This window comes from Manihot esculenta, chromosome 9 (assembly GCF_001659605.2).
Source record: "Manihot esculenta cultivar AM560-2 chromosome 9, M.esculenta_v8, whole genome shotgun sequence".
In the NCBI taxonomy this organism is placed as follows: Eukaryota; Viridiplantae; Streptophyta; class Magnoliopsida; order Malpighiales; family Euphorbiaceae; genus Manihot; species Manihot esculenta.
Window position 1 is genome coordinate 22,882,279 of NC_035169.2, and position 72,089 is coordinate 22,954,367.

The window sequence follows — 72,089 nt, forward strand, 5'->3', positions numbered from 1 at the left end:
ATTTGTTTGCATGTTACATAATAATGATTATCATCCCTGGTTATTTATTATTATGATGATAATAATATAACTGGTATGGTTATTGATTGATAATCATGAGATGATTATGTATATGTTGATATAATTCAATAATCATAAATACTTGTTGGAGAACAAAGTATTGGATGGACCCGCATTGAGATCACTACATGGGTCATTGTCATAAGTGAATCTCAAAGTAGTTATGTCTTAATCCTTTGACTTGAGATTGTCATAGTTTCCAACATAAGGACTATTATGTTTTGACATAATCAAACGTTGTCTTTAATCGGACAATCATAAAGGTTATGATTGAACATAATAGAAATTATGTAGAGGAAAATGAACAATCAAGATAGGATTTGTCCCTCTTTATGAGAGAGATATCTTCTGGGCCCCTCGATAAGTGAGACTGAGAAATGCATGGCCGTGCTCAAATGAATTGATAGTGTGATCAATATCATTTGAATTTATCAGTCTACTTAGAGATCGAGAAATTATAAGTTTGAACATTATAAGTTTGACATTGACCATGACTTATGTTCAAACTAGATATCGTGAGACAAAAGGATTAATACATGTTCTATTTAATAGGCTTTATCGGACTATTGATCCTCATATTAGTTGGGTAGTCATAATGTCTTGCTAGAGGCCACTTATGATTTATAGGCCTTGTTGGACTGGGCCTATTGCCAATTAATATGAGCCTATTGGGTCACACACAACAACGTTGTTGATGTGCTATATTAATGGGCTAAAAGCCCATTAGTATAATTAATAATAATAATATGTTATTATTATTAATATTAATTATTTATTATTATGAGATAATAATATTTAAAAGATCTGCAGTCTATCTGTAACTGTTATAGATAAAGGACTCTATCACATAAAGATATTTGAGTATCTGTGAGATTGTGATAGTGGGTTCTGAACATAACTCTTTTAGGAAAAGAGTTGTACAATTCTTTTAGGAAAAGAATTGTGGGAAAAATACAACTCCTTTTAGGAAAAGGAGTTGTGTGAAAATAAAAGACTGAGACATATAAATACTCCTTCTACAGATTGAGTATGTTAATGTAAAAGTTTTGAGAAAACTCAGTCTAAAAGATTGTAGAACATAGAGCACATAATCTATCCATCTTGAAAAGAGCTAGCACTCTAGAAGGATAGAAGACGTTCGTGTGGATACCATAGAGGGTGTTCGTTTGAAAAGGCAGCACCATCAGTCCGCCAGTGTATCTTCACTACGAGATTAACAGGTTAGTCTCACATCTTTCTTATGATTTAAATGGAGCACTCGGATTCTGGGAAAGGAAATCCAAAATTTTATTTTTCCGCTGCGCAATTAGATTGCTATTAATCTACGGATTTCCCAACACTACAACATTCATGGATCTCATAAGCAGAGTTTTAGTCGGTTTCTGGATCACTCCGTTATTGTCTTCATTGACGGTACCTCGGTGAGTTCCAGAAATACAAAAGAGTATGCCCATTATCTGAAGTCAGGATTGCAGATCCTGAGAGAACATGGCTTGGATGCCCAGTTCTCCAAATGTGAGTTCTGGTCAAGGAGTATATCTTTCTTGGGTCATGGTATGTCGGAAGGAGAAAAGCGAGGTAGACCCGAGAAGGTTGAAGTTATAGTTGACTAGCCCAGGCCCATTATAGTGACAAAGATCAAGAGCTTTTTGGGTTGGGCAGGTTACCTATTGGAGGTTCATCTAGAACTTCTCTAGAGTTGCCGCTCCTATGGCCAGATGGATCAAGAAGAACTAGAGGGTTGTGTGGTCTTCTCAGTGTGAAGAGAGCTTTGAAGAGCCAAAGGAAATGTTGATGTCAACACCAATGGTGGCTCTGTCCGCTAGTAATGAAGATGTCACAGTGTCCTGTGATGCGTTCTGGGTGGAACTAGATTGTGTGTTAATGTAAAGTGGTAGAATGATTGCTTATGCTTCTAGGTAGCTGAAGAAGCATGAGTTGAATCATCTTACACATGATCTATAGATGGCGATGGTAATCTTTGCACTCAAGATGTGGAGGCAGTACCTGTATAAGGTATGATGACAGATCCTTACAGATTGATAGAGCTTGCAATACATCTTGAGTCAAGGGAGAAGAACATGAGGTATAGGAGATGGGTAAAAACTGCGTGGTGTTTATGACTTCAAGGTTCAGTATATTCGGCTGAGGCAGATATTTCGATAGATGCCCTCAACCGGAAACCACTTGGCAGCTTACCCCATCCCTTAGTACAGTAAGAAGAATGCCAGTAGTCAAAAAGAGAAAAGAATCAGAACTACCGTTGGTCAGCAGGAGAGTTAAGAAGTTGTCCGCAAGAGGCATGTAGAGTTTCAGAAGAGAGAAGAGTTTTGTCAGAGTGAACAGCGGAAGCATGTTGAGGGTCTCGAGAAAGTCGAGGTTTGCTGGAGGTGTCTCCTAAAAAAGAGGGTGATTCGTTATGGGCAGAAAGGTAAATTAGCACTCAAATACATTGGACCCTTTGAAATCCTGCAAAGGATTAGGAATGTATCTCATGAGTTAGATTTGCCCACTTCAATGGAAGAGATCCATCCATTTTTCCATGTTTTCATGGTATATGAGTTTGTGTCGGGTCCGAGTGGGGTTCTTAAATAACCAGAGATGGAGATCGTAGAGGATCTCACCTATGTTGAGCAGCTAGTACGGACCGCAGACACACAAGTCAGAAAGTGTGGAAACAAGGAAATCCCGATGGTGAAAGCCCCTTAGAATCACCTTAAGATGAAAAGTGCACCTGGAAAACCGAGAGTTCCCACTCCAGTGATACCGTGTTTCTTTATAGACTAGGGTTTATGTGTCGTTATGATTGTGCTTATGTTATGTCTTATGCTTTACCTGTTTGTTTGTGGAACATTCGGGGACGAATGTTCTTAAACGGGGGAAGAATGTAATACCCGGCTAGATTCCGGCATCGGAATCCCTACCTTCCGGTGGAATCTCCATTGGAATCTGGGATTTTAAAGATGCTAGAGTCTTCTAGAGGGGTAAAATGTGTTTTCTAAAATGTTTTTACTGATTTCATGGTTTTAAATGAAAAAGAATTGAGTTTTAAAAAGAAAAGGCCAAGGAGGCATTTGCCAGGTTCGGCCGCCGAAGGAGGGTTCGGCCACCGAAAGTGCCTGACTTTCGTCTCTGGAGAGGGACTTTCGGCCGCCGAAGGTGCCGCCGAAAGTGCCCGAGTTTCATCTCTAGAGAGAGGGTTCGGCCGCCCCAGCCTTTTCATGGTTGTTTTTCTATGCATGTTTTGGTGATGTTTTAGGGGATTTTTGGGTAGTTGTTTATGAGTTGTTTAGAGTGTGTTTGGCACCTCATTCGAGTCCACCTGTGTAGGATCGGACCCGAGGAACCGAGGAGGCCATCAGTGTTAGCTGTTGCAGAGTCAGTCCTGCGTCTGCCACAGGTGAGTAGAACTAAACTTAATCTTTTATTTTACGAAATCAAATGTTTAAGCATGTTTCACGCATCATGAATACCATGTATATGTAATAGATTGATTGCACTAGTTACACGAATATGACGCATTGCATTATTTACTGTTGATGTGGATGGACCAAGGCGACCCCAATAGCCCTAGCTATGTTATGTTAATGAAGTCCTAAGGAGCCCCTTGAGGGCCGGGCATAATGAAGTTCTGAGGAGCCCCTTGAGGGCCAGGCATAATGAAGTCCTGAGGAGCCCGAAGGGCCGGGCACCATGTTATGTTACAGATAGAGGGAGTTTTGGTGGTCATGTCCAATCCATGATGTGAATTGTTTGTGCTGTGGTGCATTTCATGAAAGCATGTAATTAATGAATTGTTTTCTTTGTTTCTACTCACTGGGCTTTTTGGCTCACCCCTCTCCCCTAACCCCAGTGTTGCAGGTATGAGGTCGTTCGGGAAGTCTCGAGAGTTAAGGTTATGCTTATGTAATAGATTAGTACTTTTAGTGTGGACATGTAATGTAAACTGAGATAATGAATTGTAAGGTAATGAAAGAGAACGGTATGTAAAGTAAAGTAGAGTTATGTTTATGGATTAGAACTGTGCTTGGCCCTAAGACTTGGTTAGTCCCTTTTTAATACATGATGTATGTTACAGTTTATGTTGAGTTGAGTTGAACTAAACTTATGGCATGTGTTGTTTACCACGCTAGAGTTGTTGATGGGGACCCTAGTAGAGGTCTTATGTTTGTGGTCTGATGCATGCACAGGTTAGGTTCTAGTTCTTTGGATGTGATCCCAGCTTGATATATGTTATGTTGACCCAACTAGAGTTTTGATGAGGGCTCTAGTAGGGGGTTCTTTATGTTTCTAGTTATGTTGCATACAGGTCAAGCTCGGTATTTACATCAGATGTTTAAGTTTTTATGTTTATATTTCATAATGTATGGGATTTGACCAGGTGATGGTATGTATATTTGGCTTGCTACGGGTCCCGGCGGCCTTAAGCCGATCTGGATCCTAGCGCCGGTATCGGTTCAGGTCGTTACAGAGGGGTACCAGTTTCCAGGTCGTTACAATATCTCCACGTTAGGATCACCTATCTTATCCATCTTCATGAGGTAAGTGTAGATCCCTAACTTCTTTCATGTTTTATGAAAGTTTTATGGAGTTTTATGGGTAGAGATGCATGATTAGGTTAAGTAGGGTTATGAGAGTTTTTATGTTAAAGCATGTTTATGTGTTGAGTTGTGATGTTTGATGGGGTTTTAAGTTAGTTTTGGACCCCTTTACGCATGTACTTGAGTGTATGCTTGTTGTTGAGTTGTTGGTTGCATGTATGAGAAAGTTGGGAGGCTGGTTGCATGAGACAGAGCAGGGTTCTGCCTTCCTGGAGAACCCAGGTTCGGCAGCCAAAGGATGTTTCGGCCGCCAAACATGCCTAAGGAGGTGGTTTCGGCTGCCAAAGCTCGCCCCCAAAAGTTTGGGCTTTCGGCTCTTTAGTGGAGTTTCGGCCGCCGAACCTGCCGCCGAAGGTGAGTGAGTTTCGGCTCTGGAGGGACTTTCGGCCGCCGAACCTGCCACCGAAAGTGCCCTGTCCAGCCTTCTTTTGCATGTTTTCCTTGTTCGTTTTAGGATGTTTTAGGGAGTTTTTTGGGGAGTTTTATAGAGATGTTCTTGAGCTAGTTTGGTCCCTCATTTGAGTCCACTTGTGTAGGAACGAACCAGTGGAACCGAAGAGATCAGCAGTGAGCACTGCTTCAGAGTCAGTACAGAGTTAGCCAGAGGTGAGTGGAACTAAACTTAATCTTTCTAATTGAGAAATCAAATGCTTTTAGCATGTTTCATGCACCATGATTATGCAATAGGTTGATTGCATTAGAATTCACTAATAAGTGCATTGCATTATTTATTGTACTTGCGGACGAGCATAGAGTTGGTTTCATTAGCCCTCATAGTAAAGTCCTGAGGAGCCCCATCGCGGGTCGGGTACAGTAAAGTCCTGAGGAGCCCCGAGAGGGCCAGGCACAGTAAAGTCCTGAGGAGCCCCGAGAGGACCGGACACAGAGTACTTTTGTACTATTGATTGTATAATAAAGTCCTAAGGAGCTCCTTCGCGAGCCGGGCACAGAGCAGAGGGATTTTTTATTCAGTCTGTCGGATATGTGATTACTTGTGATGTGATGCATTTCATGTGAGCATGTTTATTAACATGCTTTTACTGTTCTACTCACTGGGCTAGTATAGCTCAACCCTCTCCCCTAACCCCAGTCTTGCAGGTTTAGAGAACAGTGGGAGTTTCAGCAGAGTACAGAAAGAGTAAAGAGTTGTGTAATAGTATAGTTTGGACATGTAACATTGTAAAAGAGATGTTTTAGTATTGTACAGAGTATAGTATTGTGCTTGACCCATATGTTTTGTAAATCCCTTTGTGTATACATGGTCTGTTTATGTAAATGTTTTATTGATGAGTATGAAAACTAGGCTTAGCATATTAAGAGTTTAACCCATCTAGAGCAATGATGAGAGCTCTAGTAAGGGGTTCTGTAGTACAGAGATAGTGCATGCACAGGTTGAGCCTTGGTACAGAGCAAAGTTTTATTTTTTTCACAGAAAATGTATGATCATGTATGGGATTTTACAGGTACACAGAGAGTATAGCAGGCTTGCTACGGGTCCCGGCGACCTTAAGTCGATCTAGATCCTAGCGCCGGTAGCGGTCCGATTTTCGGGTCGTTACAGATTGGTATCAGAGCCCTAGGGTCATATGGTAGGACCAAGAGAGAGTGTCGGGCTCATAGAGGTTATAATAGGTCAAGCACAATAGGAAATCATGTCCACTAGGATAGGATGTGGAGTCCTGTCTATATGATGATGTGAAATGCCATGATTTATGCATGTGCATTGTTGATATGTGATGTATGCTTGAGGGTTCATGTGTTTCCACATGGACCATATGATGCTAATATGTTATGTTATGTGTTGTTTTCCAGAGTTAAGATGAGAGGAACTCGTCGATCTGCACGATTGACTGGAGTCCCACCAGAGAGTGAGGGTACTGATGCTCATCCTCCTGCGTTGCCAAGGGCGATGTCTCAGAGATCAAGCAGGGAGGGTACGTCAAGGGACCCTAGAAGGTTTTTTGATGAGAGCAGAAGAGGAACAGACAGAGGAGGGAGGTCAGATGAAGTGAGGGAGGCTATGGATGTTGACCAGAGAAGAGATGAAAGCATGGGTATGGACAGGTCTGAAGAGGGTATGGGAGAGTCTCAAGGAGGTGCTTAGGCCTCGGGGTTTGGTTATCCACCCCACTATCTACCCTTTCCACAGGGCCCTGGGTATCCGATGGGGGTACGTCGGATTACTCTAGCTTTACCCATATCCTACCTACATGCCTTATATGCCTTATCCTCCTTTTTACCCACCATATCCCATGTATCCACCCTCACCTTTCCATTCAAGTACAGCATATCCTGATCCAGGAGATACAGCACCTCCTCCTCCACCACCAGAACCAGTAGCCCCTGTTGTCCAAGCACCTCAACCTAGCTCATATGGGGGAAGTAAAGTGAAAATGACGGAGTATTTGAAGTTGGATGCTCCCAAATTCAACACGGGAGATGATCCATTTGAGTACCTCAGATCGGTTAAGATGATAACCGATGAGTTAGGAGCTGATGATAGCAGAGCCATTGAGATGGCGGGATTCACACTGAGATGCAAGAAAGCTCGAGAGTGGTTCAAGAATTATGTGGACCCCAGGTTGGACAGCATGTCATGGGAAGAGTTCGCCAATGAATTTGCTGGGTGGGCTTTTCCTGACAGTTCCAAGGAGATGAAAGTCATAGAATTTGAACAGCTGAGACAGACTGAAGAGATGAGTGTTGATGAATACATTGATAAGTTCCTGGAATTGTTACAGTATGTGGGTCAGGCTTATGACACTGACCAGAAGAAGGCAAGGAGGTATACTATGAGACTTCATCCTAGGTATTCCTCCTTGATTCTTCCAGCAAAGAAAGAGAGTTTCCACTCTATAGTGGATGCGGCCAGAAAGATGGAGGCAAGTGCCATCATTCAGGGAACAGTAAAACAGCAAGTGGCACAGTCTTCGAGTTCTAAGACCCCCAGTGCAGCAGCTTCTGGCAGCAAAAAGGGAGAAAAGTTTAAGTCCAGGAAGGGCAAGTTCTGGAGCAAGATCAAGTATGGTCTGGGAATGGGTAGTGGCTCAAGCCCTGGCACAGGCAGTTCAGTTTGTATGAGATGTGGGAGGCCGCACAGAGGAGTTTATCGGTTGGGATCTACAACCTGCTTCAGATGTGGGCAGGAGGGACACATGGCACGGGAGTGTCCTGGAGGAGCCTTTGTGGCACCATCCCAGCAGATGACCTCAGGTAGTGTGGCCCAGCCAGCAGCTCCAGCCATGACTCAGAGCAGTGGCAGAGGTAGAGGGAGAGGGTCAGCCTCTTCTTCAGGGGTAGGTTCCCGAGGTGAAGGTCCATCAGCCCCAGCACGGATCTTCACTATGACACAGCAGGAGGCAGACACATCGAACACAGTGGTGTCAAGTAATCTCATCATTGGGTGTTCTGAGGTGTATGCTTTGATGGACCCCGGTGCTTCTCACACTTTTATTGCTTCGAGAGCCGTGGAGAGATTAGGTCTGATAGTCTCTGAGTTAGAGTGTCCTCTCTGGGTCAGTGGACCCAAATGTGGCCCATCATTGGCAGAGTCAGTCTGTCGCTTCAGTCCAGTGTTCATAGAGGGTAGATGCCTTCTGGCTGACCTTGTGGTTCTAGATTTGACGGATTTTGATGTCATTCTAGGGATGGATTGGCTATCTACACATAGTGCTACCTTGAACTGCAGAGACAAGGTAGTCAGTTTCAGAGACCAGGATGGGTCAGAGTGTGTCTTTAGAGGAGACAGGAGGGGTACACCTAGAGGTTTGATATCAGCACTTCAGGCTCGTGGATTGCTCAGGAAGGGTTGTCAGGGGTTTCTAGCTCATGTGAGAGAGCTAGATAGTCAGGTTAGGGAACCAGCCTCAGTACCAGCAGTCAGAGAATTTCCAGACGTCTTCCCAGACGAGCTTCCAGGACTACCACCTGATAGGGAGATAGAGTTTGAAATAGAATTGCTGCTTGGTACTAGATCGATCTCTATCCCTCCCTACAGTATGGCACCAGTTGAGTTGAAAGAGCTGAAAGAGCAGTTACAATAGTTGGTAGACAAGGGTTTCATCCGCCCAAGTACCTCACCTTGGGATGCTCCAGTGCTGTTTGTAAAGAAGAAGGATGGATCCCTCAGACTTTGTATCGACTACAGACAGTTGAACAAGGTCACTACCAAGAACAAGTATCCCCTACCTAGGATCGATGATCTATTTGACCAGCTAGCTGGAGCAGGTTGTTTTTCTAAAATAGATCTGAGATCCGGATATCATCAGCTGAGAGTTATAGAAGCAGATGTGTCAAAGACGGCATTCAGGACCAGATATGGGCATTATGAGTTCCTAGTAATGCCGTTCGGGTTGACTAATGCCCCTGCAGCATTCATGGACCTCATGAATAGAATTTTCAGACAGTATCTGGATCACTTCGTTATTGTCTTCATTGATGATATCTTAGTGTACTCCAGAAATGCAGAGGAGCATGCCTATCATCTGAGGACAGTTCTGCAAACCCTGAGAGAGCATGGCTTGTATGCCATGTTCTCCAAGTGTGAATTCTGGTTAAGGAGCATCTCATTCTTGGGGCATGTAGTATCAGCAAAGGGAATAGAAGTGGACCCCAAGAATATAGAAGCTGTAGCTAACTAGCTCAGACCCACTACAGTAACAGAGATTAAAAGCTTTTTGGGTCTGGCAAGTTACTACAGGAGGTTCGTTCAGGACTTCTCAAAGATTGCTGCTCCTATGACCAGATTGACTAAGAAGAACCAGAAGTTTGTTTGGTCTGATCAGTGCAAAGACGGTTTTGAAGAGCTAAAGAAGGGGTTAACGTCAGCACCAGTGTTAGCTCTGCCTACCAGTAATGAAGACTTCACAGTGTTCTGTGATGCATCCCGAGTGGGACTGGGTTGTGTTTTGATGCAGAATGACAGGGTGATTGCTTATGCTTCTAGACAGCTGAAGAAGCATGAGTTGAATTACCCCACACATGACCTAGAGATGGCAGCAGTTATCTTTGCACTCAAGATGTGGAGGCATTACCTTTATGGGGTTAAATGCGAGATTTTCACAAATCATAAGAGTTTACAGTACATCTTGAGTCAAAGAGAACTGAATTTGAGGCAGAGAAGGTGGGTAGAACTGCTCAGTGACTATAATTGCAGAATTCAGTGCCATCCGGGTAAGGCGAATGTTGTGGCAGATGCCTTAAGCCGGAAATCACTTGGCAGTTTGTCCCATATAGCAGCAGAGAGGAGACCGGTGGTGATGGAATTTTATAAGCTCATCGACGAAGGGCTACAGCTAGAGTTGTCTGGTATAGGAACTTTGATAGCACAGAGGAGAGTGACACCCGTGTTTCTGAAGCAGGTGGCTCAGAAACAGCATAAGGACCCTGAGTTAGTAAAAATTGCCAGGACTGTTCAGTCAGGCAATAGTGCAGAGTTCAGATTTGACAGCAAAGGGATCCTCCGCTATGGGAATCGACTATGTGTACCAGATGACATAAGTCTGAAAGGAGACATTATGAGGGAAGCTCATAATGCCAAGTACAGTGTTCACCCTGGAGCCACCAAGATGTATCAGGATCTGAAAAGAGTGTATTGGTGGCCAGCTATGAAGAGAGAAGTGGCACAGTTTGTGTCCGCCTGTGAAGTTTGCCAGAGGGTGAAACTGGAACATCAGAAGCCGGCTGGAATACTTAACCCACTATCGATTCTAGAGTGGAAATGGGAGAACATAGCTATGGATTTTGTGGTGGGATTACCGGCGACGTCCAATAGACTAGACTCCATATGGGTGATTGTGGACAGACTGACTAAATCTGCTCACTTCATCCCTGTCAGAAGTGGCTATTCTATGGACAAGTTAGCACATATTTATGTGGAAGAGATAGTAAGGTTGCATGGGGTTCTAGTGTCTATAGTGTCAGATAGAGGACCCCAGTTCACCTCCAGGTTTTGGTGGAGTCTGCAGAGTGCTATGGGCACAAGGTTGGATTTTAGCACTGCTTTCCATCCACAGACTGACGGACAGTCAGAGAGGACCATCCAGACTATAGAGGATATGCTTCGGATGAGTGTGTTAGATTTTGGCGGTTCTTGGAGGCAGCACCTACCTTTGGTGGAGTTTGCCTACAATAACAGCCATCATGCTAGCATCGGGATGGCTCCTTACGAAGCTTTGTATGGGAGGAAGTGCAGATCACCAGTTTACTGGGAAGAAGTGGGAGAAAAGGCTCTTGCAGGGCCGGAGCTAGTAGAGATTACCAGCAGGGTGGTGCCCATTATCAGAGAGAGAATCAGAACTGCTGTGAGCAGACATAAAAGTTATGCAGATGTCCGCAGGAAGCAGATAGAGTTTCAAGAGGGTGATATGGTATTGCTGAAGGTGTCTCCAATGAAAGGAGTGGTTCGATTTGGGAAGAAAAGTAAGCTAGCTCCACGGTATATTGGACCCTTTGAGATCTTGCAAAAGATCGGGAATGTATTGTACAAGCTGGATTTACCTGCTTCTATGGAAAGAATCCACCCGGTGTTCCATGTTTCCATGTTACAGAAGTTCGTATCAGATCCGAGTAAGGTTCTTAGTGAGCCTGATGTAGAGATCCTTGGAGATCTCACCTATGTAGAGCAGCCAGCGCGGATCCTAGACACGCAGATCAGAAAGCTGAGGAACAAGGAAATTCTGATGGTGAAAGTCCTTTGGAACCACCACAATATGGAAGAGTGCACCTAGGAGACACGGGAGTCTATGCTCCAGCAATATCCATATTTGTTTTGAGGTTAGTTTCTCCTCCTTTTTATGTGTTTAGTTATTTGAGGAACATTCGGGGACGAATGTTCTTAAGGGGGGGAGAATGTAATACCCGGCTAGAGTCTGGCATCAGAATTCCTACTGTCCGGTGGAATTTATGATCTCGGAATTCTCTAGAAGGGTAAGAATTATGTTTTTCTAAATTATTTTCCCTAAGTTTTAATGTTTTAAGTGTAAAGAAAATGAGTTTTTAAAAGAAAAGCACTAAGGAAGAAAAGCCAGGTTCGGCCGCCGAAAATGCATGGCTTTGGAATCACGTTTGGCCGCCGAAGGTGGTCTGGCCAGTCACCTATAAAAGGCAACATGTCAGTAAATGGATAAGATTTTTCTTTCCATTTCCACGGACAGAGGTGAGACCATGATCTTCCTTGGGTGATCTTCATATTTTCTCAAATCTTTCAAAGTTTTGACAAGTTTTCATGTTGTTTTGAAGCTTTTGAGCTAAAGACTAAAGTTTTAAAGCTTGGAGACTTTGAGAGCGAGTTTCTCCATATCTCCACGTTAGGATCACCTATCCTCTCGATCTTCAAGAGGTAAGTGTAGATCCCTAACTCCTTTCATGTTTTATGAAAGTTTTATGGAGTTTTATGGGTAGAGATGCATGATTAGGTTAAGTAGGGTTATGAGAGTTTTTGTGTTAAAGCATGCTTATGTGTTGAGTTGTGATGTTTGATGGGGTTTTAAGTTAGTTTTGGACCCCTTTACGCATGTACTTGAGTGTATGCTTGTTGTTGAGTTGTTGATTGCATGTATGAGAAAGTTGGGAGGCTGGTTGCATGAGACAGAGCAGGGTTCTGCCTTCTTGGAGAACCCAGGTTCGGCAGCCGAAGGATGTTTCGGCCGCCGAACATGCCTAAGGAGGTGGTTTTGGCTGCCAAAGCTCGCCCCCGAAAGTTTGGACTTTCAGCTCTGGATTGGAGTTTCAGCCGCCGAATCTGCCGTCGAAGGTGAGTGAGTTTCGGCTCTAGAGGGACTTTCGGCCGTCGAACCTGCCGCCGAAAGTGCCCTGTCCAGCCTTCTTTTGCATGTTTTCCTTGTTCGTTTTAGGATGTTTTAGGGAGTTTTTTGAGGAGTTTTATAGAGATGTTCTTGAGCTAGTTTGGTCCCTCATTTGAGTCCACTTGTGTAGGAACGAACCAGAGGAACCGAAGAGATCAGCAGTGAGCACTGCTTCAGAGTCAGTACAGAGTTAGCCAGAGGTGAGTGGAACTAAACTTAATCTTTCTAATTGAGAAATCAAATGCTTTTAGCATGTTTCATGCACCATGATTATGCAATAGGTTGATTGCATTAGAATTCACTAATATGTGCATTGCATTGCATTATTTATTGTACTTGCGGACGGGCACAGAGTTGGTTTCATTAGCTCTCACAGTAAAGTCCTGAGGAGCCCCATCGCGGGCCGGGCACAGTAAAGTCATGAGGAGCCTCAAGAGGGCTGGGCACAGTAAAGTCCTGAGGAGCCCCGAGAGGGCCGGGCACAGAGTACTTTTGTACTATTGATTGTATAATAAAGTCCTGAGGAGCTCCTTCGCGGGCCAGGCTAATAGGAGCGATTGTCGAAGTCGGCCAAAAATAACCTTCTTAGTTACCTACAATTCACAACTGCAGATAGTGGTGAAGGATCGTATCCACAGAGAATTGATTACCTATTTATTTATCTCAATGAAGACCAATAGAACTAATTGAAAGCACAAGTGAAAGCAAGTTATTGAAAGTAGAACAAAGATAAAGTGCAAGAAAAGTAAAAAGGGGGGTTTTGAGATGATTTGATTAACAACTATGGAAAGCAATTAAAACAGCAAGTAATCTAAAATAAGAGGGAAATCAATATGAGAAAAGTCTAGTTGAAGATATGGATCCACTTCGGTTGTTTGGGTTAATCATTGAAACATGGTTATCTTGATTGAATCAATGGTTGGTTATGGGGGTGGAAGAGGCTTCTCACCACCATGTCTTTCCTTATGAACAAACTGATTAGGGAACGTCCTCTAACCAATTACTAATCAACAAATTGCCAAGGAACGTCCTTGGGCCATAGGCATCAAAACAATTGCCAATTGCATGAAGAACAAGAAAGATCCAAACCCTAGCTACTCAAACGCATGAGATGTTGCTAGATCATACAATTTCTTGGTTTTGACACCAAGTGTTCTATGGACAGAATATTTCCAGCAATTACGGACTAACAAATATCCTAATCCAACAATCAATTAACTTTACAATCAAGAATCAAGTGGCCAATTTGATCAAAACAGCAAAGCAACCTTAGAATTAAGCATCAATTGCATGAATATTGAATAAAATCAAAGACAAAAGTTTCTGTTCAGATCTCACAACCCTTTAAACAACCTTAGTTTCAACCAAACTTCAACTAGAAAGAAGGTTTCAGCCACTCATGGCTGAACCAAAACAGAAAATAAAAGAAAAGAAGAAGAAAAGATGAAGAACTAGGTGAAGAGAGAGCCTTGGAGAGGCTTGCCGAATTCTTGGAGAAGAGGTGGAACCAAATCTATCTTCTTATCTTCTTGAAGCCTTTAAATAGATCTTAAGAGGCTCCTTAGGGTTGGTGGCAGTCCATGAGTCTTTTAGAGGCTGTCCAAAGTGCCCTTGGTCCCATATGTGCCTTCTTTGTGCATGGGTGAAGGCAAAAACGAGATGCATATGAATGGAGGCAAGTGGGGGCTCTTTGGTCTTTTCAATTGCTGCTCAAGGTCTTCAAGATGTTGCCTAAAGAGTTAAGAGGCTGCCCATGCACTAATAAGGAAGGTGAAGCCTCCTTTTGAATTTTGAATGTGCATGATACTAAGTGGAAAACATGTGATCTTTGGATTTGGCTTCCTTAATAAGCTTAATCTTGAAATCCAATATTTGAATGTGAACCTTGAAGATTTGGATCTTAAAATACTTCCCTTGTTTGGCTCCTCAAATATGGCAACTTGGGATATGGCTTCTTGAATAAGGTAAGTGTGCATTGGAGTGCATTTTTGGCTGCCTAAAGTGAGTTTCGGAGGCTGGACTTTCGGCTCTGGACACAAGGTTCGGCGGCCGAAGGTGCCACCGAAGGTGGTCGACTTTCGTCTCTGGAGTCCTCTTTCGGCCGCCTAAGGTTGCCGCCGAAGGTGACTGATTTTTGGCTTCCGAAAGTTGCCTCCGAAGGTTGCTTCTCTAGTTTTGGCTTCTTTTGGCATTTTTAAGAGCATTTTCTCCAAATTGTTTCTTCACACCTAATACTTGCAAAACATGATTAAAACCACAAAATTAGGTAGAATAGGTGCAAACAAACATCAATAAGATCATGAAAATATGGACTAAAATATGCTCTATCAAATACCCCCACACTTAAGCTTTTGCTTGTCCTCAAGCAAACAAACATAGTCAAATAAGCTTCCTTTGCTCTAGATCCTTATTTCCACTTAAGCTCATACTCAAGACACCTATTTTAAATCATTGCAGTGAAGAATATATGCATGAAGATTACTTACCTCCTTTCCTTGTTTCCCTTTGCTTACCATGGCTAGGATTTGTTTTCCTTAGGAGAGACATGCACATTATGTTAAGACTTTTTCTAGCTTTTGGATTGACTTGCCCTTACCTTGAAGTACTTTATTCAGGCTTTTTCCACTTTGATTTTGCTTGAAAAGATCACCAATCTTTTGACGTGAAGGTACATATTTGTGATACCCACTCCCAGTTACTCAGTTGATCACCTTTCCAAGTGGCTACTAGCTCTTTTCATAGTCTTTTTGACCATTGGAATATTTTCTTATTTTGTGCTTTTGAGGGCTTTGCCTTTGCTGAATTTTCTTTCTCTCAATGATTTGGGCAAATCAACACCAATTGCTAAAGCAATTCATGTTAAGTTCATTCACACAATTTCAATTTATTCTCAACCAATTGAGGGTCATCAATATATTTTTCACCATGGCAAACTCAAAGATTCAATTTAAAAAGTAATTCTCAAACATGAATATAACTCACTGCAATTATTCAACATAAGTTTAAAGAGTTATCACATCAATGGGGTCATGGAAAGAAAAGCTCATCCAACATAGTTCATCAGTTTGAGTAGAGCAAAACAAAAAGAAGAAGAAGGTTGTGGTTGTGTGTGTTTTATTGAAAGCATAAATTAATTAAAATTCAACTGTGGCTAAGGAACTTAAAACCGAAAGGAAAAAGAAAAAAATTTTGGAATCTGAAAGCATGAAAAATCGTAGAAGAAGAGAAGAGAAGAAGAAGAAAGGGAGAAGGAGAAGGAAGAAGCTATATGCACCCCCACACTTAAATTATGCATTGTCCTCAATGTAAAAGAAGAGAGAAGGGGAGAAGAGAAGAGCGAAGAGAACAAAAGAAACTGAGTACTTCCTTGGGGTGTGGTGTGCTTGGCATGATCCTCTAGGCAGAAGGATGTTGTAGTGGAATTTCTTCCACCACTTGTACTGCGAACCCTTCAAAGTATGGTTTCAGACGATGTCCATCCACCTTGAAGATTTTTCCAGTTTCTATGCTTCGGATGTCTATAGCTCCATGTGGGTATGCATGTTCTACAATGAATGGTCCAATCCACCTAGACCGTAGCTTTCCTAGGAACAGTTTCAGACGAGAGTCAAAGAGTAAGACTTTATCACCAACCTCAAATTGTTTTCTTGAAAGATGATTGTCATGGGAGGCTTTGGTCTTTGTTTTGTAGTTCCAAGAGTTCTCATATGCATCTCGTCTTATTTCCTCAAGCTCTTACAGTTGTAACTTACGATGGTGTCTAGCTTCTTTGAGGTCCATGTTGCAATTCTTTACCCAATATGCCTTGTGCTCAAGCTCAACTGGGAGGTGACAAGCTTTCCCATAGACAAGTCTATAAGGAGACATGCCTATGGGAGTCTTGTAGGCTATTATGTAGGCCCATAAGGCAACCTCTAATCTTAAGCTCCAATCCTTTCGGTTGGGAGAAACTGTGTTTCCAAGGATGGCTTTGATTTCTCTGTTGGACACTTCAGCTTGTCCATTCGTCTGAGGGTGGTAGGCTGTGGATGTTCTGTGGATGACATTGTATTTTTTGAGAAGGCTTTCCACTACCCTATTGCAAAAATGGGTCCCTCTATCACTGATGATTGCTTTTGGTACTCCATGTCTGGCAAAGATGTTGGTCTTGACAAAGTCTACCACTGCCTTGGCATCATCAGTTTTAGTTGCTCTAGCCTCCACCCACTTGGATACATAATCCACTGCAAGGATGATATAAGTGTATCCAAAGGATGGTGGGAATGGTCCCATGAAGTCTATGCCCCAAACATCAAATACCTCATAGACCATGATGGGGTTCTGTGGCATTTGATTTCTTTTGCTCAGATTTCCGGTCTGTTGACACCTGGCACATGTCCTGCAAAATAGAAAAGCATCTCAAAACATGGTGGGCCAAAATAGGCCACTTTCAAGTATCTTGTGAGCAGTTTTCCTTGGACCAAAGTGTCCTCCACAACTATATGAATGACAAAAAGTAAGTACAGAGGCTATTTCTTGATCAGGAATGCATCTCCTTATCATTTGGTCAGCACAATGTTTCCACAAATATAGCTCATCCCAAACATAGTATTTGGCACCCTTTTTTATTTTATCTTTAGTGTGCTTGGGCATGTCAGAAGGTAAGTTACCTGTGGCCAAGTGCTCATCAGACTGAGCAAGGAAGATTTGTTCAAGGAGGTCTTCCTTGGTTTCTTTAGATTCAGGAAGGTATTGTTCTGAGCTTGTCTGCAAATAAGGTGGGGTGAAAGAGCTTGCTTGTGATGGAGCCTGCTGGGAGAGGTTCGGAGGCCGAAAAGTGTCTGAGTTCGGCGGCCGAATTTCTTCAGTTTGCGGAATGAGCTTTGGCGATGGATTCGGCTTTCGCAAGTCAGTGGGGTTCGGCAGCCGGAAGATGTTCGGCGGCCGAAGGACATCTTCTTTCTGCGCAATGTTTGGCTCAAGAGGTGTAACAGAATCTGGTTCCTTCGGGGTAGTAGGGTTCGGCGGCCGAAAGTGGTCTATGTTCGGCAGCCGAATGTCTTCTGTCTGCTTGATCTCAATTTGCTGAATGTTGCAGATTGTTTCTTTTAGTTTCAGGTCTTCAATCCTGCAAAGATCATCATCTAGAATAGAATCTTGATTTTCATCAAACACATCTTGACTCAAACAATCAATAATATCAAGACCATAAACAGGGGACATATCATGAGGATATTTCATGGCATCATAGACATTGTACTTAATTACTTCCCCTTCAAATTCCATGGTAAGAGTATCATCATGCACATCAATTTTAGTTCTAGCAGTACTCAAGAAAGGACGTCCAAGAAGAATGTCAGAACTAGTATTGCAACTATCTTCCTTAGTATCAATCACATAAAAATCAGCAGGAAAGACAAGTTCATCTACTTCGACTAAGACATCTTCAAGAACACCTACGGGGTGTACCACAGATCTATCAGCCAATTGTATCACAACTCTTGTTTCTTTTAGTGCACATGCATTGAGAGATTTATAGATGGAGAGAGGCATGACATTAATAGATGCACCAAGATCACACATGGCTTTCTTGATACCAACATTCCCAATTTTGCAAGAGATAGCAAACATACCTTTGTCCTTGCATTTGGTAGGGAGTTCTCTTTTAATAATAGCAGTAACTACCTCACCTACACTTACTTTTTCTCTTTCAGCAAGCCTCCTTCTATTGGTGCAAAGCTCCTTCAGAAATTTGGCATACCTAGGAATTTGCTTGACAACGTCTAGTAGTGGTATGTTGATCTCCACTTTTCTGAAAGTCTCAAGAATCTCCTTTTCCTCTTTTTCTTTTTGCATTTTTTCAAATCTTTTCGGGAAAGGAGGGATGTGAAAGCTTACCTTTGGATCAGTCTTGTGCGCATGAGGTGGTTCTGATTGAGATGGAGAGGCTTCAGGTGGTCTTGGTTCTTTTTCTTGCTCATGATTAGTATCTTGAAGCTCTTTGCCACTTCTCAAAGTAATAGCACTAACATTCTGTCTAGGGTTGGTTTCAGTTTGAGAAGGGAGCTTACCTTGGGATTCAGTTCTGCCGATGGATGCAGCCAGTTGGCCTATCTCTTGTTGCACGCCTTGCATGGTATTGACCATTGTTTCCATCATTGTTTGCATGATCTTTTCAAGGTTCTGATTTGGATTTGAAGGTGCTGGTTGGACTTGATTTCTTTGGTAATTTTGGTAATTCTGATCATTGTTGGGCTTCCCATAGCTAAAATTGGGGTGGTCTCTCCAACCTGGATTGTATGTATTGGAATATAGATCATATCTGGGTTGGTTGTTGTACCTCCCAATTGCATTGACTTGCTGATTGTCTTCTTGGAGGGTAGGACATTGATCAGTGGGGTGTCCTACATATGAGCAGATCCCACATGGCCTAGGAGGCTGGGGTGCTTGAATCTGTTGCACAACTTCTATAGCAATATTTTTCATAACAAATGTTAGTTCAAACATAGTGGGAAAACTTACCTCATTGGCCCTTTGCAGTTGCCTTTCTTCTCCATACTGCCTAGATGAGGCTGCAAGAGTAGATATCAACTCTTTCATCTCCCTTGGTGACTTGTCTAGGATAGATCCTCCACAGGCTACATTTATGAGTTTCCTTTCTGATGGAATCAATCCTCCATAGAAGAACTGAATGAGGGCTTTGTCTGACATATCATGTTGTGGACAACCTGTACATAGTCTTTCAAACCTTTCCCAATAATCATATAAGTCCTCAGTTGGTCTTTGCCTTATGCTAGTGATTTCTCTTATTATGCCAATTGATTTAGATGGTGGGAAGTATTTGTCCAAAAAGGCTTGGACCATATCATCCCAAGACGTTATAAATCCAGGTGGCAAATAAAATAACCAATCCTTAGCATGGTCATCTAATGAAAAAGGGAAGGCTCTTAGTTTAACATGATCTTCAGAGATCCCTTGAGGTCTCATGGATGAGCAAATAATTTTAAATTCTTTTAAGTGCTTATGTGGATTTTCATTTTCTCTGCCTCTAAACTTAGGATGAATATTTATCAAACCTGTCTTGAGTTCAAAGGGAACTGTAAGAGGTGGATAGGTGATGCAAAGTGGAGCATAATCACCTATAGGAGTTGCTAACTCCCTCATGGTTCTTTCCCTTTGTGCTTGTGGCCTATTTGCTGGATTTTCTTGAATTATCTGGCCTTGGACAGCATGTCCGTTATGGGCAGCAGCTGGTGCTTGAGGTTCTGCCATTGGCACGCAACTTGGTTGCTGGAGTGTAGGACTTTCGGCGGCCGAAGGTTGGGCAGAATGTTCTTCAGGCGCAGAAACTTGCTTTCTAAGCCTTTTTGAGAGTGCGTTCAATTTCTGGATCAAAGGGCAGAGTGTCCCTACTTTCAGATCTGGTCATGAAAGAAAAATAAACAAACAAGTGAAATCAATTCTCCGGCAACGGCGCCAATTTTTGATAGGAGCGGTTGTCGAAGCCGGCCAAAAATAACCTTCTTGGTTACCTACAATTCACAACTGCAGATAGTGGTGAAGGATCGTATTGATAGGAGCGGTTGTCGAAGCCGGTCAAAAATAACCTTCATGGTTACCTACAATTTACAACTGCAGATAGTGGTGAAGGATCGTATCCACAGAGAATTGATTACCTATTTATTTATCTCAATCAAGACCAATAGAACTAATTGAAAGCACAAGTGAAAGCAAGTAATCAAAGAGAAATAGAAACAAGTGCAAGGAAAGTAAAAAGGGGGGTTTTGAGATTGATTTGTCTAACAACTATTGAAAGCAATTAAAACAGCAAGTAATTAAAATAAAACAAGAAATCAATATGAGAAAAGGTCTAGTTGAAGATATGGATCCACTTTGGTTATTTGGGTTGATCATTGAAACATGGTTATCTTGATTGATTCAATAGGTTGGTTATGGGGGTGGAAGAGGCTTCTCACCACCATGTCTTTCCTTATGAACAAACTGATTAGGGAATGTCCTCTAATCAATTACTAATCAACAAATTGCCAAGGAACGTCCTTGTGCTAAAGGCATCAAAACAATTGCCAATTGCATGAAGAACAAGAAAGATCCAAACCCTAACTACTCAAACGCATGAGATGATGTTAGATCATACAATTCCTTGGGTTTTTACACCAAGTGTTCTATGGACAGAATATTTCCAGCAATTACGGACTAATAAATATCCTAATCCAACAATTAATTTGTAACGACCCGAAAATCAGACCGCTACCGGCGCTAGAATCCAGATCGGCTTAAGGCCGCCGGGACCCGTAGCATGCCAAACATACATCCTGTGAACCTGTTTAATCCCATACATGATCAACATCATACATAAAAATTTGAACTTTTCTTTCATTCATTCTCTCATACACCAAACTCAACCTGTGCATGCACTAAACATAAACATAACCATAAACATTGACCCCTCTTTGGGATCTCATCCATGCCCCAATGGGTGACATAACATGTGATAGAGCATAATTTAGTCCATTTTATATTAATATTGTTGATGAATATTTACATGATTTCTGCTTAATTTAGTGCTCTTGGCATTATTTTGCAGAAAATGGTGTAAAAGGACACTTTGGAGAAAATACCCCTAAAACTGCCTTATTTGGAGCAAAAGAGAGCAAGCCTGCCAAGTTGAAATCAAGTCAAGCTAAATATGGAAAGTTCTAAATAAGGAAAGTGGCAAAGAAGGAAAGAACATTAAGCCAAAGCCATTTGAAATTCGAATTTCAAATCAGCAAGTTGCCTTTTCCTTATTCAAGAAGCCATATCTCAAGTTGCCATAATTGAAGAGGCAAAAAAGGAAAGTATTTTGAAATTCAAATCTCCAAGATTCATATTCAGATATTGGATTTCAAGATCCATCTCATTCAAGAAGCCAAATCTTGAAGATCACATGTTTCCCATTTCATGCCATGCACATTCAAAATTCAAAATTCAAAAGGAGGCTCCACCTTCCTTATTAGTGCATGGGCAGCCTCTTGACTCTTTAGGCAACATCTTGAAGATCTTGGGCAGTAATTAAAAGACCAAAGAGCCCCCACTTGCAATTCAAAACATGCTCAACGTTTTTGCCTTAACCCATGCACAAAGAAGGCACATATGGGACCAAGGGCACTTTGGACAACCTCTAAAAGACTCATGGATTGCTACCAAACCTTAGGCAGCCTCTCAACACCTATTTAAAGGCCTCAAGAACACAAGAAGAGAGACAATTCAACTCTCCAAATTCGGCCAAGCAAGGGCAGCCACACTCCAAGGGGCTTCTACCCTCAATTTTGGTTCTTCTTTCTTCTTTTCTTTAATTTTCTGTTTTGGTTCAGCCATGAGTGGCTGAAACCTTCTTTCTAGTTGAAGTTTGGTTGAAACTAAGGTTGTTTAAAAGGTTGTGAGATCTGAACATAAAGTGTTTGCTTTTGATTTATTCAATATTCATGCAATTGCGCTTTGATTCCAAGATTGCTTTGTTGTTTTGATCAAATTGGCCACTTGATTCTTGATTGCAAAGTTAATTGATTGTTGGATTGGGATATTTGTTAGTCCGTAATTGCTGGAAATATTCTTTCCATAAAACACTTGGTGTAAAAACCCAAGAAATTGTATGATCTAGCAACACCTCATGCGTTTGAGTAGCTAGGGTTTGGATCTTTCTTGTTCTTCATGAAATTGGCAATTGTTTTGATGCCTTTGGCCCAAGGACGTTCCTTGGTAATTTGTTGATTAGTAATTGGTTAGAGGACATTCCCTAATCAGTTTGTTCATAAGGAAAGACATGGTGGTGAGAAGCGTCTTCCACCCCCATAACCAACCTATTGATTCAATCAAGATAACCATGTTTCAATGATCAACCAAAACAACCAAAGTGGATCCATATCTTCAACTAGACTTTTCTCATATTGATTTCCTCTTTTATTTTAATTACTTGCTGTTTTATTTGCTTTCAATAGTTGTTAGACAAATCAATCTCAAAACCCCCCCCCCCTTTTTACTTTTATTGCACTTTACTTTAATTCAGCTTTTAGTTACTTGCTTTCCATTGTGTTTTCAATTAGTTCTCTTGGTCTTGATTGAGAAAAATAAATAGGTAATCAATTCTCTGTGGATTCGATCCTTCACCACTATCTACAGTTGTAAATTGTAGGTAACCAAGAAGGTTATTTTTGACCGGCTTCGACAACCGCACTCTAAAAAATTGACGGCGTTGCCGGGGAATTGATTTTACTTGTTTATTTTTCTTTCATTACCAGATCTGCCACCCTTAACAATGCTACTGAGCAATTACCTTCAGCACCTACTGTCAAGACTGCTGTTCCGAGAAATAGAACCAGCTGCTGTCCAAAAGGCAGCCATAAACACTGCTGCTCAAACAACACCTGCTGAATTTGTTGCTATCCAAAAAACAGCATATGCAGAAATTACAGAACAAGCATTACCTGCTGTCCAGGAGATAGCACACACAGAAATTACCTCAACAGAACCAGAATCTGCTACACCAGAATCTGCAGAACCAGCCCTTGCAAACACAGCTGCAGAAATTGCCCAAACAGCCGCTGAAATGGCTGAATTTCATGTGCAACATGCTGCCCCTATTCAAAGACCAGCTGGACCTGCTGTACATGCTGATATTGAACCAGAAAATCCAACCAAGAGGGCACCAATACCAAGAGAAAGAACATTGAGAGAGTTGGCAGCCCCTGTTGATGATCAAGCGCTATGGTGCATCACTTACCCACCTTTGACAGCCCCTTTTGAGCTCAAAACAGGTTTGATACATCTACTACCTAAATTTAGAGGTTTGGAGCATGAAAATCCACATAAGCACTTGAAAGAATTTCATTTTGTTTGTTCATCCATGGGACCACAAGGCATATTTGAAGAGCATGTTAAATTAAGAGCATTCCCATTCTCACTTGATGATTATGCCAAAGATTGATTATTTTACTTGCCACCTGGATCAATCACTTCTTGGGAAGGTATGGTAAGAGCCTTTCTGAATAAATATTTTCCAACTTCTAAAATAATAGGCATAAGAAGGGAGATTAGTTGCATTAATCAAGAAGAAACTGAAGATTTGTATGATTACTGGGAAAGATTTAATAGATTGTGTACAAATTGTCCTCAACATGACATTTCAGAAAGATCACTCATAGAATTCTTCTGTGGAGGTTTGCTACCATCCGAAAGGAAATTCATTGATGTAGCATGTAGAGGTTCAATTAAAGATAGCACACCTCAAGCAATTAGAGAGTTGATTTCAAAACTTGCAGTAGCATCTAGACAATATGGAGATGAAAAGCAATTGCAAAAAGGAGTCAATGAGGTAGGTATATCTGTTCTCACTTCTCAAATTTCTGAACTAACCTCTGCTTTGAAAAGTCTTGTTATAGGTCAAGCTCAACAACTTCAACAAATACATTCATTTGAAGGACCCTATGGACAACCAAGACATGATCCTTACCTTGACACCTACAATCCATGTTGGGGAGACCATCCGAATTTTGGCTATGCTAGGGCTAACAACTACCAGGACTATCAAGGATATCAAGTCCAACCAGCACCTCTAAATTCCACCCAGCACCTTGAAAAAATGATGGAGTCCATGGTAAGTGCTTTACAAAACCTCGAACAGCGGATTGCCACCGCGGAAAATGCAAACATATTGAGAAGAGAGGAAGAGTTTCAAGATGATGAGGAAGATGATGAAAGTTCGCAAGTACAAGAACAAGCTACTGAAGAGGCACAACCAGAAAACTGTTTATCCAAACAAACTGATCAAACAGAGCCTGTTAATAATTTAGATATCATTGATTGTTTGAGTGAAAATGTTTTTTTTTTGTAAATCAAGATGATATACTAAATGATGATCTTTGCAGGAATGAGAGCCAGAAAGAGTCGAAACTTAAGGAAATAGTTTGCAGCATCCACCAGATGAACTACAAACCATTACAGGAAGTACAGAAACCAGTTGCACCACTTCAGAATGGAGTACAGACCACCCCTGCGCAAGAAGAGGCATCTGAAAGCCTCTCAGGCGCGCCCATTCAGCTTCCCATGCAAATTAGCTCTCTTCTGCCTCCCTTTCAGCCAAGTCCTGCGCAAAAGGAAGCTTCTGAATCTAGTTCTGCGCCATCTCCTTTGCAGTCAAGTCTTGCACAGAAGGAGACTTCTGAAACCACCTCTGCGCAGACACCTTTGCAACATCTCTCAGAATCTGAAGAATATAAGAATGACCACCTTGAACAAATCTTCCTTGCCCAATCTGATGAGCCATGGTACGCAGACATGGTAAACTACTTAGCCACAGGTAATTTGCCTTCTGACATGCCAAAGCACACCAAAGATAAGATAAAGAAAGATGCCAAATACTATGTTTGGGATGAACCATATTTGTGGAAACATTGTGCTGACCAAATGATAAGGAGATGTATTCCCGACCAAGAAATAGCTTCAATACTCATTTTTTGTCACTCATATAGTTGTGGTGGACACTTTGGTCCTAGAAAAACTACTCATAAGATACTTGAAAGTGGTCTGTTTTGGCCCACTATTTTTCGAGATGCTTTTATGTTTTGCAGATCATGTGCTAGGTGTCAACAAACTGGAAATCTGAGCAAAAGAAATCAAATGCCACAGAACCCCATCATGGTCTATGAGGTGTTTGATGTGTGGGGCATAGACTTCATGGGCCCATTCCCACCATCCTTTGGATACACCTACATCATCCTTGCAGTGGATTATGTATCCAAATGGGTGGAAGCTAGAGCAACAAAGACTGATGATGCCAAGGCCATAGTAGACTTTATGAAGACCCATATCTTTGCCAGACATGGAGTACCAAAGGCAATCATCAGTGATAGAGGGACCCATTTTTGTAACAAGGTAGTGGAAAGCCTCCTCAGGAAACACAATGTGATCCATAGAACATCCACAGCCTACCACCCTCAGACAAATGGGCAAGCTGAAGTATCCAATAGAGAAATCAAGGCCATCCTTGAGAAAACAGTCTCCCCTAACCGAAAAGATTGGAGTGCCAGACTAGAAGATGCTTTATGGGCCTACCGAACAGCTTACAAGACTCCCATAGGTATATCCCCTTACCGATTGGTCTATGGGAAAGCTTGTCACCTTCCAGTCGAGCTTGAACACAAGGCATATTGGGCTGTAAAGAATTGCAACATGGATCTCAAGGAAGCTGGACACCACCACAAATTGCAACTGCAAGAGCTAGAGGAAATAAGACGAGACGCATATGAGAACTCTTGGAACTACAAAGCAGAAACCAAAGCCACCCATGGCAGTCATCTTTCAAGAAAACAATTTGAGGTTGGTGATAAAGTCTTACTCTTTGATTCTTGTTTAAAATTGTTTCCAGGAAAGTTACGATCCAGGTGGATTGGACCATTCATTGTGGAACATGCCTACCCCCATAGAGCTGTAGACATCAAAAGCATAGAAACTGGAAAAATCTTCAAAGTAAATGGGCATCGATTGAAACCACATTATGAAGGATTTGCAGTGCAAGTAGTGTAAGAAATTCCACTTTCTCGATCTGAATAGTGATCATGCCATGCACACCACACCCCAGGGGAGTATTTAGATTCCTTTGTTCTCTTCTTTTCTTTTACATTGAGGACAATGCATGATTTAAGTGTGGGGGTGCATATCTCTGAATTTTTACTTTTAAGTTTACTTTTGCTTTAATCTCTAGTTTGCTTGCATTAGGTGAAAATTTTTCATTTTTTGTTTTTGCTTTCAATAAAATACACACAACCACAACCTTCTTCTTCTTTTTGTTTTGCTCTACTCAAACTGATAAACTATGTTGAATGAGTTTTTCTTTCCATGACCCCATTGATATGATAACTCTTTAAACTTATGTTGAATCAATTGCAGTGAGTTGTATTCATGTTTGAGAATTACCTTTTGAATTGAATCTTTGAGTTTGCCATGGTGAAAAATATATTGATGACCCTCAATTGATTGAGAATAAATTAAAATTGTGTAAATGAACCTAATGTGACTTGATTTAGCAATTGGTGTTGATTTGCCCAAATCATTGAGAGAAAGAAAATTCAGCAAAGGCAAAGACCTCAAAAGCACAAATTCAAAAATTGTTCCAATGGTCAAAAGACTATGAACAAGGCTAGTAGCCACTTGGATAGGTGACCAACTGAAAAATATAAACCATGACATCAAAAATAGGTTGGCGACCTTTCCAAGCAAAATCTAAAGTGCAAAAGCCTGAATAAAGTACTTCAAGGTAAGGGCAAGTCAATCCAAAAGCTAGAAAAAGTCTTAATAAATTAATGTGCATGTCTCTCTTGAGGAAAACAAATCCTAGCCATGGTAAGCAAAGGGAAACAAGGAAAGGGGGTAAGTAATCTTCATGCATATATTCTTCACTGCAATGCTTCAAAATAAGTGTCTAGAGTATAAGCTTAAGTGGTAATAAGGATCTAGAGGAAGAAAACTTATTTGACTATGTTTATTTGCTTGAGGACAAGCAAAAGGCTAAGTGTGGGGGTATTTGATAGAGCATAATTTAGTCTATTTTATATTAATATTATTGATGAATATTTACATGATTTCTGCTTAATTTAGTGCTCTTGGCATTATTTTGCAGAAAATGGTGTAAAAGGACACTTTGGAGAAAATACCCCTAAAATTGCCTTATTTGGAGCAAAAGAGAGCAAGCCTGCCAAGTTGAAATCAAGTCAAGCTAAATATGGAAAGTTCTAAATAAGGAAAGTGGCAAAGAAGGAAAGAACATTAAGCCAAAGCCATTTGAAATTCGAATTTCAAATCAGCAAGTTGCCTTTTCCTTATTCAAGAAGCCATATCTCAAGTTGCCATAATTGAAGAGCCAAAAAAGGAAAGTATTTTGAAATTCAAATCTCCAAGATTCATATTCAGATATTGGATTTCAAGATCCAGCTCATTCAAGAAGCCAAATCTTGAAGATCACATGTTTCCCATTTCATGCCATGCACATTCAAAATTCAAAATTCAAAAGGAGGCTCGACCTTCCTTATTAGTGCATGGGCAGCCTCTTGACTCTTTAGGCAACATCTTGAAGATCTTGGGCAGTAATTAAAAGACCAAAGAGCCCCCACTTGCAATTCAAAACATGCTCCACGTTTTTGCCTTAACCCATGCACAAAGAAGGCACATATAGGACCAAAGGCACTTTGGACAGCCTCTAAAAGACTCATGGATTGCTACCAAACCTTGGGCAGCCTCTCAAAACCTATTTAAAGGCCTCAAGAACACAAGAAGAGAGACAATTCAACTCTCCAAATTCGGCCAAGCAAGGGCAGCCACACTCCAAGGGGCTTTTCCCCTCAATTTCGGTTCTTCTTTCTTCTTTTCTTTAATTTTCTGTTTTGGTTCAGCCATGAGTGGCTGAAACCTTCTTTCTAGTTGAAGTTTGGTTGAAACTAAGGTTGTTTAAAAGGTTGTGAGATCTGAACATAAAGTGTTTGCTTTTCATTTATTCAATATTCATGCAATTGCGCTTTGATTCCAAGATTGCTTTGTTGTTTTGATCAAATTGGCCACTTGATTCTTGATTGCAAAGTTAATTGATTGTTGGATTGGGATATTTGTTAGTCCGTAATTGCTGGAAATATTCTGTCCATAGAACACTTGGTGTAAAAACCCAAGAAATTGTATGATCTAGCAACATCTCATGCGTTTGAGTAGCTAGGGTTTGGATCTTTCTTGTTCTTCATGCAATTGGCAATTGTCTTGATGCCTTTGGCCCAAGGACGTTCCTTGGTAATTTGTTGATTAGTAATTGGTTAGAGGACATTCCCTAATCAGTTTGTTCATAAGGAAAGACATGGTGGTGAGAAGCGTCTTCTACCCCCATAACCAACCTATTGATTCAATCAAGATAACCATGTTTCAATGATCAACCAAAACAACCAAAGTGGATCCATATCTTCAACTAGACTTTTCTCATATTGATTTCCTCTTTTATTTTAATTACTTGCTATTTTATTTGCTTTCAATAGTTGTTAGACAAATCAATCTCAAAACCCCCCTTTTTACTTTTATTGCACTTTACTTTAATTCAGCTTTTAGTTACTTGCTTTCCATTGTGTTTCCAATTAGTTCTCTTGGTCTTGATTGAGAAAAATAAATAGGTAATCAATTCTCTGTGGATTTGATCCTTCACCACTATCTACAGTTGTAAATTATAGGTAACCAAGAAGGTTATTTTTGACCGGCTTCGACAACCGCACTGTCAACATGTGTTGAGTTGGTTTACAAAAACATCATAAAATATCTGAGATCATGTATTAAAAGGGATAACAACATTCTATGGTCAAGCACACTTCTAACATCCATGAACATCATTATATTACATTTCTATACTGTACTTATACATGACTGTACTAAACATAAAATCTCAACATTATTCATGTCCACACTATCTATTACATAACCAAGACTTCATTACTCTTGCTGACCTCCTGGTCTACCCTGTACCTGCAAACCTGGGGGTTAAGGGAGAGAGGTGAGCTATAAAGCCCAGTGAGAAGAATAATAAAACATTTAAAACATATGGTAACATGGAATGCATCACATCACAATCATATCACAGCAAGGATGAACTTGTCACCAGTAGCCCTTTACATATCCAATAGTGCCAGAACGTAGAATGGGTCATGGTCTTTCTCTTACATAGCATAACATAACATTCCAATGTGCCAGAACGTAGAATGGGTCCTGGTCTTTCTCTTACATAGTGCCAGCGAATGTAGAATGGGTCCCACTAGTCTTTCATTCCATACCGTACATATCATATCGTCACATCATAGGTCGAGGGCTATGGATCATCCAACGTTCATCCACATCAACAACAAAATATGCAATGCAACATATTCGTGAATTCTAATGCAAACAACCTAGTATATCTCATGGCATTAATGATGCGTGAATCATGCTAAAATGTCCATTATTTGCTTTAAAACGTAATGAGTTATTCCACTCGCCTCTGGCTAGCTCTGACAGACACAGAAGTAGCTGAACTCACTGCTGGGGTCCTCAGTTCCTCGGGTCCGAACCTACACAGGTGGACTCAAATGAGGGACCAAACATACATGAACATGACTTTAAAATACTCCCCAAAAACCCCCTAAAAACACCTCAAAACATCCATGGAAAACATGAAAAGGAAGGCTGAACAGGGCACTTTCGGCGGCAGGTTCGGCGGCTGAAAGTCCCTCCAGAGCCGAAAGTAAGGCAGGTTCGGCAGCACCTTCGGCGGCCGAAACTCACAGACAAAGACGAAAGTCATGCATGTTCGGCGGCACTTTCGGCCGCCGAAACTGCCCTTCAGAGACGAAAGTCCTCTTTCGGGGGCAGGGTTCGGCAGCCGAAAGGCTTGCCTCCCAGGCAAGTTCGGCGGCCGAAAGTCCTTCGGCTGCCGAACCTGGTTTCTGCCAAAAGGGCAGAAACTCGGCTCTTCATGCACAATAGCCTCCCATTCCTTTCAAACATGCATAAACCTGATCTACAATATGCATACTCAAGCATACAAGCTCCTAGGGGCTTCAACTATCATAAACCCCAACTACAACACATCAAGCAACCACAAACATCATACATTGCTCAAAGACTTAACATAACCCATAAAACCAACCAAAACCTAAACATGCATTTCTACCCCATAGATCAACTTAAAACTTGTTTGAAACAGGCAATGAGCTCAAGATCGGCTCTTACCTTTTGAAGATCGAGAGAAAGACGACCTAAACTTGGAAACCAAAGGAAAAGAGCTCCTGTGTCTTCCAAGCTTCAAAACTTGCTCAAATGCTCAAAATCTTCAAAATAAAGTGAAAACTCATGAAAATCTTGAAAGATCTGAAGGAAGAACTCAAAAATTGGTGAGGGACGGTGGAGAGCTCACCTTGGCCGAAAATGGGGAGAAAAGCTCGCCCATTTCGGCTAAGGGACCCCTTTATAGATGGCTGGCCAGGCCACATTCGGGAGCCGAATGTGCCTCCGCATGCATGCCATGTTCGGCGGCCGAACATAAAGCACTCCCGAAGTGCATGCATGTTCGGCGGCCGAACCTGAGTTTTTCCTCCAAGACTATTTTCATTCAAAACTCAATTTCCTCTTTACTTAAAATCATAAAACACATTAAAACAATTTATGAAAACATGCTTTTACCCTTCTAGACGTTTCCGACATCCGAGATCCCACCGGACGGTAGGGATTCCGATACCGAAGTCTAGCCGGGTATTACACAATTAACTTTGCAATCAAGAATCAAGTGGCCAATTTGATCAAAACAACAAAGCAATCTTGGAATTAAGCACAATTGCATGAATATTGAATAAAATCAAAGACAAAAGTTTCTGTTCAGATCTCACAACCCTTTAAACAACCTTAGTTTCAACCAAACTTCAACTAGAAAGAAGGTTTCAGCCACTCATGGCTGAACCAAAATAGAAAATTAAAGAAAAGAAGGAAGAAGATGAACAAAAGTGGTGGAAAGCCTTGGAATGTGGCTGCCGAACCTTGGAAGAGTTTGGTGGATGAAAAATCTACCTTTCTTGTCTTCTTGAAGCCTTTAAATAAGTCTTGAGAGGCTGCCTAGGGTTTCATGGAAGTCTAGGAGACTTTTAGAGGCTGTCCAAAGTGCCCTTGGTGTTGCATGTGCCTTGTTTGTGCATGAGTGAAGGCAAAAACGAGTCACATGTGATGGAAGGCAAGTGGGGGCTCTTTGGTCTTTTTAATTGCTGTCCTAGGTCTTCAAGATGTTTCCTTAAGAGTTAAGAGGCTGCCCATGCACTAATAAGGAAGGTGGAGACTCCTTTTGAATTTTGAATGTGCATGATACTAAGTAGGAAACATGTGATCTTTGGATTTGGCTTCCTTAATAAGCTTGATCTTGAAATCCAATATTTGAATGTGAATCTTGAAGATTTGGATCTCAAGATACTTCCCTTGTTTGGCTCCTCAAATATGGCAACTTGGGATATGGCTTCTTGAATAAGGAAAGTGTGCATTGGAGTGCATTTTCGGCTGCCTAAAGTGAGTTTCGGAGGCTGGACTTTCGGCTCTGGACACAAGGTTCGGCGGCCAACGGTGCCCCTGAAGGTGGGTGACTTTCGCCTCTGGACTTGACTTTAGGCCGCCGAAAGTGCCCCCGAAAGTGGGTGACTTTCGGCTTCCGAAACTGCTTCGAAAGTGCTTCCGAAGGTGGGTGACTTTCGGCTTCCGAAAGTGCTTCCGAAGGTGCTTCCGAAAGTGGCTGTTTTTTGGCATTCTTTGGCACTTTTAAGAGCATTTTCTTCATATTGTTTCTTCACACCTACTATTTACAAAACATGATTAAAACCATAAAATTAGATAGAATAGGTGCAAATAAACATCAATAAGATCATGAAAATATGGACTAAAATATGCTCTATTAAATACCCCCACACTTAAGCTTTTGCTTGTCCTCAAGCAAACAAACATAGTCAAATAAGCTTTCTTACTCTAGATCCTTATTTCCACTTAAGCTCATACTCAAGACACTTATTTTGAAGCATTGCAGTGAAGAATATATGCATGAAGTTTACTCACCTCTTTTCCTTGATTCCCTTTGCTTACCATGGTTAGGATTTATTTTCCTCAAGAGAGACATGCACATTAATTTGTTAAGACTTTTTCTAGCTTTTGGATTGACTTGCCCTTACCTTGAAGTACTTTATTCAGGCTTTTGCACTTTAGATCTTGCTTGGAAAGATCACCAACCTTTTGACGTGAAGGTACATATTTGTGATACCCACCCCCAGTTACTCAGTCGATCACCTTTCCAAGTGGCTACTAGCTCTTTTCATAGTCTTTTTGACCATTGAAATATTTTCTTGTTTTGTGCTTTTGAGGGCTTTGCCTTTTCTGAATATTCTTTCTCTCAATGATTTGGGCAAATCAACACCAATTGCTAAATCAAGCCACATTAAGTTAATTCACACAACTTTAATTTATTCTCAATCAATTGAGGGTCATCAATACATTTTTTACCATGGCAAACTCAAAGATTCAATTCAAAAGGCAATTCTCAAACATGAATACAACTCACTGCAATTGATCAACATAAGTTTAAAGAGTTATCACATCAATGGGGTCATGGAAAGAGAAACTCATTCAACATAGTTCATCAGTTTGAGTAGAGCAAAACAAAAAGAAGAAGAAGGTTGTGGTTGTGTGTGTTTTATTGAAAGCAAAAACAAATTAAAATTCAACTGTGGCTAATTTAAAAGAAATTTAAAACTGGAAGGAAAAAGAAAAAATTTTGCAATCTGAAAGCATGAGAAATCGTAGAAGAGAAGGAGAAGAAGAAAAGAAAAAGAAAAGGGAGAAGAAGAAGGAAGAAGCTATATGCACCCCCACACTTAAATTATGCATTGTCCTCAATGTAAAAGAAGAGAGAAGAGGAGAGCACAAAGGAATCTGAATACTCCCCTGGGGTGTGGTGTGCATGGCATGATCCTCTAGGCAGAAGGATGTTGTAGTTGAATTTCTTCCACTACTTGTACTGCGAACCCTTCAAAGTATGGTTTAAGACGATGTCCATTCACCTTGAAGATTTTTCTAGTTTCTATGCTTCGGATGTCTACAGGTCTATGTGGGTATGCATGTTCTACAATGAATGGTGCAATCCACCTAGACCGCAGCTTTCCTGGGAACAGTTTCAGATGAGAGTCAAAGAGTAAGACTTTATCACCAACCTCAAATTGTTTTCTTGAAAGATGATTGTCATGGGAGGTTTTGGTCTTTGTTTTGTAGTTCTAAGAGTTCTCATATGCATCTCGTGTTATTTCCTCAAGCTCTTGCAGTTGCAGCTTGCGATGGTGTCCGGCTTCTTTGAGGTCCATGTTGCAATTCTTTACAGCCCAATATGCCTTGTGCTCAAGCTCAACTGGAAGGTGACAAGCTTTCCCATAGACAAGTCTATAAGGAGACATACCTATGGGGGTCTTGTAGGCTGTTCTGTAGGCCCATAAGGCATCCTCTAGTCTTAAGCTCCAATCCTTTCGGTTGGGAGAAACTGTCTTTTCAAGGATAGCTTTGATTTCTCTGTTGGACACTTCAGCTTGTCCATTCGTCTGAGGGTGGTAGGCTGTGGATGTTCTATGGATCACATTGTGTTTTCTGAGAAGGCTTTCCACTACCCTATTGCAAAAATGTCTCCCTCTATCACTGATGATTGCTTTTGGTACTCCATGTCGGGCGAAGATGTTGGTCTTCACAAAGTCTATCACTGCCTTGGCATCATCAGTCTTTGTTGCTCTGGCCTCCACCCAGTTGGATACGTAATCCACTGCAAGGATGATATAAGTGTACCCAAAGGATGGTGGGAATGGTCCCATGAAGTCTATGCCCCAAACATCAAATACCTCACAGACCATGATGGGGTTTTGTGGCATTTGATTTCTTTTGCTCAAATTTCCAGTCTGTTGACACCTAGTACATGACCTGCAAAACAAAAAAGCATCTCGAAACATTGTGGGCCAAAATAGGCCACTTTCAAGTATCTTATGAGCAGTTTTTCTTGGACCAAAGTGTCCTCCACAACTATATGAATGGCAAAAAGTAAGTACAGAGGCTATTTCTTGATCAGGAATGCATCTCCTTATCATTTGGTCAACACAATGTTTCCACAAATAAGGCTCATCCCAAACATAGTATTTGGCATCTTTTTTTATTTTATATTTAGTGTGCTTAGGCATGTCAGAAGGTAAGTTACCTATGGCCAAGTAGTTTACCATATCGGCGTACCATGGTTCATCAGACTGAGCAAGGAAGATTTGTTCAAGGAGGTCTTCCTTGAATTCTTCAGATTCTAGAGGTTCGGAGGAACTTACTTGCGATGGGGACTGCTGGGAGAGGTTCGGCGGCCGAAAAGGTTCTGCATTCGGCGGCCGAATTCCTTCAGTTTGCGGAATGAGCTGTGGCGATGGATTCGGCGTCCGCAAATCAGTGGGGTTCGGCGGCCGAAAGATGTTCGGCGGCCGAAGTTCGTCTTCTTTCTGCACAATGTCTTCCCAAAGTGGTGCGATAGAATCTGGTTCCTGAGGAGCAGTAGGGTTCGGCGGCCAAAAGGGAGCTATGTTCGGCGGCCGAATGTCTTCTGTCTGTGCGACCTCAACTTGCTGAATGCTGTAGATTGTTTCTTTTAGTTTCAGGTTTTCAATCCTGCAAAGATCATCATTGTAATACCCGGCTAAACTCCGGTATCGAAATTCCTACCGTCCGGTGGAATCTCGGGTGTCGGAGACCTCTAGAAGGGTAGAACCATGTTTTTATAAAATGTTTTAAAGTATTTTATGTTTTCAAGTTAGAAGAAAACGAGTTTTTGCATGAAAACAACCTTGGAGGAAAACTCAGGTTCGGCCGCCGAAACTCAAGTTCGGCCGCCGAACATGCATGCGTTTTGGGTGTGCCTTAGGCCCCCAAAAGTATAAGTGAGGGAAGTCCAGGTTCGCCCGCCGAACCTCAAGTTCGGCCGCCGAACATGGCATGCATGCGGAGGCACTTTCGGCTCCTGAATGTGGCCTGGCCAGCCACCTATAAAGGGGTTCCTTAGCCGAAAACGGGCGAGCTTTTCTCCCCATTTTCGGCCAAGGTGAGCTCTCCACCATCCCTCACCGGTTTTGAGTTCCTTCCTTCAAATCTGTAACGACCCGGAAATGGACCGTCACCGGCGCTAGGATTCAGGTCGGCATAAGGCCGCCAGAACCCGTAGCAAGCCTGCTATACTCTCTGTGTACCTGTAAAAACTCATACATGATCATATATTTTCTGTGAAAATAAAAACTTTTCTTTCTCTGAACTATGGCTTAACCTGTGCATGCACAATCTCTATACTTTGTACTCTGTACCCCTGACTAGAGCTTGCTCTAGATGGGTTAAATCATACCTGTTAAGCCTGGTTTTTCACCTGTTTGTAAAACAGTTATATAACTTGATCATGTATACAAAAGACTTATAAAATAGAATAACTAAGTCAAGCACACTTTAACTATTTACACAACTAATACATCTCTTTAATATTACATATCCACTCTAACTATTACAAGCTCTTTATTTTTTTTTTATGCACCTCTGACTTGCCCTTGTACAACCTGTATACTGAAACCTGCAAAACTGGGAATAAGGGAGAAGGATGAGCTCTATAGCCCAGTGAGTAGAACAATAAAACCTGTCATTAAAACATGATCTTATGGAATGCATCATATCACAGACAATTCACATCTAGGGTAAACCTGTCACCACATAGTCCCAGTATCTAATCCGTGCCAGGCCGTCGACTGGGGTCCTGGTCTTCATGTAATGCATACATACATCCATACATACATACACACATATTTTAAATTTCCAGGCCATTGATGAGGTCCTGGATTTTTCCTGTATAAATAATAAATCTACAAGGCCATCGCATGGGGTCCTGTACTTCCTGTACAAAAACAAACCTGTCAGGCCGTAGAATGGGGTCCTGAACTCTCTATACCTGCCAGGCCGTAGAATGGGGTCCTGGACTTCCTGTCTGGGACTATTGGATCATTCAGCATTCACCCACATCAACAATTAACTATGCAATGCAACATATTCGTGATTTCTAATGCAATCATCCTATGCATACTCATGATGAATGAAATATGCTAAAAACATTACATTTCGTAATTAAAAGAATTAAGTGTAGTTCCACTCACCTCTGACTGACTCTGACTGACTCTGCAGGTTCCTGAAGCGGTACTCACTGCTGAACTTTCTGGTTCCTCTGGTCTGTGCCTACACAGATAGACTTCAATGAGGGACCAAACATACTCTAACATATCTCTAAACATCTCCCCAAAAACCCCTTAAAACACCTTAGAACAACCATGGAAAACATGCAAAGGAAAGCTGGACAGGGCACTTTCGGGGGCACCTTCGGCAGCCGAAAGTGCATGACAGATCCGAAAGTCCAAATGTTCGGGGGCAACCTTAGGCAGCCAAAACTGCCTTCAGAAGAGGTTCGGCGGCCGAACTCCCACATTCGGCGGCCGAACCTGAGTTCATCCAGAACTCAGCTTCGTGCACAACCATGCCATCCAAACACTAACCCTCCAAACATGCATCCCACCTCTCCAAACATGCTCTAACACTTAATCATGCATATAGGAGTCTTAAACCACATTAAAACTCCAACCAACAACACACATCAAGCATACATATAGCATAAACGATTTATGCACCCTACTATGCACAACTTATGCATACACATGCATAACTCCCCTTCTCCTTCATCAAGCTTATGTAAAACATGATAAAAACTAAGGATTCACACTTACCTCTTGAAGAACAAAGGCTGGTGTGACTCCAAACTTGAAGAGATGGAGATTCAAGCTTCACAAGTTCTTAAACTCCACAACTTCTCAAAACTATCTTAAACTCACTTTAAACTTGTTTTTCTTTGAAAGCTTTGATGAGAAACTAGGTAAGTCACTAAGGGGAAGCATGAACATGTCTCTGACCCAAAGGAAAGCTTAAGCACCTCCTTTCTCGGCCAAAAGCACCTTTAACAAAGAACCACCGCTTAACATTTGGTGGCTAAAGCTACATGCAACACCTCACCACCTTCGGAGGCCGAACATTAGAGTTTAGGGGGCCGAACATGGGGTACTTTCGGCGGCCGAACTTCAACTTTCGGGGGCCGAAAGTGGCAAAGACTTCCTTAGCCTTTTCTCTTCAAAACTCATTTCTTTTCTAAAACAAAAGCTTAAAACATGTAAAAACATTTTAGAAAACCTTCACTCTACCCTTCAGGGATGCTTTGACATCCTAGATTCCATCGGACGGTAGGAATTTCGATGTCTGAACATGCCGGGTATTACATTCTCCCCCCCTTAAGAACATTCGTCCTCGGATGTTTCTAAAACAATAAACAAAAAGGAGGAAACTAACCTCAAAACAGATATGGATACTGCTGAAGCATAGACTCTCGCGTCTCCCAGGTACACTCTTCTAAACTATGGTGCTTCCACAAAACCTTCACCATCGGAATTTCTTTGTTCCTTAGCTGTTTGATCTGTGTGTCAAGAATCCGTACTGGTTGCTCTATATATGAGAGATCTCCAAGGACCTCTATATCAGGCTCACTAAGAACCTTACTCGGATCTGACATGAATTTCCGTAGCATAGAAACATGAAATACCGGGTGAATTCTCTCCATGGAAGTAGGTAAATCCAGCTTATACGACACAGTTCCGATCCTCTGTAAAATCTCAAAGGGTCCAATGTACCGTGGAGCTAACTTACCTTTCTTTCCAAAACGAACCACTCCTTTCATTGGAGACACCTTCAGCAATACCCACTCACCTTCTTGAAACTCTATTTGTTTCCTACGAATGTCTGCATAGCTTTTCTGTCTACTCTGAGCTATTCTAATCCTCTCTCTGATGACAGGCACTGTTCTACTGGTAATCTCTACCAACTCTGGCCCTGCAATAGCCTTCTCTCCTACCTCTTCCCAGTAAACAGGGGATCTGCACTTCCTCCCATACAAAGCTTCATAAGGAGCCATCCCAATGCTAGCATGATGACTGTTATTGTAGGCAAACTCCACCAAAGGTAGATGCTGCCTCCAAGAACCGCCAAAGTCTAACACACATAGGCGAAGCATATCCTCTATGGTCTGGATGGTCCTTTCTGACTGTCCATCAGTCTGTGGGTGGAAAGCAGTACTAAAATCCAATCTCGTGCCCATCGCACTTTGCAGACTCCGCCAAAAATGGGAGGTAAACTGAGGTCCTCTGTCTGAAACTATAGACACTGGAACTCCATGTAATCTCACTATCTCATCCAGATAGACCTGTGCCAGCTTATCCACAGAATAGTTACTCCGTACTGGAAGAAAATGAGCAGATTTCGTGAGTCTGTCCACAATCACCCATATCGAGTCTATCCTGTTGGACGCTACTGGTAAACCCACTACAAAATCCATGGCTATGTTCTCCCATTTCCATTCTGGAATCGGTAATGGGTTAAGCATTCCAGCCGGCTTCTGATGTTCAAGTTTCACCCTCTGGCAAACCTCACAAGCTATCACAAACTGCGCCACTTCTTTCTTCATAGCTGGCCACCAATATACCCTCTTCAGATCTCGACACATCTTGGTGGCTCCTGGGTGAATACTATACCTTGCATTATGAGCTTCCCTCATAATGTCTTCCCTCAGATTACTATCATCTGGTACACAAAGTCGACTCCCATAACGAAGGATCCCTTGACTATCAAATCTGAACTCTGCATTATTGCCTGACTGAACAGTCTTGGCAATTTTGTCCAACTCAGGGTCTTCATGCTGTTTCTGAGCTATCTGCTCAAGAAACACAGGTGTCACTCTCATCTGTGCTATCAACGCACCTGTATCAGACAACTCTAACTGTAACCCTTCATCAATGAGCTTATAAAGCTCCATCACCACTGGTCTCCGCTCTGCTGCTATCTGGGATAGACTGCCTAATGACTTCCGGCTTAAGGCGTCTGCCACCACATTTGCCTTACCCGGATGATAGTGGATCTTACAATCATAGTCACTGAGCAATTCTACCCATCTTCTCTGTCTCAAATTCAGCTCTCTCTGACTCAGGATGTACTGTAAACTCTTATGATCAGTGAAGATCTCGCATTTTACCCCGTAGAGGTAATGCCTCCACATCTTGAGTGCAAAGATAACTGCTGCCATCTCTAGGTCATGGGTGGGGTAATTCAACTCGTGCTTCTTCAACTGTCTAGAAGCATAAGCAATCACCCTGTCTCTCTGCATCAAAACACAACCCAATCCCACTCGAGACGCATCACAGAACACTGTGAAATCTGTATTACTAACAGGCAGAGCTAACACTGGTGCTGTGGTCAATCTCCTCTTGAGCTTCTCAAAGCTCTCTTCACACTGGTCTGACCAGACAAACTTCTGGTTCTTCTGAGTCAATTTGGTCATAGGAGCAGCTATTTTCGAGAAGTCCTGAACGAACCTCCTGTAATAACCTGCCAGTCCCAAAAAGCTTTTAATCTCTGTTACTGTAGTGGGTCTGGGCCAGTTAGTTACAGCCTCTATCTTCTTGGGGTCTACCTCAATCCCTTCTGCTGATACTACATGTCCCAAGAAGGAAATGCTCCTTAACCAAAATTCACACTTTGAGAACTTGGCATATAATCCACGCTCTCTCAGTGTCTGCAGAACTATTCTCAGATGCTGGGCATGCTCCTCTGCATTTCTGGAATACACTAAGATATCATCAATGAAAACAATAACAAAGTGATCCAGATACTCACTGAAAACTCTATTCATGAGATCCATGAATGCTGCAGGGGCGTTAGTCAACCCAAACGGCATTACTAAGAACTCATAATGCCCATATCTGGTCCTGAAAGCTGTCTTAGGCACATCTGTCTCTCTGACTCTCATCTGATGATATCCAGATCTCAGATCTATTTTCGAGAAACAACCTGCTCCAGCTAGCTGGTCAAATAGATCATCAATCCGAGGTAAGGGATACCTATTCTTGATAGTGACCTTGTTCAACTGTCTGTAGTCGATACAAAGTCTGAGGGATCCATCCTTCTTCTTGACAAAAAGCACTGGAGCACCCCAAGGTGAGGTACTAGGGCGGATGAAACCCTTATCTACCAAGTCCTGCAACTGCTCCTTCAATTCTTTTAACTCTGCTGGCGCCATCCTATAGGGAGGAATAGAGATAGATCTAGTACCAGGCAACAATTCAATTTCAAACTCTATCTCCCTATCAGGTGGTAGTCCTGGAAGTTCGTCTGGGAAAACGTCTGGAAACTCTTGGACTACTGGTATCGAAGCTGGCTCTCTAACCTGACTGTCTAGCTCTCTCACATGAGCTAGAAACCCCTGACAACCCCTTCTAAGCAAACGACGAGCCTGAAGGGCTGAAATCAAACCTCTGGGTGTACCTCTCTTGTCTCCTCTGAAGACACACTCTGACCCATCCTGGTCTCTGAGACTAACTACCTTATTTCTACAGTCCAAGTTAGCACCATATGTAGACAGCCAATCCATCCCTAGAATGACATCAAAATCAGTCAAGTCTAGAACCACAAGGTCAGCTGGAAGGCATCTACCCTCTATGAACACTGGACTGAAACGACAGACTGACACTGCCACTGATGGGTCACACTTAGGTCCACTGACCCAGAGAGGATACTCTAACTCAGAAATGATCAAACCCAATCTCTCTACGGCTCTCGAAGCAATAAAGGAATGAGAAGCACCGGGGTCCATCAAAGCATACACATCAGAACACCCAATGATGAGATTACCTGACACCACTGTGTTTGACGTGTTAGCCTCCTCCTGAGTCACAGTGAAAATCCGTGCTGGGGCTACCGAATTTCCACCTCGGGAACCTGCTGCTGAAGTAGAGGCTGCCCCTCTCCCTCTACCTCTGCCACTACTCTGAGGCATGACTGGAGCTGCTGGCTGTACTACACTGCCTGAACTCATCTGCTGAGATGGTGCCATAAAAGTCATCTGAGGACAATACCGAGCAATATGCCCTTCCTGTCCACATCTATAACAAGCTGTAGATCCCAACTGACAAGCTCCCCTATGTGGTCTTCCACATCTCTAACATACTGGATTAGCTGTGCCAGAGCTTGAGCCACTACCAAATCCCAGACCAGACTTAACTTTACCCCAGAACTTTTTCTTTGCTCCTTTTGCCTTGTCCCATCTCTTACTGCCTGACGTACCTGTACTAGGGGCCTTAGAACTCGAAGCCTGTGCTCTTGATTGTTTCTGAATATTGGAACTTGCCTCCATTTTCCTGGCTGCATCCACTATAGAGTGGAAACTCTCCTTTTCTGCTGGAAGAATCAAGGAAGAATACCTGGGATGAAGTCTCATAGTATATCTCCTTGCCTTCTTCTGATCAGTATCATAGGCTTGACCCACATACTGAAGCAAATCCAGGAACTTGTCTGTAAATTCATCAACACTCATTTCATCTGTCTGTCTCAACTGCTCAAATTCCACTACTTTCATCTCCCTAGAACTGTCAGGAAAAGCCCACCCTGCAAATTCATTGGCGAACTCTCCCCATGACATACTGTCCATCCTGGGTTCCACATAGTTTTTAAACCATTCCTGAGCTTTCTTGCATTTAAGTGTGAACCCTGCCATTTCAATGGCTCTACAATCATCTGCTCCCAACTCACTGGTTATCATCCTGACTGATCTGAGGTAGTCAAATGGATCATCTCCTGGGTTAAACTTAGGAGCATCCAATTTCAGGTACTCTGTCATTTTCACCCTTCTTCTCTCGGGTAAATGAGGTCGAGGTATCTGAATTACTGGTTCTGGTTGTGGTGGAGGTACTGGTTCATCTTGTTCTGGATACGCTGTACTTTGATGCACAGGTGAGGGTGGATACATGGGATATGGTGGATCATAATGAGGTATGTATGGCATGTAAGGAGAATATGGGATGTAACTGGAGTACTCCGACACATCTCCCATTGAATAATCTGGGTCCTGAAAAGAGAATGGATAACCAAACCCCGAGGCCTGAGTGCCTCCCTGAAACTCTCCCATACCCTCATCAGACCTACCAATACCCATGCTTTCATCCATTGCCTGTTCTACCTCCATAGCTTCTCTCACTTCCTCCGATCTTCCTCCCCTAACAACGCCTCTTCTGCTCTCGTCTAAAGACCTTCTAGGGTCCATTGACATACCCTCCCTGCTTGATCTCTGAGATCTTGCCCTTGGCAAAACAGGAGGTTGAGCATCTACTCTCTCACTTTCTGGTGGATCTCTAGTCAATCGAACTGATCGACGAGCTCCTCGCATCTTAACTTTCTGAGAACAAAACACACAATATAGCACATCAGCATATAACAGCACATGTCAATAATACACATGCATATTCATGGCATATCATAACATCAAAAGACAGGACTAACATCCTATCCGAGTGGACATGTTTTCCTATTGTGCTTGACCAATTCTATCCTCTATGAGCCCGACACTCTCTCTATAGTTCCGATCATGTGAACCTAGGGCTCTGATACCAATCTGTAACGACCCGGAAATGGACCGTCACCGGCGCTAGGATTCAGGTCGGCATAAGGCCGCCAGAACCCGTAGCAAGCCTGCTATACTCTCTGTGTACCTGTAAAAACTCATACATGATCATATATTTTCTGTGAAAATAAAAACTTTTCTTTCTCTGAACTATGGCTTAACCTGTGCATGCACAATCTCTATACTTTGTACTCTGTACCCCTGACTAGAGCTTGCTCTAGATGGGTTAAATCATACCTGTTAAGCCTGGTTTTTCACCTGTTTGTAAAACAGTTATATAACTTGATCATGTATACAAAAGACTTATAAAATAGAATAACTAAGTCAAGCACACTTTAACTATTTACACAACTAATACATCTCTTTAATATTACATATCCACTCTAACTATTACAAGCTCTTTATTTTTTTTTTATGCACCTCTGACTTGCCCTTGTACAACCTGTATACTGAAACCTGCAAAACTGGGAATAAGGGAGAAGGATGAGCTCTATAGCCCAGTGAGTAGAACAATAAAACCTGTCATTAAAACATGATCTTATGGAATGCATCATATCACAGACAATTCACATCTAGGGTAAACCTGTCACCACATAGTCCCAGTATCTAATCCGTGCCAGGCCGTCGACTGGGGTCCTGGTCTTCCTGTAATGCATACATACATCCATACATACATACACACATATTTTAAATTTCCAGGCCATTGATGAGGTCCTGGATTTTTCCTGTATAAATAATAAATCTGCCAGGCCATCGCATGGGGTCTTGGACTTCCTGTACAAAAACAAACCTGTCAGGCCGTAGAATGGGGTCCTGAACTCTCTATACCTGCCAGGCCGTAGAATGGGGTCCTGGACTTCCTGTCTGGGACTATTGGATCATTCAGCATTCACCCACATCAACAATTAACTATGCAATGCAACATATTCGTGATTTCTAATGCAATCATCCTATGCATACTCATGATGAATGAAATATGCTAAAAACATTACATTTCGTAATTAAAAGAATTAAGTGTAGTTCCACTCACCTCTGACTGACTCTGACTGACTCTGCAGGTTCCTGAAGCGGTACTCACTGCTGAACTTTCTGGTTCCTCTGGTCTGTGCCTACACAGATAGACTTCAATGAGGGACCAAACATACTCTAACATATCTCTAAACATCTCCCCAAAAACCCCTTAAAACACCTTAGAACAACCATGGAAAACATGCAAAGGAAAGCTGGACAGGGCACTTTCGGGGGCACCTTCGGCGGCCGAAAGTGCATGACAGATCCGAAAGTCCAAATGTTCGGGGGCAACCTTAGGCAGCCAAAACTGCCTTCAGAAGAGGTTCGGCGGCCGAACTCCCACATTCGGCGGCCGAACCTGAGTTCATCCAGAACTCAGCTTCGTGCACAACCATGCCATCCAAACACTAACCCTCCAAACATGCATCCCACCTCTCCAAACATGCTCTAACACTTAATCATGCATATAGGAGTCTTAAACCACATTAAAACTCCAACCAACAACACACATCAAGCATACATATAGCATAAACGATTTATGCACCCTACTATGCACAACTTATGCATACACATGCATAACTCCCCTTCTCCTTCATCAAGCTTATGTAAAACATGATAAAAACTAAGGATTCACACTTACCTCTTGAAGAACAAAGGCTGGTGTGACTCCAAACTTGAAGAGATGGAGATTCAAGCTTCACAAGTTCTTAAACTCCACAACTTCTCAAAACTATCTTAAACTCACTTTAAACTTGTTTTTCTTTGAAAGCTTTGATGAGAAACTAGGTAAGTCACTAAGGGGAAGCATGAACATGTCTCTGACCCAAAGGAAAGCTTAAGCACCTCCTTTCTCGGCCAAAAGCACCTTTAACAAAGAACCACCGCTTAACATTTGGTGGCTAAAGCTACATGCAACACCTCACCACCTTCGGAGGCCGAACATTAGAGTTTATGGGGCCGAACATGGGGTACTTTCGGCGGCCGAACTTCAACTTTCGGGGGCCGAAAGTGGCAAAGACTTCCTTAGCCTTTTCTCTTCAAAACTCATTTCTTTTCTAAAACAAAAGCTTAAAACATGTAAAAACATTTTAGAAAACCTTCACTCTACCCTTCAGGGATGCTTTGACATCCTAGATTCCATCGGACGGTAGGAATTTCGATGTCTGAACATGCCGGGTATTACAAAATCTTTCTCGATTTTCATTAGTTTTACCCTTGTTTTGAAGATTTTGAGCAAGTTTTGGAGCTTGGAGGTTCAAGGAACTCTCTCTCTCCCATTTTCCGAGCTAGGGTCGTTCTCCTCTCGATCTTCAAGAGGTAAGGTCTGATCTTGAGCTTATTGCATGTTTTAAGTAAGTTTTAAGTAGAACTATGGGGTAGAATGCATGTTTAGCTTATGGTTAGGTTTATGGGTTTATGTTGTGTTTATGAACAATGTGGATGTTTGATGTGTTGTAGATGGGGTTTAAGTTAGTTGAAACCCCTAGGAACTTGTATGCTTGAGTATGCATGTTGTAGAATAGGATAAATGCATGTTTGGAAGGTTTGGGAGGCATTTGTGCATGAGGAGCTGAAGTTTCTGCCCTTTGGCAGAAACCAGGTTCGGCAGCCGATGGACTTTCGGCCGCCGAACATGGCTGGGAGGCAAGCCTTTCGGCTGCCGAAGCCTGCCCCCGAAAAGAGACTTTCATCTCTAGAGGGCACTTTCGGCCGCTGAAGGTGCCGCCGAACCTGCCTGACTTTCGGCTCTAGAGGGACTTTCGGCCGCTGAAAGTGCCCTGTGCAGCCCTCCTTTGCATGTTTTTCCATGATGTTTTGAGGTGTTTTAAGGGGGTTTTTGGGTAAATCTTTTAAATTGAGAAATTACATTTTTCATGTTTGAAATTAAATGTTTGGGTAAATCTTTGAAATCTTTTAAATTGAGAAATTAAATGTTTTTATCATGTTTCATGCATCATGATTATGCAATAGGATGATTGCATTAGATTTCACAAATATGTTGCATCGCATTCTTTGTTCTTGATGTGGGTGAATGTTGGATGACCCAATTAGTCCCTGAGGAAAGACCAGGACCCCATTCTACGGCCTGGCACAGAAATGAAAGACGAGGACCCCATTCTACGGCCTGGCACGGATATGGGACTCGAAGACCAGGAGCCCAGAGGAGGCCCTGGGGCAATGGTAAGTAATGTATGATATGACAGGAAGACCAGGACCCCATGCTACGGCCTAGCACTAATGATGCTGGGACTATTTGGTGACAAGTTCACCCAACCCTTATGTGAATTGTCTGTGTTATGATGCATTTCATTGGAGCATGTTTGTTAATATGTTTTTATGGTTCTACTCACTGGGCTTTTAGCTCACCCCTCTCCCTTTAACCCCCAGGCTTGCAGGTACAGGATAGAGCAGGAAGTCAGATAGAGTAAAGTCATGGTTATGTAATAGCTAGCAATGGACATGATTAAATTGTAATGTAATGTCTTATACAGTTATGATATGTAATGATGATGTATTGAGGTTTAGAAATTGTGCTTGACCGAGTTTGTATAGTAATCCCTTTTGATACATGATCTATAGAATGTTTTATGATGTTTATGTTCAACCAAGCTTAATTCATGTATGTTATGATACCCCATTGGAGCATTTGATGAGGGCTCCAGTGTGTGGTTTATGTTATGTTATGAGTATGCACAGGTTGAGCTTGGTTCATGGAAAGTAAAAGTTTACAGGTTTATGAGTATGTATGACCATGTATGGGATTTGACAGGTTCACAGGTTATATGTCAGGCTTGCTACGGGTCCCGGCGGCCTTAAGCTGATCTGGATCCTAGCGCCGGTAGCGGTCCGATTTTCGAGTCGTTACAGAGTGGTATCAGAGCCCTAGGTTCATATGGTCAGACCTAGAGTGTCGGGCTCATAGATGTTATAAAAGGTCAAGCACAATAGGAAAGATCATGTCCACTAGGATAGGATGTGGAGTCCTGTCTTGTATGATGATGTGAAATGCCATGATAATATGCATGTGCATTAATGATATGTGATGTATGTGATGCGGGTTCATGTGTTCCCACATGAACCATATGGTGCTAATGTTTGTTTGTTATGTGCTGTTTTTCAGAAAACAGGATGAGAGAAACTCGTCGATCTGCACGATTGACTGGAGTGCCACCTGAGGATGAGGGCATGAGCGCCTGTCCTCCTACATTGCCTAGGGCAATGTCTAGTAGGTCTAACAGAGAAAGGGCAGCAAGAGACCCTAGAAGGTCTCTGGATCTGGGTAGAAGCAGATCAGTGAGGGGAACAGTTCAGGAAGGAATGTCAGAGGACGTGGGGGATGATATGGATGTAGAGCAGAGGAGGGATGGCAGTCTGGGAGTTAGCATGTCAGAAGAAGGTATGGGAGAGTCCCAAGGATGCACTCAGGGCTCGGGATTTGTTCAGCCACCCCACTACCCACACTTCTCACAAAATCCTGGGTATTCGATGGGAGGTACATTGGATTACCCTAGCTTTACCCCTTATCCCACACAGATGCCATACCCACCCTACTACCCACCATACCCACAGTACCCAATGTATCCACCCCCACCTTACTATCCAAATCCAGCAAACCCTACCACAGAAAATGTTGCACCTCCTCCACCATCAGTAGAAACCCCAGTTCCAGAAACTCAATTACCTAGGCCTAGCTCATCTGGTGGGAGCAAGCTCAAGATGACTGAATATATGAAGCTGGGTGCTCCCCAGTTTGAATCAGGTGATGACCCATTTGTGTATCTTGATAGGGTCAAGACAATTACAGAGGAGTTAGGGGCGGATGACAGTAGAGCCATCCAGATGGCTGGGTTCACATTAAAATGCAAGAAAGCCCGAGAGTGGTTTAAGAATTATGTGAGCCTGAGGGTGGAAAGCTTATCATGGGAGGAGTTTGCAAACGAGTTTGTAGGATGGGTTTTCCCTTACAGTTCAAGAGAACTGAAGATGATAGAGTTTGAGCAGTTGAGGCAGACAGATGAAATGAGTGTAGAGGAATACACCGATAGATTCTTGGAGCTGTTGCCTTTTGCTGGGCAGAGTCTGGACACAAATTCGAAGAAGTCAAGGAGGTATGTCATGAAACTTCATTCCAAGTATTCCTCCTTGATTCAGTCAGTGGACAGGGAGAGCTTCCATGCCATAGTAGATATGGCCAGGAAAATGGAGGCCAGTTCCATCATTCAGGGGACAGTTAAGCAGTCAGTGGCACAGTCTTCTGGTCCTAAAACCCCGGATGGGGGAAGGTTAGATCCCTCTATCCTGAGTGCAACAGCTTCAGGCAGCAAGAGATGGGGCAAAGCCAAGACTAAGAAGAACAAGTTCTGGAGCAAAGTCAAGTCCAGTCTGGGATTTGGGAGTGGCTCAAGCTCTGGTGCGGATAATGCAGTTTGTGCAAGGTGTGGTAAGCCACAAAAGAGAGTATATTGGTTTGGGATGACAGCCTGCTACAGATGCGGTCAGGAGGGGCATATGGCTCGAGAATGTCCAAGAGCAGTCCCGATGGCACAGTCCCAGCAGACAGCTTCAGGTAGTGTAGCGCAGCCAGCAGCTCCCGCCACGACTCAGGCCAATGGCAGAGGCAGAGGGAGAGGGGCAGCCTCTTCTTTAGCGGGTTTCAGAGGTGAAGGTCCATCAACTCCAGCACGGATCTTCACAATGACACAGCAAGAGGCAGATGCATCTAACACCGTGGTGGCAGGTAACTTAGTCATTGGTTGTTCAGATGTGTATGCCTTGATGGACCCTGGTGCATCTCATTCTTTTATTGCTCCGAGAGCCGTGGAGAGGTTGGGTCTAATGATCTCTGGGTTAGAGTGTCCTCTCTGGGTCAGTGGACCCAAGTGTGATCCATCAGTGGCAGAGTCAGTCTGCCAGTGTAATCCTATGTTTGTTGAGGGAAGATGCTTGTCTGCCGACCTGGTGGTTTTAGATTTGACAGATTTTGACGTCATTCTAGGGATGGACTGGTTATCTACCCATGGTGCTACCTTGGGCTGCAGGGACAAGGTAGTCAGGTTCAGAAGTCAAGATGGGTCAAAGGTCGTCTTTAGGGGAGACAGGAGGGGTACACCTAGAGGTTTGATATCAGCTCTTCAGGCTCGTAGGTTGCTTAGGAGGGGATGTCAGGGGTATTTGGCTCATGTGAGAGAGCTTAGCAGTCAGGTTAGAGAGCCTGCCTCGGTGCCGGTGGTCAGAGAGTTTTTGGATATGTTCCCAGACGAGCTGCCAGGTTTACCACCTGCTAGGGAGATAGAGTTCGAGATAGAACTGATGCCTGGAACCCGACCGATCTCTATCCCTCCTTACAGGATGGCGCCAGCAGAATTGAAAGAGTTGAAGGAGCAATTAGAGGAGCTGGTAGACAAGGGCTTCATCCGACTGAGTACCTCACCTTAGGGTGCTCCAGTTTTGTTTGTGAGAAAGAAGGATGGATCCCTCAAACTTTGTATCGACTACAGGCAGTTGAACAAAGTCACTACCAAGAACAGGTACCCTTTGCCAAGGATCGATGATCTATTCGACCAGCTAGCAGGAGCGGGTTGCTTCTCCAAAATAGATCTGAGGTCCGGGTATCATCAGCTGAGGATCAGAGAGGAAGATGTGCCAAAGACAGCTTTCAGGACCAGATATGGGCATTTTGAGTTCCTTGTGATGCCGTTCGGGTTAACCAACGCCCCTGCAGCATTCATGGATCTCATGAACAGAGTGTTTAGCCAGTACCTGGATCACTTCGTTATTGTCTTCATAGATGATATCTTAGTGTATTCCAGGAATGCAGAGGAGCATGCCCATCATCTGAGGTTGGTTCTGCAGACCTTGAGGGAACACGGCTTGTATGCCAAGTTCTCCAAGTGTGAGTTTTGGTTGAGGAGCATCGCATTCTTGGGGCATGTTGTGTCAGAAAATGGGATAGAGGTGGACCCCAAGAAGGTAGAAGCTGTGGCTAACTAGCCTAGACCCACTTCAGTGTCAGAGATCAGAAGTTTCTTGGGTTTGGCAGGTTACTACAGGAGGTTCGTTCAGGACTTCTCAAAAATTGCAGCTCCTCTGACCAGGTTAACCAGGAAGAATCAGAAGTTTGTGTGGACCGACCAGTGTGAAGAGAGTTTTGAAGAGCTTAAGAAAAGGTTAACGTCAGCACCAGTGTTAGCTCTGCCAGCTAGTAATGAGGACTTCACAGTGTTTTGTGATGCATCCCGAGTGGGTCTGGGTTGTGTATTAATACAGAATGAAAGGGTGATTGCTTATGCTTCTAGGCAGCTAAAGAAGCATGAGTTGAATTACCCCACACATGACCTGGAAATGGCAGCCGTTATCTTCGCACTCAAGATGTGGAGGCATTACCTTTACGGTGTTAAATGTGAGATCTTCACAGATCATAAAAGCCTACAGTACATCCTGAGTCAAAGAGATTTGAACTTGAGACAGAGAAGATGGGTAGAATTGCTGAGTGATTATGATTGCAAGATTCAATACCATCCGGGTAAGGCGAATGTTGTGGCAGACGCCCTGAGTCGGAAGTCACTAGGCAGTTTATGCCACATCACGGCAGAGAGGAGACCAGTGGTGAAGGAGTTTTACAAGCTCATTGATGACGGTCTACAGTTGGAGTTGTCTGGTACAGGTGCTTTAGTTGCTCAGATGAGAGTGGCACCCGTGTTTCTGGAGCAGGTGGCTCAGAAACAGCATGAGGACCCAGAGTTAGTGAAGATTGCCAAGACTGTTCAGTCAGGCAAAGACAGTGAGTTCAGATTCGACAACAAGGGGATCCTCCGCTATGGGAGTCGATTGTGTGTACCAGATGATGTAGGGCTAAAAGGAGACATTATGAGAGAGGCTCATAATGCAAGATACAGCATTCACCCCGGAGCCACCAAAATGTACCAAGATTTGAAGAAAGTTTATTGGTGGCCAGCTATGAAGAGAGAAGTGGCACAGTTTGTGTCAGCCTGCGAAGTGTGTCAGAGGGTGAAGTTGGAACATCAGAAGCCGGCTGGAATGCTTAACCCGCTACCTATTCCAGAGTGGAAATGGGAAAATATAGCTATGGACTTCGTAGTGGGGTTACCGGCGACGTCCAACAGATTGGACTCCATATGGGTGATTGTGGACAGACTCACCAAATCTGCTCACTTCATCCCTATCAGGAGTGGCTATTCTGTGGACAAATTGGCACAGGTGTATGTTGACGAGATTGTCAGGTTGCATGGGGTTCCTGTTTCTATAGTGTCTGATAGAGGACCCCAGTTCACCTCCAGGTTTTAGCGGAGTCTGCAGGATGCCATGGGTACCAGGTTGGATTTTAGCACTGCTTTCCATCCACAGACGGACGCACAGTCGGAAAGGACCATCCAGACAATAGAGGATATGCTTAGAATGTGTGTGCTGGACTTTGGCGGTTCTTGGAGGCAGCATCTGCCTTTGGTGGAGTTTGCCTACAATAACAGCCATCATGCTAGCATCGGGATGGCTCCATATGAAGCTTTGTATGGGAGGAAGTGCAGATCACCTGTTTGCTGGGAAGAAGTTGGAGAAAAGGCCTTGGCAGGGCCTGAGCTAGTAGAAATCACCAGCAGGGTGGTACCCTTAATCAGAGAAAGAATCAAGACTGCTGCAAGCAGACAGAAGAGTTATGCAGACATCCGCAGAAGGCAAGAAGAGTTTCAGGAGGGGGATCTAGTATTGCTCAAGGTGTCTCCTATGAAAGGAGTGGTTCGGTTCGGGAAGAAAGGTAAGCTGGCTCCACGATACATCGGACCCTTTGAAGTCTTGCAAAAGATTGGGAATGTATCATACAAGCTGGATTTACCTGCTTCAATGGAAAGAATCCATCCGGTTTTCCATGTTTCTATATTGAGGAAGTTCGTGTCAGATCCGGGCAAGGTTCTTAGTGAGCCTGATGTGGAGATCCAAGAGGATCTCACCTATGTTGAGCAGCCGGTACGGATTCTGGACACTCAAATCAGAAGTTGAGGAATAAGGAAATCCCGATGGTGAAAGTCCTTTGGAACCACCACAATCTGGAATAATGCACCTGGGAGACACGGGAGTCCATGCTCCAGCAATACCCTTATCTTTTCTAAGGTTAGTTTCTTATATGTTTCATGTGTTTTATGTGTATGATATGTTGTATGCCTTGCATGTGCTAGTTGAGGAACATTCGGGGACGAATGTTCTTAAGGGGGAGAGAATGTAATACCCGGCTAAACTCCGGTATCGGAATTCCTACCGTCCGGTGGAATCTCGGGTGTCGGAGACCTCTAGAAGGGTAGAACCATGTTTTTATAAAATGTTTTAAAGTATTTTATGTTTTTAAGATAGAAGAAAACGAGTTTTTGCATGAAAACAACCTTGGAGGAAAACTCAGGTTCGGCCGCCGAACCTCAAGTTCGGCCGCCGAACATGCGTGCGTTTCGGGTGTGCCTTAGGCCCCCGAAAGTATAAGTGAGGGAAGTCCAGGTTCGGCCGCCGAACATGGCATGCATGTGGAGGCACTTTCGGCTCCTGAACGTGGCCTGGCCAGCCACCTATACAGGGGTCCCTTAGCCAAAAACGGACGAGCTTTTCTCCCCATTTTCGGCCAAGGTGAGCTCTCCGCCATCCCTCGCCGGTTTTGAGTTCCTTCCTTCAAATCTTTCTCGATTTTCATTAGTTTTACCCTTGTTTTGAAGATTTTGAGCAAGTTTTGGAGCTTGGAGGTTCAAGAAACTCTCTCTCTCCCATTTTCCGAGCTAGGGTCGTTCTCCTCTCGATCTTCAAGAGGTAAGGTCCGATCTTGAGCTTATTGCATGTTTTAAGTAAGTTTTAAGTAGATCTATGGGGTAGATGCATGTTTAGCTTATGGTTAGGTTTATGGGTTTATGTTGTGTTTATGAACAATGTGGATGTTTGATGTGTTGTAGATGGGGTTTAAGTTAGTTGAAACCCCTAGGAACTTGTATGCTTGAGTATGCATGTTGTAGAATAGGATAAATGCATGTTTGGAAGGTTTGGGAGGCATTTTTGCATGAGGAGCTGAAGTTTCTGCCCTTTGGCAGAAACCAGGTTCGGCAGCCGAAGGACTTTCGGCCGCCGAACATGGCTGGGAGGCAAGCCTTTCGGCTGCCGAAGCCTGCCCCCGAAAAGAGACTTTCGTCTCTGGAGGGCACTTTCGGCCGCCGAAGGTGCTGCTGAACCTGCCTGACTTTCGGCTCTGGAGGGACTTTCGGCCGCCGAAAGTGCCCTGTACAGCCCTCCTTTGCATGTTTTTCCATGATGTTTTGAGGTATTTTAAGGGGGTTTTTGGGGAGTATTTTAGAGTCATGTTCTAGTATGTTTGGTCCCTCATTTGAGTCCACCTGTGTAGGTTCGGACCCGAGGAACCGAGGACCCCAGCAGTGAGTTCAGCTGCTTCGGTGTTGTCAGAGTCAGCCAGAGGTGAGTGGAACTAAACTTAATCTTTTAAATTGAGAAATTAAAAGTTTTTATCATGTTTCATGCATCATGATTATGCAATAGGATGATTGCATTAGATTTCACGAATATGTTGCATCGCATTCTTTGTTCTTGATGTGGGTGAATGTTGGATGACCCAATTAGTCCCTGAGGAAAGACCAGGACCCCATTCTACGGCCTGTCACGGAAATGAAAGACCAGGACCCAATTCTACGGCCTGGCACGGATATGGGACTCGAAGACCAGGAGCCCAGAGGAGGCCCTGGGGCAATGGTAAGTAATGTATGATATGATAGGAAGACCAGGACCCCATGCTACGGCCTGACACTAATGATGCTGGGACTATTTGGTGACAAGTTCACCCAACCCTTATGTGAATTGTCTGTGTTATGATGCATTTCATTGGAGCATGTTTGTTAATATGTTTTTATGGTTCTACTCACTGGGCTTTTAGCTCACCCCTCTCCCTTTAACCCCCAGGCTTACAGGTACAGGATAGAGCAGGAAGTCGGATAGAGTAAAGTCATGGTTATGTAATAGCTAGCAATGGACATGATTAAATTGTAATGTAATGTCTTATACAGTTATGATATGTAATGATGATGTATTGAGGTTTAGAAATTGTGCTTGACCGAGTTTGTATAGTAATCCCTTTTGATACATGATCTATAGAATGTTTTATGATGTTTATGTTCAACCAAGCTTAATTCATGTATGTTATGATACCCCATTGGAGCATTTGATGAGGGCTCCAGTGTGTGGTTTATGTTATCTTATGAGTATGCACAGGTTGAGCTTGGTTTATGGAAAGTAAAAGTTTACAGGTTTATGAGTATGTATGATCATGTATGGGATTTGATAGGTTCACAGGTTATATGTCAGGCTTGCTACGGGTCCCGGCGTCCTTAAGCCGATCTGGATCCTAGCGCCGGTAGCGGTCCGATTTTTGGGTCGTTACAATCATCTAAAATAGAATCTTGATTTTCATTAAACACATCTTGGCTTAAACAATCAATAATATCAAGACCATAAACTGGGGACATATCATGAGGATATTTCATGGCATCATAGATATTGTACTTAATTACTTCCCCTTCAAATTCTATGGTAAGAGTACCATCATGCACATCAATTTTAGTTCTAGCAGTACTCAAGAAAGGACGTCCAAGAAGAATGTCAGAACTAGTATTGCAACTATCTTCCTTAGTACCAATCACATAAAAATCAGCAGGAAAGACTAGTTCATCTACTTGGACTAACACATATTCTAAAACACCTATGGGATATACCACAGATCTATCAGCCAATTGTATCACAACTCTTGTTTCTTTTAGTGCACATGCATTGAGAGATTTATAGATGGAGAGAGGCATGACATTGATAGATGCACCAAGATCACACATGGCTTTCTTGGTACCAACATTCCCAATTTTACAAGAGATAGCAAACATACCTTTGTCCTTGCATTTGGTAGGGAGTTCTCTTTTAATAACGGCAGTAACTACCTCACCTATACTTACTTTTTCTCTTTCAGCAAGCTTCCTTCTATTGGTGCAAAGCTCCTTCAGAAATTTGGCATACCTAGGAATTTGCTTGACAGCGTCTAGTAGTGGTATGTTGATCTCCACTTTTCTGAAAGTCTCAAGAATCTCCTTTTCCTCTTTTTCTTTTTGCGTTCTTTCAAATCTTTTCGGAAAAGGAGGTGGGATGTGAAAGCTTACCTTTGGATCAGTCTTGTGCGAATGAGGTGGTTCTGATTGAGATCGAGAGGCTTCAGGTGGCCTTGGTTCTTTTTCTCAAAGTAATAGCACTAACATTCTGTCTGGGGTTGGTTTCAGTTTAAGAAGGGAGCTTACCTTAGGATTCAGTTCTGCCGATGGATGCAGCCAGTTGGCCTATCTCTTGTCGCACGCCTTGCATGGTATTGACCATTGTTTCCATCATGGTTTGCATCATCTTTTCAAGGTTCTGATTTGGATTTGAAGGTGCTGGTTGGACTTGATTTCTTTGGTAATTTTGGTAATTATGATCATTGTTGCTCTTTCCATAGCTAAAATTTGGGTGGTCTCTCCAACCTGGATTGTATGTATTGGAGTATGGATCATATCTAGGTTGGTTGTTATACCTCCCAATTGCATTGACTTGTTGATTGTCTTCTTGGAGGGTAGGACATTGATGAGTGGGGTGTCCTACATATGAGCAGATCCCACATGGCCTAGGAGGCTGGGGTGCTTGAATCTGTTGCACAACTTCTATAGCAATATTTTTCATAACAGATGTTAGTTCAGACATAGTGGGAAAACTTACCTCATTGGCCCTTTGCAGTTGCCTTTCTTCTCCATACTGCCTAGATGAGGCTGCAAGAGTAGATATCAACTCTTTCATCTCCCTTGGTGACTTGTCTAGGATAGATCCTCCACAGGCTACATTTATGAGTTTCCTTTCTGATGGAATCAATCCTCAATAGAAGAACTGAATGAGGGCTTTGTCTGACATATCATGTTGTGGACAACCTGTACATAGTCTTTCAAACCTTTCCCAATAATCATATAAGTCCTCAGTTGGTTTTTGCCTTATGCTAGTGATTTCTCTTATTATTCCAATTGATTTAGATGGTGGGAAGTATTTGTCCAAAAAGGCTTGGACCATATCATCCCAAGAAGTTATAGATCCAGGTGGCAAATAAAATAACCAATCCTTAGCATGGTCATCTAATGAAAAGGGGAAAGCTCTTAGTTTAACATGATCTTCGGAGATCCCTTGAGGTCTCATGGATGAGCAAATAATTTTAAATTCTTTTAAGTGCTTATGTGGATTTTCATTCTCTCTACCTCTAAACTTAGGAAGAATATTTATCAAACCTATCTTGAGTTCAAAGGGAACTGTAAGAGGTGGATAGGTGATGCAAAGTGGAGCATAATCACCGATAGGAGTTGCTAACTCCCTCATGGTTCTTTCCCTTTGTGCTTGTGGCCTATTTGCTGGATTTTCTTGAATTATCTGGCCTTGGACAGCATGTCCATTATAGGCAGCAGCTGGTGCTTGAGGTTCTGCCATTGGTGCAAGATTTGGTTGCTGGAGTTCAGGACTTTCGGCGGCCGAATGTTGATGAGTTTCGGCGGCCAAAGGTTGGGCAGAAGGTTCTGCATTTGAGGCTTGCTTTCCTAGCCTTCTGATGGTGCGTTCAATTTCTGGATCAAAGGGCAGAGTGTCCCTACTTTCAGATCTGGTCATGAAAGAAAAATAAACAAACAAGTAAAATCAAGTCCCCGGCAACGGCGCCAATTTTTGACAGGAGCGGTTGTCGAAGCCGGTCAAAAATAACCTTTTTGGTTACCTACAATTTACAACTGCAGATAGTGGTGAAGGATCGTATCCACAGAGAATTGATTACCTATTTATTTATCTCAATCAAGACCAATAGAACTAATTGAAAGCACAAGTGAAAGCAAGTAATCAAAGAGAAATAGAAACAAGTGCAAGGAAAGTAAAAAGGGGGGTTTTGAGATTGATTTGTCTAACAACTATTGAAAGCAATTAAAACAGCAAGTAATTAAAATAAAACAAGAAATCAATATGAAAAAAGGTCTAGTTGAAGATATGGATCCACTTTGGTTGTTTGGGTTGATCATTGAAACATGGTTATCTTGATTGATTCAATAGGTTGGTTATGGGGGTGGAAGACGCTTCTCACCACCATGTCTTTCCTTATGAACAAACTGATTAGGGAACGTCCTCTAACCAATTACTAATCAACAAATTGCCAAGGAATGTCCTTGGACCAAAGGCATCAAAACAATTGCCAATTGCATGAAGAACAAGAAAGATCCAAATCCTAACTACTCAAACGCATGAGATGATGTTAGATCATACAATTCCTTGGGTTTTTACACCAAGTGTTCTATGGACAGAATATTTCCAGCAATTACGGACTAACAAATATCCTAATCCAACAATCAATTAACTTTGCAATCAAGAATCAAGTGGCCAATTTGATCAAAACAACAAAGCAATCTTGGAATTAAGCACAATTGCATGAATATTGAATAAAATTAAAGACAAAAGTTTCTGTTCAAATCTCACAACCCTTTAAACAACCTTAGTTTCAACCAAACTTCAACTAGAAAGAAGGTTTCAGCCACTCATGGCTGATCCAAAACAGAAAATTAAAGAAAAGAAGGAAGAAGATGAACAAAAGTGGTGGAAAGCCTTGGAGTGTGGCTGCCGAACCTTGGAAGAGTTTGGTGGATGAAAAATCTACCTTTCTTGTCTTCTTAAGCCTTTAAATAAGTCTTGAGAGGCTGCCTAGGGTTTCATGGAAGTCCAGGAGACTTTTAGAGGCTGTCCAAAGTGCCCTTGGTGTTGCACGTGCCTTGTTTGTGCATGAGTGAAGGCAAAAACGAGTCACATGTGATGGAAGGCAAGTGGGGGCTCTTTGGTCTTTTTAATTGCTGTCCTAGGTCTTCAAGATGTTGCCTTAAGAGTTAAGAGGCTGCCCATGCACTAATAAGGAAGGTGGAGACTCCTTTTGAATTTTGAATGTGCATGATACTAAGTGGGAAACATGTGATCTTTGGATTTGGCTTCCTTAATAAGCTTGATGTTGAAATCCAATATTTGAATGTGAATCTTGAAGATTTGGATCTCAATATACTTCCCTTGTTTGGCTCCTCAAATATGGCAACTTGGGATATGGCTTCTTGAATAAGGAAAGTGTGCATTGGAGTGCATTTTCGGCTGCCTAAAGTGAGTTTCGGAGGCTGGACTTTCGGCTCTGGACACAAGGTTCAGTGGCCGAAGGTGCCCCCAAAGGTGGGTGACTTTCGCCTCTGGACTTGACTTTGGGCCGCTGAAAGTGCCCCCGAAAGTGGGTGACTTTCGGCTTCCGAAAGTGCTTCCGAAAGTGCTTCCAAAGGTGGGTGACTTTCGGCTTCCGAAACTGCTTCCGAAGGTGCTTCCAAAAGTGGCTGTTTTTTGGCATTCTTTGGCACTTTTAAGAGTATTTTCTTCAAATTGTTTCTTCACACCTAATATTTACAAAACATGATTAAAACCACAAAATAAGATAGAATAGGTGCAAATAAACATCAATAAGATCATGAAAATATGGACTAAAATATGCTCTATCACATATCCACAGAGAATTGATTACCTATTTATTTATCTCAATCAAGACCAATAGAACTAATTGAAAGCACAAGTGAAAGCAAGTTATTGAAAGTAGAACAAAGATAAAGTGCAAGAAAAGTAAAAAGGGGTGTTTTGAGATGATTTGATTAACAACTATGGAAAGCAATTAAAACAGCAAGTAATCTAAAATAAGAGGGAAATCAATATGAGAAAAGTCTAGTTGAATATATGGATCCACTTTGGTTGTTTGGGTTGATCATTGAAACATGGTTATCTTGATTGAATCAATAGGTTGGTTATGGGGGTGGAAGACGCTTCTCACGACCATGTCTTTCCTTATGAACAAACTGATTAGGGAACGTCCTCTAACCAATTACTAATCAACAAATTGCCAAGGAACGTCCTTGGGCCATAGGCATCAAAACAATTGCCAATTGCATGAAGAACAAGAAAGATCCAAACCCTAGCTACTCAAACGCATGAGATGTTGCTAGATCATACAATTTCTTGGTTTTTACACCAAGTGTTCTATGGACAGAATATTTCCAGCAATTACGGACTAACAAATATCCTAATCCAACAATCAATTAACTTTGCAATCAAGAATCAAGTGGCCAATTTGATCAAAACAACAAAGCAATCTTAGAATTAAGCATCAATTGCATGAATATTGAATAAAATCAAAGACAAAAGTTTCTGTTCAGATCTCACAACCCTTTAAACAACCTTAGTTTCAATCAAACTTCAACTAGAAAGAAGGTTTCAGCCACTCATGGCTGAACCAAAACAGAAAATAAAAGAAAAGAAGAAGAAAAGATGAATAACTAGGTGAAGAGATAGCCTTGGAGAGGCTTGCCGAATTCTTGGAGAAGAGGTGGAACCAAATCTATCTTCTTGTCTTCTTGAAGCCTTTAAATAGATCTTGAGAGGCTCCTTAGGGTTTGGTGGCAGTCCATGAGTCTTTTAGAGGCTGTCCAAAGTGCCATTGGTCCCATATGTGCCTTATTTGTGCATGGGTGAAGGCAAAAACGAGATGCAAATGAATGGAGGTAAGTGGGGGCTCTTTGCTCTTTTCAATTGCTGCTTAAGGTCTTCAAGATGTTGCCTAAAGAGTTAAGAGGCTGCCCATGCACTAATAAGGAAGGTGGAGCCTCCTTTTGAAGTTTGAATGTCCATGATACTAAGTGGGAAACATGTGATCTTTGGATTTGGCTTCCTTAATAAGCTTGATCTTGAAATCCAATATTTGAATGTGAATCTTGAAGATTTGGATCTCAAAATACTTCCCTTGTTTGGCTCCTCAAATATGGCAACTTGGGATATGGCTTCTTGAATAAGGTAAGTGTGCATTGGAGTGCATTTTCGGCTGCCTAAAAGGAGTTTCGGAGGCTGGACTTTCGGCTCTGGACACAAGGTTCGGCGGCCGAAGGTGCCGCCGAAGGTGGTCGACTTTCGTCTCTGGAGTCCTCTTTCGACCGCCGAAGGTGATTGATTTTTGGCTTCCGAAAGTTGCCTCCGAAGGTTGCTTCTCTAGTTTTGGCTTTTTTGACATTTTTAAGAGCATTTTCTCCAAATTGTTTCTTCACACCTAATACTTGAAAAACATGATTAAAACCACAAAATTAGGTAGAATAGGTGCAAACAAACATCAATAAGATCATGAAAATATGGACTAAAATATGCTCTATCACAGGCACAGAGCAGAGGGATTTTTTATTCAGTCCGTCCGATATGTGATTACTTGTGATGTGATGCATTTCATGTGAGCATGTTTATTAACATGTTTTTACTGTTCTACTCACTGGGCTAGTATAGCTCACCCCTCTCCCCTAACCCCAGTCTTGCAGGTTCAGAGCATAGTGGGAGTTTCAGTAGAGTACAGAAACAGTAAAGAGTTGTGTAATAGCATAGTGTGGACATGTAACATTATAAAAGAGATGTTTTAGTATTGTACAGAGTATAGCATTGTGCTTGACCCATATGTTTTGTAAATCGCTTTGTGTATACATGGTCTGTTTATGTAAATGTTTTATTGATGAGTATGAAAACCAGGCTTAGCCTATTAAGAGTTTAACCCGTCTAGAGCAATGATGAGAGCTCTATTAAGGGGTTCTGTAGTACAGAGATAGTGCATGCACAGTTTGAGCCTTGGTACAGAGCAAAGTTTTATTTTTTTACAGAAAATGTATGATCATGTATGGGATTTTACAGGTACACAGAGAGTATAGCAGGCTTGCTACGGGTCCCGACGATCTTAAGTCGATCTGGATTCTAGCGCCGGTAGCGATCCGATTTTCGGATCGTTACAAGTGGGTTATGAACACGACTCCTTTTAGGAAAAGGAGTTGTGGGAAAAATACAACTGCTTTTAGGAAAAGGAGTTGTGGGAAAAACAAAAGACTGAAACATATAAATACTCCTTCTATGAATTGTGGAAGGAAGTTTTTTAAGAAAACTCAGTCTAAAAGCTGCGGATTGTGGAGCACATAATCTATCCATCTTTGAGAGAGCTAGCACTCTAGAAGGATAGAAGACGTTCGTGTGGATACCATAGAGGATGTTCGTTTAAAAGGCAGCACCATCAGTCCAACATTGTATCTTCTCGACGAGATTAATAGGTTAGTCTCATATCCATCTTTTGAATTAAACGAAGCACTCGGATTCTGGGAAAATAAAATCTGAGATTTTTATTTTTCCGCTATGCAATTTGGGTTGTAATAATTTCGGGATTTCCCAACACTAACCGAAGAAACCTTGCTGAGAGAGAAAAGATAAGTATAGGAGAAGTTGTGACAGCTGTCATAAAAAGAGAACTCCCAACCAAGTGCAAAGATAAAAGGATGTTTGCCATTTCTTGTAAAATTGGCAATGTTGGCATCAAAAAAGGCTATATGTGACTTAGGTGCATTCATTAATGTTATGCCTCTTTCTATTTATAATTCTTTGAATGCAGGTGCACTTAAAGACACAAGAGTAGTCATTCAATTGGCTGCCAGATTTGTAATATATCCAAAAGGGATTCTAGAAGATGTTCTGGTACAAGTAGAACAACTTGTCTTTCCAGCAGATTTCTATATGATTGATATGGAGGAAGACAAAGGCAATACTACTTCAGACATCCTACTTGGACAACCTTTCTTAAGCACAGCCAGAACTAAGATAGATGTGAATGATGGCATACTGACCATGGAATTTGAAGGGGAAGTAATAAAGTTTAATGTTTATGATGCTATGAAATATCCCCATGACATGTCTCCTGTTTATGGTTTAGATATCATTGATTGTTTGAGCCAAGAGATTTTTTATATGAATCAAGATGATATGCTAAACAATGACTTTTGCAGGGAAACTAGCCAGAAAGATAAAGGAAGCCATAAAGAGCCAAAGCTGAAAGCGAAAGTCTACTGCATTCAGCAGATGGACTAAACGCAGACTAACCATGCGCAAAAAGACAGAGGGCCATCCGCACCCCTTCAGCTCAGTTCGCAGACTGACCATTCGTACAAGGAACACGTGAAGCTCAAATCGCTCAAAGCAAAGAAGCATGCAGAACACTTTCTGCCCAAGCCACAAGATAAGGCAGAATCTTGTCTGCCCAAATAGAAGCACTCCATGTGGCACCCTCCAGAATGTGTAGAAAGCAACTTATCCTTTGATAGGCCCAAGCACACAAAAGACAAAATCAAGAAGAATGCAAAACATGATGTTTGGGATGAACCATATCTGAAACCATACTATGAAGGTTTCACAGTGCAAGTAATGGAAGAAGATCCATTGCATCATCCTCCTCAGCTTGCTTAGTGGATCGCACTACACAAACCACACTAGGGGAGTACTCAGTTTCCTTTGAACTTTAATATTTTCAATACATTGAGGATAATGTATGAATTAGGTGTGGAGGTGCATATTTTGAACTTTTATTTTTAAGTCCATTTTTTTTAGCTTTGAATTTTTTTTCATTTTTGTTATTTTTACCTTCAATAACACACATATGTAGCTACAGTTTTTTTTTTTTTTTGATATGCTTTACTCAAACACATAGGCTATGCTGAATGAGCTTTCTTTCCATGACCCCATTGATGTGATGACTCTTTAAACCTAAGTTGGATCAATTGCAGTGAGTTGTATTCATTTTTTAGAATTTCCTTTTGAATTGAATCTTTGAGCTTGCTATGGTGAAAAATGCATGAAATTACTCATTAAAGAGAATAATAAAGTTGTGTGAATAATGAGATGTGACTTGTTTAACAATTGGTGTTGATTTGCCCAAGCCTTTGAGAAAAATGAAATTTCGCAAAGGCAAAGACTTCAAGAGCACAAATTAAAAACTGTTCCAATGGTCATAAACTATGAACAGAGCTAGTAGCCACTTAGACAAGTGACCAACTGAGTAACTGGGGGTGAGTATCACTAATATGTACTTTCACGTCAAAAGGTTGGTGACTTTTTCAAGCAAGAATAAAGTGCTTCATGTAAGGGCAAATCACTTTGAAATCTAGAAAGAGTCTTAACTAAATAAGAATGTGTGCATGTATAATCTCTCTTTTGAGGAAAACAATTACTAGCCATAGTAGGTAAAGGGAGCTAAGGAAAGAAGGAGAGTAACCTTGGTGCATACATTCTTCACTACAATACTTCAAAGTAGGGGTCTGGAGTAAGAGTTTAAGTGGAAATAAAGGATCAAGTAGCAAAGAGAGCTTGTTTGACTATGTTTATTTGCTTGAGGACAAGTAAAAAGCTAGGTGTGGGGGTATTTGATAGAGCCAAATTTAGACCATTTTATCATATTGTTATTAATGTTAATTTACATGTTTTCTGCCTAATTCTATGGTTTTGATCTTATTTTGCAGAAAATAATATAAAGAGGTGATTTGGTGAAAATACTCTCAAAATTGCCTAAAATAGGATAAAGGAGAACAAGTTTGTTGCCCAAGTCAAGTTACAGCTGAAGTGAAGACAAATAAGAAAAGTGCATAAATAAGGAAAGTGACAAATAAGGAAAGTATATTCAGCCAAGGCAATTTGAAATTCAAATTTCAAATCTTCAAGAAGTCTTTCCCTTATTTAGGAAGCCAAATCTCAAGAAGATATACTTGCCTCCAAGTAATCAACATTCAAAATTTGAAATTCAAAAGAAGGCTCCACCTCACAAGGAAACTAGGGCAACACTCTCTCCCTCTCTTCAAGTGCCGCACGCCTATATAAGCCTCTCTTCCATTCGCTGCCTAGCTCTCTCCATCCTTGGACATTCGGCCACTCTTCTCCTTCTACCTTTCTTCTTTATTTTTGGTTTTGTTTCAGCCATGAGTGGCTAAAACTCTTTTTTCTAGTTGAATATTAGGTGAAACTTTAGTTGTTTTATAGATTGGGAGACTTGATCATACATTGTTCATCTTTTGTTATTCAATATTTATGCAATTTCATGCTTAATTCCATTGTTGCTTTATTGTTTAGATCTACGTTAATTCTTAATTGCAAAGTAATAATTTGTTAGTTTGGATAGTTTAAGTCCATAATTGCTTGGATTATTCAAATACAAGAACACTTGGTGTAAAAATTAAGGAAATTCCATGATCTAGTAATATCACCATAAGTTTGGGTAGCTAGAATTAGGTTTCTCTATTTCTTAATGCAATTGACAGTTGTTAGATGCCAAAGGCACAAGGACATTCTTTGGCAACTTATTGATTAGTAATCAATTAGAGGACGTTCCCTAATTGATTTATGTTTAAGGAGGGATATGGTGGTGAGAAGCGTCTTCCATCTCCATAACTAATTTATTGAATCAAACAAAGGAACCTAAGTGTCAATGATCAATCCCAACAACTGAAGTGGATCCAATTCTTCAACTAGAACTTTTCTTATTATTGAATTTCTTTACTTTAATTATTTGCTTTACTTTATCGCTTTCAGTATTAGTTTAACTCAATCAATCTCAAAACTCCCATTTTATTTTACTTTCCATTTATTTTTCTGGTCTTGATAAGGAAAATAGGTAAGTATCAATTCCCTGTGGATTTGATCCTTTTGCCACTATCTGCAGTTGTAAAATTGTTGATAACTAAAAAGGTTATTTTTGACCAGCTTCGACAACCGCTCAGTTACATAGTTTCATGCTAACTATTATATACAATTTCAATTTGCCGTAATCCGCCGATGTGGGATGGAAGTAGCTAAGCTTCACACTCTCCCCTGCTAAATTTGCGACCCTCGTCGCGTCGCAATTGAATCAAATACAATTGCTAAACCAAGACCAGACCCTTGGGTATTGTGGTTCGCTAGTACCTCGGACAGCTCCACCTCGTCTCACACGGGTAGCCCTTTCCTCACAGATCCTCTAGCTCTGCACAATTTTTTTGATCCAGGGTGGCTCTGATACCAATTGAAACAGTCCAGTCTAAACTGACCCAAATAGCTTTTGGACCCACTTTTCACTTGGCCCAAAATGTTTAACCCAAGTTATTTAGTAGTTTCATGCTAGCTATATGACAGGAAGACCAGGTGCTCGATTCTACGCCCTGGCACGGTAGAGCTACCGGGACTATGTGGTGACAGGTTTACCCTTGATATGGCTTGTCTGTGATATGATGCATTTCATAAGATCATGTGTTAATGACTTGTTTTACTGTTCTACTCACTGGGCTATAGAGCTCATCCCACTCCCTTAACCCCAGTCTTGCAGGTTCAGTGTACAGTGTTCAGGGGAAGTCCAGCAGAGTACAGGAAGAGAGAAGAGTTTTGTAATAGAATAATGTGGACATGTTGTGTATAAAGTTAGAATTGTGCTTGACTTAGTTATTTTTGTGTTGTAAATCTTTTGTCTACATGGTCTGTTTATATAACTGTTTTACAGAGTATGTGAAAAACCAGGCTTAACAGGTATGAATTAACCCATCTAGAGCAAGCTCTAGTCAGGGGTACAGAGTACAGAGATAGTGCATGCACAGGTTGAGCCTTGGTTCAGAAGAGAGTTTTTATTTTCACAGCAAATCTATGATCATGTATGAGATTTACAGGTACTCAGAGAGTATAGCAGGCTTGCTACGGGTTCTGGCGGCCTTAAGCCGATCTAAATCCTAGCACCGGTGACGGTCCATTTTGGGGTCGTTACAGCTGTTATATACAATTTCAATTTGCCTTAATCCGCCGATGTGGGACAGAAGCAGCTGAGCTTCACACTCTTCCCTACTAAATTTTTGATGTCCTTATCGCAACTGAATCGGATACAATTGCTAAATCAGGACCAGACCCTTGGGTATTGTGGTTCGCTAGTATCTCAGACGGCTCCACCTCATCTCACATGGGTAGCCCTTTCCTTGCAGGTCCTCTAGCTCTGCACAATTTTTTTGACTCAGGGTGGCTCTGATACTAATTGAAACAACTCGGCCTAAACTGACCCAAATAACTTTTGAATCCACTTTCCACTTGGCCCAAAATGGTTAATCCAAGTTATTTAGTAGTTTCATGCTAGCTATTATATACAATTTCAATTTGTCATAATCTGCTGATGTGGGAGGTCTCCCACATCCCAAGTAGCTGACCGTTACATAAGTAATCATGTTAGCCACAATGTTTCAACCATACTTCAAATCACACACCATAAGAGTCAGAATCGATTATCCTCCGTGAAAGATTTTGCACAGACCAAAGCTATCAAGTCAGTTGCCCACCTGGGTGGTAATATTATTGGCCTATGATATCAAGTATATTTCCAGAAAGGCCATGGAAGCCCAGGTTCTAGCTGAATTTATTGGGGAGATGACTCCACCGTTAGAACTCTCAGAGTCCTCTGAAGCAACCATAGAAGAATGAAAAGTGTGGGCAGATAGAGCTTGCAGGACTGAGGACTCAACAATTAGGATCCTTTTTGCAGTCCCAAACCAGCATAAAGCTTCGATATACGACAAAGCTTGCCTTTAAAGCCACCAACAACGTAGCCAAATATGAGGTAGTAATAATGGCCCTAAGAATCATCAAGAAGCTAGGTATCTTGAAATTAATCATTTTTAGTGACTCACAATTGGTTGTTAATCAGTGTCAAGGACAATTCAAAGTCTAAGAACTGAACCTCATCAAATATGAGAAAAAGGTTCAATCCAATAATAAGCATCATCAAGAGCAGGTGAAGCAACTGTGAACTTCACTAGGTAGCCAAAGGTAACAATGAAACGACAAATCTTTTAGCCAAGATAGCAGCAGTAAGTGAATAGCACTTAACTCAACCATTCCAGTTTGAGGAGTTGCACATTCCGACGTTGGAAATGGGAGAGTCTTTCTCATAGAAGAAGGAGAATCATGGACGACACTTGTGTACAAATTCTTGACACAAGATGATCTTTCAGCCGACGAGTTAACAGCCAAATAGGTAATAAGAAAATTTTTTAAATACACACTAATTGATGGTTGGTTGTATAAGAGGTCCTCCACACAATCATGGTTGCGATGCGTGATAGAGAAGGAAGGCCAGAAAATCTTAAAAGATATCTATGAAGGTGATTGCAGGAGCCACGAAGGAGCTCAGTAAATTGCCTGAAAGCATTCAGAAAAGGATACTACTAGCCAATGATAATTCAACATGTGAAGCGACTTGTCCAGAAGTGTCGAAGATGCCAGCTACACGCAAACATCCAAAGGGTACCGAGAGAAATGCAAGCGGCCACTAGAAATCCCTAGCCTGTCTTTTAGTTGGAGATAGACATCCTTTGCCCTTTTTCCAAGGCATCCGGGTTAAGAAAGTTTATTATCATGGTAGTAGACCATTTCAGTAAATGGGCAGAGACTGAGGCAGTATAATCCATCACTACCAGTAAACAATCTCCTTTGTAAGCAAAAATATATTCGCCCAATTTGGAATACCCAAAATAATGATTACCAATAATGGAACTTAGTTTGCAAGCACCAGGTTTAGAGACTTCTACAAGAAATGGGAAATTGATTTAGGTTCAGCTCAGCCTACCACCCTCAGTCTAATGGTATGACAGAAGTGTTGGGAAATCCCGAGATTATTGCAACCCAGTTGCGCAGCAGAAAAATAAAATCTATGTTGATTTCCTTTCCCAGAATCCGAGTGCTTCGTTTAATTCACAAGATGGATATGAGACTAACCTGTTAATCTCGTCAAGAAGATACAATGCCGGACTGATGGTGCTGCCTTTTCAAACGAACACCCTCTATGGTATCCACACGAACGTCTTCTATTCTTCTAGAGTGTTAACTCTCTAAAAAATGGATAGATTATGTGCTCCACAATCTGCAATATTTTAGACTGAGTTTTCTCAAAACCACGTACCTTCCACAACTCGTAGAAGGGGTATTTATATGTTTCAGTCTTTTGTTTTTCCACAAATCCTTTTCCTAAAAAGAGTTGTATTTTTCCCACAATTCCTTCTCCTAAAAGGAGTTGTGTTTTTCCCACAACTCCTTTTCCTAAAAGGAGTTGTGTTCATAACCAACTATCACAATCTTGCAGATACTCAAATATCTTATGTGATAGAGTCATTTATCTATAACAGTTACAGATAGATTGCAGATCTTTTAAATATTATTATCTCATAATAATAAATGATTAATAATAATAACACTTTATTATTATTAATTATATTAATAATTAATATTAATAATAATAACACTTATTATTATTAATTATATTAGTAATTAATATTAATAATAATAACACTTTATTATTATTAATTATATTAATGATTAATAATAATAACACTTTATTATTATTAATTATATTAATGATTAATAATAATAACACTTTATTATTATTAATTATATTAATGGGCTTTGGGCTTTTAACCCATTAATATGACATAGCACATCAACAACGTTCTTTTGTGTGTGACCCAATAGGTTCACATTAATTGGCAATAGGCCCAGTCCCACAAGTCCCATAAGTCATAAGTGGCCTCTAGCAAGACATTATGACTACCCAACTAATATGAGGATCAATAGTCCAATAAAGCCTAATAAATAGAGCATGAATTAATCCCTTTGTCACATGATATCTAGTTTGAACATAAGTCATGGTCAATGTCAAACTTATAATGTTCAAACTTATGATTTCTCGATCTCTAAGTAGACTGATAAATTCAAATGATATTGATCACCACTATCAATTCATTTCAGCACGGCCATGCATTTCTCAGTCTTACTTATCGAGGGGCCCAGAAGATATCTGTAACATCCTCAAACCCATAGGTAGAGTAGTGCCATCGTTAGGCTATTTCATTCCTAGAGTAAGGGGGCATTAGGGGAGGTGCTAGCTTAACTCTAATCTGCTAATAACTGAATCATAGAAAACTCAAATAAAGAAACAGACATATTCAGAATTAAAGCAGACAGTGTGATTAGCGAGTCGGGAACGAGTCACTTTCGGGAGGTGCTTAGGATTTCCCGACATGCTTGCTTGACGTGCTTGTTCACATCCGTCATGCTTGCTTAAGTGAAAAGGACTTTTAAAGGCTAAATGTATAGTTTAGTAGGTCAATCTATGAATATTGAAAGTTTGAAAACTAAATTGAAACATGGTAAAGAGTTTAGTAGGTCAATCTATGAATATTGAAAGTTTGAAAACTAAATTGAAACATGGTAAAGAGTTTAGTAGGTCAAAGTATAAATATGAAAAGTTAAAGGATGATGTGTCACCTAATTATGCATGAAAGAATGACAAAGCAAAATAGAAAAAGTGGCTGTCTTCTTTCTTCCTTCCCATTGCCGTAGGTCATCCATTTTGTTAAAAGAAAATGCTTTGCTTTTCTTTCTCCCACCAAAGCTAAGCTAAACCTCACCAAAGCCAAACCAAACCTCACCAAAACAACTTCTTCCTTTAACCAAAATTCATCCTAAGATTAAGAGCTAAAGGAACAGCCATATAGTGAAAGAATTGAAGAAGAAAAGTTTAGGGTTCCATATGCACCAAGCTTGAAAATCAAAGGTGAGCTTAGAAATGAGTAGGAAATAGCATCATCTCATTTCTTCATGCATGAATTTGAATTATAAAGCTTTAATTTACAATTTATTCAATCCTTCCCTAAGATATAAATTGGCATAGGTGAAGGAACATCAAAGGGAAAGGAGATAGCTAGAGATTAGAAGAGGAAAAGAAAAGAAGAATTCAAGAAAGGTTTGGTGTTTTAATGATTTTCTGTTTTCCTTTGATTCTGCCATGAATAAGTGAAATTAGAGGTTGATTTTACTTGATGAAAATGTTGCTTTGATTGTATAAATATGTTATATGAATGTTAAAATGATGTTTGAAAGGCTTAGAGTAAAGAAATTTAACATGGGAGCTAAAAGTGTAAATCTGGCAGAATAGGTTGTAACAGGACAACTTGTGTTACTAACTTCATAACTTATTGTGTATATATTGAAATTAGGCCTAAGATATACCAAATGAAATCTAAGACAAATATCTAAAACTTTCATGAATTGACCAAATTCTGAATCTGTATGTAAGATGATGAAAATTTCAAGTGAACCTAAACTGGACACAGAGTTAGTGCATTCGGAACAGTGTGTATTGATTGTACCATAATTAATTATATACTCAGTGAAATTTGTTAAGACCAGTGCCAAATGAATCCTAAGAAGTATACCTAAAACTTTGTAGAAGACATTTAAGCTTGAATTTGTATGGAAATGTATGAATCTGATAAGTTTTGTGATACTATTAACAAGTACCAATACTGAACTGATTAAGACCTTATTGAGCAGCTTGTAAAGAAAAATTCATAACTTAAGCTAGGATGATCAGATTTGCATGAACCATACCTTGTTGGAAAGATAAGACATAAATATACATTTCTTATGAAGAAACTGAAGTCAAATTGTAACTCTAAACTGTTTGAAAAGTTTATGCAATATATGGCAGAATGTAGTTTTCTATATTGAAATGCTAAGTCAATAAAGTTTTGCACTATTTGCCATGAGTTTTCCATATTGTAAACCTTGGCATATGATATATGTACTTTGGAAAAAGAAATCAAATAGCTTCAAATGACATGGATTTACATTGATACATTGAGTTAATGATACTTGGCCCTGGTAAACGTAATAGGAGTCGAGGTTAGCTTAAGGGTATGGCATGCCATATAAACATACAGAGTTCGCAGTACGGCTACCGATACATGATCTATATTAGAGGTTACATATCTGGTACCTCATAAGCATGGCCACAGAGCCCTGCTATCACAGTTTTGGCCTCTGAGCCTACCGTTCGGCACCCTGTGCCTACCGTTATAACTCCTTATCTACCTAGTCGATCCTACTATGTGGTTATAAGGGCTAAGATCTTAATTAAGATTGATACTTGATTTTGTGAACTTATTGGTGAATGTTAACATGTTTACATCTACTAGCTTGTAATTGTTTACTTGATTATCTATTTATACGAGCTTGTTTGTTTTATTCTGTTATTTGTTGTTATCACCCACTGAGCATTAGCTCAGCGTGTTGGTTTTTACCTCACGCAGGTTGTAGATAACGTAGGCACGTGAAGTTCATCAGAGGTCTACATCAGATACCAAGGCCATTATCATAGCTGGTTGTTTTGAGTCTCTGAGTCATAGTGCAGTTATAATTTGGCATGTACATATTTAATAGAGTGAGTTGTAACGGTTATGTTGTAAAGGTTATGTAATCAAAGAATAGTAAGATGTCAAATATCAGTTGATAATTTTTCATGTGTTTTTCATGTGCTACAGTTTGAAATATTAATGAAACAGATGAGACTCTGTTAACTTTTTGGTTTAAAATCTCACATTTATTTGATGAAATTTACATGCATTACCTTAAAACTTGGTATTTACAGATAAAGGTAATTGATTAGTTGTGATATATCTAAAAAGGTATAGTTTGTGACATTCCTTGCTCTGTCTACTCTTTGATAGGGTAAGGGGTGTTACAATTAGTGGTATCAGAGCATAGGTTTAGGCGGTTCTAGGTCATAGTATGTATGTGTATATGCATAGTATATGTACATGCCAAAATGAGTTACAGCTATGATATGGTTCTGATGTAAATCTCTTCTTTTTGTGTTTAGGTCATATATAAGATGTCATCTGACTCACAGAGAGCAATAGATGAGGAGGTAGAGAGTCATGCTCCCTCTGAGGCAGCTGCACCTGCTGCTACACCTCCACCTGCTGCTGCTGGCGGACTAGGGCAGGATGCATTATTTCAGCAAATAGCTGAGTTGCTTAGGAGGGTTACACAAAATGTACCAGAGGTACCACCACCACCACCTGTAGCAGTCCAGGTTCCCCCACCTGTGGTAGCTAGGCCTCCAATAGAAAAACTCAGAAAGTATGGTGCAACAGATTTTAGAGGTAAAAAGGAAGATGATCCTTCAGCTGCAGAATTCTGGTTAGAAAGTACAGAAAGGGTTTTACAGCAGCTACAGTGTTCACCAGTAGATAGCTTGATGTGTGCAGTCTCATTGCTAAAAGATGAAGCGTATCGATGGTGGACAACTTTAACACAGATGGTTCGACCAGAGCGCCAGACTTGGGAATTTTTTTTGTCAGAGTTTAAGAAGAAGTATGTTGGGGCTTTATATATAGAGGAGAGAAGGAGGGAGTTCTTATACCTCAGACAGGGCAGGCTTACAGTAACTGAGTACGAGCGAGAATTTGTCAGACTTAGTAAGTATGCCACAGAGATCGTTCCTACAGAGGAAGAAAGATGTAAACGCTTTGAGCAGGGATTACATGCTGATATCAGGATGTACCTCACAGCTATGCATATCAGGGAACTTTCAATTTTAGTAGAGACGGCCCACAGCCTGGAGCGAATTAAAGAAGAAGAGCAAAGTAGAAGGCAGAAAGGGCAGCAGAAGAGGAGTCAGAGCCAGTATCAGGGACAATCCTC

At 41.5% G+C, this 72,089-nt stretch overlaps 1 protein-coding gene across 1 annotated transcript; it reads left to right on the forward strand.

The window, feature by feature from the left end:
* Positions 1-24,299: 24,299 nt before the first annotated feature.
* On the forward strand, positions 24,300-25,131 carry LOC122724684. Its single transcript, XM_043960406.1, has 2 exons — positions 24,300-24,800; positions 25,072-25,131. Exons 1-2 carry the CDS (start codon positions 24,425-24,427, stop codon positions 25,104-25,106), a joined length of 411 nt encoding a protein of 136 aa, XP_043816341.1. The 5' UTR covers positions 24,300-24,424; the 3' UTR covers positions 25,107-25,131.
* The last annotated feature ends 46,958 nt before the right edge of the window (positions 25,132-72,089 follow it).

Excerpts from the sequence above, each read along its gene's own strand:
- LOC122724684 (XM_043960406.1), top strand. The coding sequence starts at position 24,425 with ATGAACTACAAACCATTACAGGAAGTACAGAAACCAGTTGCACCACTT. Across the intron at positions 24,801-25,071 it reads GGTAAACTACTTAGCCACAG|ATCATGTGCTAGGTGTCAAC; the intron begins GTAATTTGCCTT and ends TATGTTTTGCAG.